The following is a 72089-nucleotide window of genomic DNA, read 5'->3' as shown; positions in this document are numbered from 1 at the left end:
ATCGGACCAAGCGACTTCCAAATTACCTTCCAGGTTATGGATATCCACCCATCGTATAGCTGTCTTTTCGGCAGACCATGGATTCACGAGGCTGGCGCCGTGACATCCACCCTACACCAGAAATTGAAATTTGTAAAGAATAAGAAGCTGGTGGTGGTAGGGGGAGAAAAGGCTCTCCTGGTTAGCCATTTGTCTTCCTTCTCTTATATAGATGTTGAGGATGAAGTTGGAACTCCGTTCCAAGCTTTATCTATTGCAGAGCCTATTAAGAAGGGAACTTCTTCATTTGCTTCCTACAAAGATGCAAAGTTGGCCACTGAGCATGGCGCAACTGCTGGTTTGGGGCAAATGATCGAGTTAAAAGACAACAAGTCCCAGATTGGCATAGGTTATTCTTATGGGGTTTCCAATATGCAAGGTCTATTCAAGAGTGGAGGTTTCATCCACACCAATCAAGACGAGGAGACTGCTGCTATCTTGGAAGGGGACGAAGAGGATTTTGGCAACTTCGTCATCCCTGGGGTGATCTGCAATAATTGGGTCGTTGTGGATATTCCAACAGTTATCCATAAGTCAAAGTAATGTTCATTGTGTTTAAAAACCCTTCTCCCATTCCAAAAGGGGAAGTGATGACATTGTTGGCGCATAAATACAATGATATTTTCCTTCAATAGATTCATGTTAAATGTTTGTTTTTCCAATTGTTTTCCCTTTTCGCTTTTGCATGAAATTGGTGATCACAAAAAGCCCTAAAAATAAGAATAAAACTAATCTTTTCATCTGCATAATGATTTGCCTTGTTTGAGTTCTAAAAGCTTCTTTTATATCCAAAATCATTATGCAGGTTAATCAAAACCATTGAACATAATGATCTAACACCATCTCCCAACTTTGAATTCCCTGTATTTGAGGCGGAAGAAGATAATGTTGAAGAGATTCCTGACGAGATTACCTGTCTACTTGAGCATGAAGAGAAGATCATTCAGCCGCATCTTGAGAATCTGGAAACAGTCAACTTGGGGTCTGAGGATTGTGTGCGAGAAGTAAAGATTGGGGAACTCCTAGAAGAGTCTGTTAAGAAAGGGTTGATTGAGCTGCTACGAGAATACGTCGATGTCTTTGCCTAGTCATATGAAGACATGCCTGGTCTAGACACTGATATTGTGCAACATTTTTAAAGCCTGAGTGCGTGCCTGTGAAGCAGAAGCTCAGAAGAACTCATCCTGATATGGCAGTAAAGATCAAAGAGGAAGTTCAGAAGCAAATTGATGTGGGGTTTCTGGTGACTTCTACGTATCCTCAGTGGGTGGCCAATATTGTGCTCGTGCCTAAGAAAGATGGAAAAGTCCGGATGTGTGTGGACTATAGAGACTTGAATTAAGCTAGTCCGAAAGATGATTTCCCTCTACCACACATTGATATGTTGGTAGATAATACAGCTAAATTCAATGTCTTCTCATTTATGGATGGATTTTCCGGATATAATCAGATTAAAATGGCACCCGAGGATATGGAGAAGACAACATTTATCACACCTTGGGGAACATTCTGTTATTGAGTGATGCCCTTCGGTTTGAAGAACGCCGGAGCCACGTATCAACGAGCTATGACTACCTTGTTTCATGATATGATGCATAAGGAGATCGAGGTATATGTTGATGATATGATTGCTAAATCAAGAATGGAAGTTGAACATGTAGAGCACTTGTTGATGATTTTTCAACGTTTGAGAAAGTATCAGCTTCGTCTGAATCCCAACAAGTGTACATTTGGAGTCCGTTCCGGTAAGTTATTGGGCTTTATTGTCAGCGAAAGAGGTATTGAAGTTGATCATGCAAAGGTCAAAGCAATACAAGAAATGCCTGCACCCAAAACTGAGAAGCAAGTCCGAGGTTTTCTTGGCCGCTTGAATTACATTTCCAGATTCATATCCCACATGACCGCCACATGTGCACCAATATTTAAGCTCCTCCGGAAAGATCAGTCTCATGATTGGACTGAGGATTGCCAGAACGCTTTTGACAGTATTAAAGAGTATCTGTCTGAGCCTTCGATCGTGTCTCCGCCCGTGGAAGGGAAACCCTTGATTATGTATCTGACTGTTCTTGAAGACTCAATGGGTTGTGTGCTAGGTCAGCAAGACGAATCAAGAAAGAAAGAATATGCTATTTACTACTTGAGCAAGAAGTTCACTGATTGTGATTCTCGATACTCAATGCTTGAGAAGACATGTTGTGCTTTGGCTTGGGCCGCTAATCGCTTACATCAGTATATGTTAAATCATACGACTTGGTTGATATCCAGAATGGATCCAATCAAGTACATTTTCGAGAAGCCTCCTTTAACAGGGAGGATTGCCCGTTGTCAGATGTTATTATCTGAGTATGATATTGAGTATCGAGCTCAAAAGGCTATTAAAGGTAGTATCTTGGCTGATTACTTGGCACATCAGCCGATTGAGGATTATCAGTCAGTTCAGTATGACTTCCCAGATGAGGAGATTCTGTATTGGAAAATGAAAGATTGTGATGAGACTACGCTCGATGAAGGGCCAGAGACTGGTTCCCGTTGGAGCATGGTATTTGATGGCGCTGTAAATCAATATGGAAATGGTATTGGGGAAGTTATTATTACTCCTCAGGGCACAAATTTCCCTTTTGTAGCGGTCTATTCATTACCATTGGAAATATTAACAAGATCCAAGGTAAATCATACAAAGTCGAGTTGCCACCGCACTTCTATTTATCCAAAGGAATGGTTAGAAAGCAAACAAAAACCTATAAAGTTTTACAAACAAAACTAGTAAAAGACAGAGATCTGGGTAAGGGGGTTGGTTATGTCATGGGAAGGTGTTAGGTGTAACACCCTTCTAAATACCCCAAATTTTTATAATTAAAATACACATATATTCATCAGAGTAATTATGCCCCGAAGGGTGTCACACAATCATTTCACTACATTCATCAAATATCCTGTCATGCTCATTTATTTAAATCAAAATAAGGTCTTTTGCATAATTCGCAGCGGAATCAAATTCAACATCAATGTAAAACATGTAACACTATACATGTAAATCATCCAACAACCAATATCAAATTAATTAAGACATTCCCTCCCGATGTTACATCTATCAGAGCATGACCCATAAGAAACTACTCTAGACTCCCAGCATAAGCTTCTACTCAACTCATTTCTCGTTACCTGAAAAATAGGCGTAAGGGTGAGTTCCTCAATCAATATAATAAGCATTATAGAACAACATGTAATGCCAAGTAACTAACACATTAATTCACCCTAATTAGACTACGCATTCAGCAACAGTAATATCCATCCAAACATTATACTCAACAGTACAATCTCCATCATATTCAATCATTAACAACACAACACACAACACACATATGATACTGGAATACATCCATTCATATCATATGCCATACATTCATTATGCAATGAGACTCTATGCATGCGGTACCGACTATTTGTGAACATATAGTTCAACCTCACCGTCCAAATCCAGGCACGGCTACCAAGCTCACTAGTCCCACTCATTTGAGACATAGTGACTCACTCACTAATTCCTCACCATGGGAATTAGCTACCACCCCAATTGGGCCATGAAATGCACGCTACTCACCTAGCATGCAAACAATCAACAACAGTCCAAAAATGACTAAACTCACTAATTCCTCACCATGGGAATTAGCTACCACCCGAAGGCCACAATATGCATGCTAATCACCTAGCAATGCAACATCAACAATAATCAAGAATAGACACATGCTCACACTCTAAGCCAAAATACAGTCTATTCACAAATGTATACATTCACATCATCATGTATACCATCACACCTCATCAACATAATTAATCACAAAAGCATATCATATCATGCCACAAAAGCAAACACAGTATTAGCACACTCTACTAATACCTATGCCACTCAAAACAACGGGAATGATCCCTACAACATCATACCTCAGCTAAGTCTCACTACTCAGCCTAAACAGTCAAAAACTGCACAACAGCAGCACAGGAAATCACAATCCTGCCCATACGCGTATTGCCTAGTCCCATACGCGTATTGCCCAAATCCTGACCAAGCCATACGCGTATTGCCCACTTTCATACGCGTATGCTACGCGTACCAACTCCTCATACGCGTACCAACAGAGACAATTTTACGTTAAAAACATCATCTTCCTCATCCATACGCGTATTGCCTAGCGCCATACGCGTACCAGCCATCTCATACGCGTATTGCCTAGTGCCATACGCGTATGACCAGAAACCAGCATTCTCAGATCTGCAATGGCTTTTCTGCTACGAGTTCTATTCGATCTAACCTTCCACGGTTCAATTCTTACACAAAATCACTCCTATCGTCTTATACACTTCATATCCTGTTCAATCTCACAAAATCCTAACACTATTCCATCTAATTTCTACGGATTTGCTTCGATTTATCATCCAATTCCATTCATCAATCATTTTCACAAATTCACCATACTCATCCAATTCAAAGGTAAATTAAAGGTCTATCACTACCCATGACATATTATCATATAATACCCGTTAATCAACGATAAACCCCCCTTACCTGAGTTAATCCGGCAAATTCCGCAGCTTCAAGCTCCTCCTCTTCTCTTGCTCTGCCTTTTGCCCTTTCTGCCTCTTTTCCCTTTTCACGTGAAAACCTTTTTCCAAAAATTGGGACTTTTTATTATTCCAACTTATATACTCCAATAATATTATTCCACTAAATAATTATCCCAATAATTATTATTCCAAAATAATAATAATAATTCAAATATTCTAATTAAATTAATAAACATATTATTAATTTAATTTAAATAAATACATATTATTATCGGGGTGTTACAACTCTCCCCCACTAAAAGAGTTTTCGTCCTCGAAAACATACCTCAAGCGAACAACTCCGGATAAGACTCCTTCATCTGACTCTCAAGTTCCCAAGTCACATTGCCACCTGCTGGTCCTCCCCAAGTTACCTTCACTAAGGCAATCTCTTTACCCCGCAACTGCTTCAACTCTCGATCCTCAATCCTCATAGGTGATGTTTCAACAGTCAGGTTATCTCTCACCTGTACATCATCTACTTGGACTACATGCGACGGATCATGAACGTATCTCCTCAACTGAGACACATGAAAAACATCATGCAAATTCGCAAGCGACGGCGGTAAAGCGATACGATAGGCTACCTCTCCTATCCTCTCCAAAATCTGATAAGGACCAATAAATCGAGGTGTCAACTTCTTCGACTTCAATGCTCGACCAACCCCAGTTATCGGAGTAACACGAAGAAACACATGGTCTCCCTCTTGAAACTCAAGTGACTTCCTCCTCTTATCATGATAACTCTTCTGACGACTCTGAGCAATTCTCATCTTCTCCTGAATCATCTTAATCTTTTCCGTAGTCTGTTGAACAATCTCCGGTCCAACCACAGCACTCTCACCGGACTCATACCAACATAAAGGCGTCCGACATCTCCTACCATACAAAGCTTCAAACGGTGCCATACCAATACTCGAATGAAAACTATTGTTGTAGGTGAACTCAATCAAAGGCAAATAACAATCCCAAGCACCTCCTTTTTCCAAAACACAAGCTCTCAAAAGATCTTCTAATGACTGAATCGTCCTCTCAGTCTGACCATCAGTCTGCGGATGATATGCAGAACTCAATCTCAGCTTAGTTCCCAAAGCCCTCTGCAAACCTTCCCAGAACTTCGATGTAAATCTAGGATCTCTGTCCGAAACAATACTAGACGGAATACCATGCAAACTTACAACCTTCTCAATATACAACTCAGCCAACCTCTCTAACGGATAATCCATTCTGATCGGAATGAAATGAGCCGACTTCGTCAATCTATCAACAATCACCCAAATAGCCTCAAAATTCTTACTTGTTCTCGGCAAACCAGAAACAAAATCCATACTGATACTATCCCACTTCCACTCTGGAATAGCCAACGGTTGCATTAGCCCAAACGGCTTCTGGTGCTCAATCTTTGACTTCTGACAAGTCAAACAGGAATACACAAAACTTGCAATTTCTCTTTTCATTCCCGGCCACCAAAATAATCTTTTCAAATCATGATACATCTTCGTAGCTCCAGGATGAATACTCAAACCACTACGATGTCCTTCTTCAAGAATACTCTTCTTAAGTCCTGTAACATCTGGAATACACACCCGATTACCAAATCTCAAAACACCATTCTCATCAACTCGGAATTCACCACCCTGACCTTGATTCACTAAAGTCAACTTATCAACCAAAAGCATATCAGATTTCTGACCCTCTCTGATCTCATCCAGAATACCACTTGTTAATTTCAACATTCCCAATTTAACACTATTGTGAGTACTCTCACACACCAAACTCAAATCTCTAAACTGTTCAATTAAATCCAATTCCTTAACCATTAACATAGACATGTGCAATGATTTCCGACTCAGTGCATCAGCTACTACGTTTGCTTTACCCGGATGATAATTCAAACCAAAATCATAATCCTTCAGGAACTCTAACCATCTCCTCTGTCTCATATTCAGCTCCTTCTGATCAAACAAATACTTTAAACTCTTATGGTCACTGAAAACCTCAAATCTTGATCCATACAAATAATGCCTCCACAACTTCAGAACAAATACCACAGCTGCCAACTCTAGATCATGTGTCGGATAGTTCCTTTCATGAACCCTCAGCTGTCTCGAAGCATAAGCTATAACCTGTTTATTCTGCATCAACACACCACCTAAACCCAACAACGAAGCATCACAATAAACCTCAAATAATTCCGATGAACTCGGTAATATCAGAATAGGAGCAGTAGTTAACCTTCTCTTTAACTCTTGGAAACCTTCTTCACATTTTGAATCCCAAACAAACGCTTGCCCCTTTCTAGTCAACATTGTCAACGGTAACGCCAACTTGGAAAATCCCTCAATGAATTTTCTATAATAACCTGCAAGTCCAAGAAAACTTCTTATTTCAGAAACTGACTTCGGAGCTTCCCACTTAGATACCGCTTCTATCTTAGAAGGATCAACGGCAACACCACCTCTGGAAATCACATGGCCAAGAAAACTAACTTCTTCTAACCAAAATTCACACTTCGACAGTTTAGCAAACAGCTTCTTTTCTCTTAGAACCCCCAAAACCACTCTCAAATGCTCAGCATGCTCTTCTTCAGATTTCGAATACACCAAAATGTCATCAATAAACACCACAACGAACTGATCTAGATACGGATGGAAAATCCTATTCATATACTCCATAAATACTCCAGGCGCATTAGTCACACCAAAAGGCATTACAGAATACTCATAATGTCCATACCTTGTTCTGAAAGCAGTCTTCTGAATATCTTCAGTTTTCACACGTATCTGATGATACCCAGATCTCAAGTCTATCTTGCTGAACACACTTGCACCAACCAACTGATCCATCAAATCATCAATCCTCGGTAAAGGATACCGATTCTTGATCGTCACTTTATTCAGTTGCCTGTAGTCCACACACAACCTCATAGTACCTTCTTTCTTCTTAACCAACAGCACTGGTGCACCCCACGGTGACACACTCGGACGAATGAATTTCTTATCCAACAGATCTTCCAACTGACTCTTCAATTCAGCTAGCTCAACAGCAGACATACGATATGGAGCCATCGATATCGGTCTAGTACCAGGTACCAAATCAATCGAGAACTCAACTTCACGCTCTGGCGGCAATTCATTCACTTCTTCCGGAAACACATCAGGAAAATCACACACCACAGCGACATCGCCAATCACCAGTTTATCTTTAGCCTCCAAAGTCGCTAACAGCATAAACAACTCTGCCCCATCTGCTACTTCCTCATTCACCTGCCTTGCAGATAGAAACAAACTCTTTCCTTCCTCAATCTCAGGGAATATCACAGTCTTATCAAAACAGTTGATATAGACTCGGTTAAACACCAACCAGTTCATACCCAGAATAATCATCAATCTGCACTAATGGAAGACACACAAGGTCTATCCCAAAGTCTCTACCAAAAATACTCAAAGGACAATTCAAACAAACTGAAGTAGTAGTCACTGAACCCTTTGCAGGAGTATCAATCACCATACTACCCAACATCTCAGATATCTCTAACTTAAGCTTCGCAGCACAATCCAACGATATAAAAGAATGAGTAGCACCTGTGTCAATAATAGCTACAAGAGGAAAGCCATTAATATAACACGTACCTCGGATCAAACGCTCATCTGCAAAAGTCTCAGAACCTGATAAAGCAAAAACCTTGCCTCCTGACTGATTCTCTTTCTTCGGCTTAGGACACTGTGGACTGATATGACCCAACTCTCCACAGTTGAAACAAGTCACAGTCTTCAACCGGCAATCTGCAGCTAAATGACCACCTTTTCCACACTTGAAACACTTCTTCTCATTACTGGTACACTCATGGATACGATGTCCAGCCTGACCACATCTGTAACACTTAACAGGAGCACTAGAATCTCCCCCACTAGGCCTCTTCATCCCACTCTGTCTCTGGAAACCTTTGCCAGCTGCATACGGTTTCCCACGATCGATCTGATTCTTACCTTTCCTATCAACTCTCTGCTGATAGCTCTCAGCTCTGGCCTTGGAATCCTGTTCAAAAATCCTGCAACAGTCAACCAAATCAGAAAACACTCTAATCCTTTGATACCCAATAGCCTGCTTGATCTCGGGACGCAACCCGTTCTCAAACTTCACACACTTTGAAAATTCCCCAGCAGCCTCAGCATAGGGAGTATAATACTTCGACAACTCTGTGAACTTAGCAGCATACTCAGTAACAGACCGGTTACCCTGCTTCAATTCCAAGAACTCTATCTCTTTCTTCCCTCTGACATCCTCTGGAAAGTACTTCCTCAGAAATCTCTCTCTGAACACTGCCCAAGTAATCTCAGTATCTCCAGCAGTTTCCAACTCAGTGCGGGTAGCAACCCACCAATCATCAGCTTCTTCTGACAGCATATGTGTACCGAACCTGACCTTCTGGTTATCAGCACACTCAGTTACTCTGAAGATCCTCTCTATCTCCTTCAACCACTTCTGAGCACCATCTGGATCGTATGCTCCTTTGAACATTGGAGGATTGTTCTTCTGGAACTCACTCAACTGACGAGCAGCTCCCATTCCCACAACATTCGGATTTCCTCCAAGTACTCCAGCTAGCATACCCAGAGCCTCAGCAATTGCAGCATCATCTCTACCTCTTCCAGCCATCTCTATTCTGAAAACCCAACAAGCTAAAACAATAAGTACTGATAGGGTTACACAACACCTATCCCGTACAGGGGAAACAGAATAACTACGACTCGACACGACCGACTATGCTCTGATACCACTAATGTAACACCCTTCTAAATACCCCAAATTTTTATAATTAAAATACACATATATTCATCAGAGTAATTATGCCCCGAAGGGTGTCACACAATCATTTCACTACATTCATCAAATATCCTGTCATGCTCATTTATTTAAATCAAAATAAGGTCTTTTGCATAATTCGCAGCGGAATCAAATTCAACATCAATGTAAAACATGTAACACTATACATGTAAATCATCCAACAACCAATATCAAATTAATTAAGACATTCCCTCCCGATGTTACATCTATCAGAGCATGACCCATAAGAAACTACTCTAGACTCCCAGCATAAGCTTCTACTCAACTCATTTCTCGTTACCTGAAAAATAGGCGTAAGGGTGAGTTCCTCAATCAATATAATAAGCATTATAGAACAACATGTAATGCCAAGTAACTAACACATTAATTCACCCTAATTAGACTACGCATTCAGCAACAGTAATATCCATCCAAACATTATACTCAACAGTACAATCTCCATCATATTCAATCATTAACAACACAACACACAACACACATATGATACTGGAATACATCCATTCATATCATATGCCATACATTCATTATGCAATGAGACTCTATGCATGCGGTACCGACTATTTGTGAACATATAGTTCAACCTCACCGTCCAAATCCAGGCACGGCTACCAAGCTCACTAGTCCCACTCATTTGAGACATAGTGACTCACTCACTAATTCCTCACCATGGGAATTAGCTACCACCCCAATTGGGCCATGAAATGCACGCTACTCACCTAGCATGCAAACAATCAACAACAGTCCAAAAATGACTAAACTCACTAATTCCTCACCATGGGAATTAGCTACCACCCGAAGGCCACAATATGCATGCTAATCACCTAGCAATGCAACATCAACAATAATCAAGAATAGACACATGCTCACACTCTAAGCCAAAATACAGTCTATTCACAAATGTATACATTCACATCATCATGTATACCATCACACCTCATCAACATAATTAATCACAAAAGCATATCATATCATGCCACAAAAGCAAACACAGTATTAGCACACTCTACTAATACCTATGCCACTCAAAACAACGGGAATGATCCCTACAACATCATACCTCAGCTAAGTCTCACTACTCAGCCTAAACAGTCAAAAACTGCACAACAGCAGCACAGGAAATCACAATCCTGCCCATACGCGTATTGCCTAGTCCCATACGCGTATTGCCCAAATCCTGACCAAGCCATACGCGTATTGCCCACTTTCATACGCGTATGCTACGCGTACCAACTCCTCATACGCGTACCAACAGAGACAATTTTACGTTAAAAACATCATCTTCCTCATCCATACGCGTATTGCCTAGCGCCATACGCGTACCAGCCATCTCATACGCGTATTGCCTAGTGCCATACGCGTATGACCAGAAACCAGCATTCTCAGATCTGCAATGGCTTTTCTGCTACGAGTTCTATTCGATCTAACCTTCCACGGTTCAATTCTTACACAAAATCACTCCTATCGTCTTATACACTTCATATCCTGTTCAATCTCACAAAATCCTAACACTATTCCATCTAATTTCTACGGATTTGCTTCGATTTATCATCCAATTCCATTCATCAATCATTTTCACAAATTCACCATACTCATCCAATTCAAAGGTAAATTAAAGGTCTATCACTACCCATGACATATTATCATATAATACCCGTTAATCAACGATAAACCCCCCTTACCTGAGTTAATCCGGCAAATTCCGCAGCTTCAAGCTCCTCCTCTTCTCTTGCTCTGCCTTTTGCCCTTTCTGCCTCTTTTCCCTTTTCACGTGAAAACCTTTTTCCAAAAATTGGGACTTTTTATTATTCCAACTTATATACTCCAATAATATTATTCCACTAAATAATTATCCCAATAATTATTATTCCAAAATAATAATAATAATTCAAATATTCTAATTAAATTAATAAACATATTATTAATTTAATTTAAATAAATACATATTATTATCGGGGTGTTACATTAGGCACCCACAACATCCTAGGTAATCCTAGGGAGCCCATTTCACGCTTGTTGTAAAAAGTTATTGTTTATGAAATTATTTTGTGCAAACATGATTGAAGAGATGAGAGAAGAATATACAAGTTTATTTACATTTTGTGGTGTTTGGATGGATGAACCCATTGCGTGCGTACCCTCTCATGAAAGATAAGGATCAAAACCCCGTAGTTCGGGTAACAAATTTCAAAACAGTGAGTGGATTGATTTTAAACAAAAGCCTTAAGGTCTTTCATTATCAAAGGGAGAAAACTCGACCTGAACAACCACAAGTCCACCATGTGAGAACAACTTCAACATGCTAGTGAGATTTACATCAACCACTAAGATAATTCAGATCTATGGCTAATGCATGAAATTTTTGATTAAGAAGTGGACAAGGGCCACAAAAGCAATTAAGTGGGTTGAATTGACCAATTAGAAGTATTCACAAAGATGGTCAAAGTTGACTTAAAGTTCAATTCAAAATGAGTATTATGAAAAGAAAGTTTAAAAATCAGAGGCATAAGGCCTAGGTTTCTAATGTTGAAAACAAGTCAAATGTTGGCACAAAAGTTTTTGGTTCAAGGTTAGGGATGAGAAAATATCGATCAAGGTTAAGCATGCAAGAGGTGGGGGGTAAGGATAAAGCCACAATAGGAGTTCCTTTCTCAAGATCATAGAGATGATCCAAGTAAGTTCCTTTGGAATTAGGCAACACAAGGTAAAAGCAATAAGCAAGTTTCATAAGAGAACCACAGGAAGAGGAAACATAATGCCAATCAATGGACTTACATCCAACTCCTAACAACAAAACTGGAAACAGAATGCCAATAAATGGTCTTACATCCAACTCCACAAAACAAAATAGGAAACATAATGCCAATAGATGGACTTATATCTAACTCCTCAACACAAACAGGAAACAGAATGCCAATAGATGGACTTATATCTAAAACTCTTCAAAGCAAACAAATGAGCAAAAGCAAACACATGCTAAGCAATCAAACAAACAATACAATGCATCACACACTATATACAAACAAGAGGCTCAATCAAATAGGTGGGCTTTAGTCAAGAGGGGTCATATAAACCTCGACAAACAAGCCAAACCGTATCAGGTAATCTGTGAGCTCTTAACCACTAACATTGAGAGTTAGGGTGAAGCTGATCAAATGGAGAAATGAGGATGAGACATCATGCTCTTAACCCTGGCCTGGGTGAGCTTATGACAAAGAAAGTGTGGGGATCCAGAATGTGGGATCCTATTCCACTTGACAGACACTATACAAAGATCTTGGGTGTTTGTTCAAGAGCATCAGCACGTAGTGCGAGCATAATGAACGACTCACTGAATAACAGGGGATTGATTGCTAATCCCTTCTATCTGTCAATTGCCTCTTCACTTAGGAGGACTTATCAAGTAACATGCCTCATTTAGAGGTCTTTGGCACAAATGTAAACAATCACAAACATGGCCTCATAAGGAGGACTTCAGCCAAATGCCTGCCAAAAAGGTGACAGGACTTGCAGACTACATGGAGTTAGAGAGTGGTTACCTAAGTGGTATATCAACCACAAACCAAAGCAAAGCTCAAGCAAGAGCTAAAAACTAATGTACCTGTACAAGAGCCAAACAGTTAATATTGTATTCAGAAAACTTAACAGACAACAATGTAACTCTCCAATATCTACACAATGTAAGTCACAAGTGCAAGCACTCAAATGAGTTCATCACATCAATGGACCTACAACACAACAATAGTTAGTGGTCAAAGCAATTGGCATCTCAAGTAATGAGACCACACCAACCATTAGTGCTAAATACCTGAAACACACAACACAATTGGTGAGTACAAAGACTAGGGTCAAAGGAAAGTCAAATGACCAAAACAAAAGTCAATATTTCACATGAAGCACATTCAATCAAACAAGAAAGAGTCCTCAAAAGGACCAAAACCAATTCATAAGGCAAAGGCATCAAATGATCATTGGGAAGCAAAGGCAAGCAATGTGATCAAAATTGGACATCAAAAATAGAAAATCCAAAACCAAACAGACAACAATGTAACTTTCCAATATCTACACAATGTAAGTCACAAGTGCAAGCACTCAAATGAGTTCATCACATCAATGGACCTACAACACAACAATAGTTAGTGATCAAAGCAATTGGCATCTCAAGTAATGAGACCACACCAACCATTAGTGCTAAATACCTGAAACACACAACACAATTGGTGAGTACAAAGACAAGGGTCAAAGGCAAGTCAAATGACCAAAACAAAAGTCAATATTTCACATGAAGCACATTCAATCAAACAAGAAAGAGTCCTCAAAAGGACCAAAACCAATTCATAAGGAAAATGCATCAAATGATCAATGGGAAGCAAAGGCAAGCAATGTGATCGAAATTGGACATCAAAAATAGAAAATCCAAATCAAAACACAAAAGCATCCAATGGCTATGAATTTTTTTATACAAGCTCAACATGTTAAGAATGAACATCATGCAAACAATTAGGTCCAGAAGAGTTCAAATGATATGTAAATGAAAATGCACAAATGCAGCATCAAATATGTGACACAAATTGTCACACCATATGTTTATGTGTCCAAAACAGTGATGGCATATGATAAAATACTCAAACCAAAGCTCAAAAATCATATCACATGTTAGGATCAAGCATGTCAAATTTCACATCCATTGGATAAACCATGAGAATTATACAAGCAAATGCATGCAACATATCAATATGGCATCATGTTCAAACAAACAATCACAATTAAAAATCCAGAAGCAAAAAAAAGCATGAGATAAATGCTATAAAATCTAGAGATTAAAACAAGAAAGTGAAAAAAAGTTTGGATCAATTTGGACATGTTTACTATTTTTTATGATTTTTTGAAATTGGATGAAATGAAAGGAAATAATATGAAAATAATATGGAAAATGAAATAAGATTGAAATTGGAATATGCATAGCCAAGTATTGAACCCACGCATGGAAGGTTAAAGTGCGCTCAAGTGAAAATCAGAAAACATGCGCCAGTGGAGATTGGATGAAGAAATTTGAAAATTAAAGAGAGAGAAAATTGAGAGGGAAATGAAATTTTGATCCAAATTCTGTTATTCCCCTCAATTGTGATTAAGATTTGACTTATATACCATCCCTTAATCATGTTGAAATAAGGATTAGGCCTTGGTTAATTGTGATTAAGGAAAAATGAGGTGGAATGCAAGAAATGCAAATGTGACTATGCATGGCTAATGTGCACGTGAACAGTGCCATGTTATGCCTCAATTCCACTTAAAAGCAATCAATAAACAACATGGAAGTGTTGATTTGCTTGTATGATTCAGCAATTTTGAATTCTCCATTTTCCCTCCAAAATGGACATGTTTGAACAAATGGTCATGTGAGTTTCTTTCATGCAAGGAAATGATTGATTTGGAATCTCTTGGTCACAAGGAGCATTTTGCAAAAAGAGTGGACCAATTTGGAGTTTTGGATCAAAAGTTATGGCATTTTGAAGTTCCATGCATACTTTGTGATCATTTGTTCATAACTTCTCAACCAATTATCATATGATCATGATATAGGACTTTTTGAAAAGAGGAGAGAAAGATCGTCAAATTTCATGTTCAACAAAAATCCATTTGAAGCATCTTTGATGTTGGAAAGTCAAGTTGAATGTGGACCAAAAACTTGCCATTTTTGGAAACTTGAAATTACAGGTCACTTTCCATTTTGGGAAAATTTTGCAATGACTTCAAAATCTTCAAGATAGATATTTGACATGATGAATAGGCCTTGTTTGAACATGAATGGGATGTCTCAAATCATTTCCCACACCTCAAAGCCCTCAGTTGACTGCACAATTGATTATATGGTCCTCAGATGACCTTGACAATGCCTTGATGAACTTGGGCCTTTGCCACTTGGGGAATTTGCTTCAAAATGAAACCTCTAGCTCATATAAGCTTAATATAATGATCATTTGGTCTCCTCATCTCAAGAAAATACCTCAATTCAATGCACAAAGGAATTCCTTGAATTGCTTGACCTGTGGTTGCTTAGACTGCAAAACAAATGTTAGATGACATATTTTTGGTGCTTTTGGTTAGTGATTAAAACAAGAAAAGCAATGATATATAATGTGAAACATGCCTGGTGATCTCAACCACTCACAGGAGATCCCAGCCCAAAGGAAAGGAAGCCAAGATTCTCAAAGATCCTTGAGGCTATGCAATGCTATGTTATGATGCCATGAGGGATCTTAGGGACAAAATTGGGGTCTTACAGATGCCCCTATTTAAGATCATTCTAGCCGGAGAAATGAAGGTTAAGATCTTCGTCTCGACGAGGTAGAATGGGCTTAAATAACAACAATGAGACAAATTTTGGTCCCTGAGAGACCTCATGATGCAAATGTATGTATGCAAAACAAAATATCTCTATGGGAATATGGGTCCACCGAGAAGAAAAAAAAATCAGGAGAAATATGAAAATCCATAGGAGTAACATACTCACTGATGGGACAGAGACTCTAACGGGACTCTTTTGGGAATAAGAAAAAGAAAAATGCGTGAGCAGGACACGACTTGAAACTGGAGACTTTACTGGGGAGAAAAATTCCAAAGGGAGACAAAACTGATGGAAAGACACAAGCTGACTCAAAGATGCATGTGCTGAGGAATACGCCAACGCAGCAAAACTATCCGCAAAGGATACTTCGGATAAAAATCCGGACTCGGGCTGAGGAAAGAGCTGACAAGAAAACTCTGCCGGGAAAATGCATGTATTGGGGAGTATGCCAACATAGCACAAGGCGAATCACAACAACAACTCCGCTGGGGAAATCTAAAAGACTCTCCAGGGGAAGCAAAAGAATGAGGTGTTACCGGTTAGTGAGTAACAAGCTCGGACATTGGAGTCTGACTACTGCAAATATGTGAAGAAATGCCACAAGTGTCAAATTTACGCGGACACGATTCATATTCCTCTGACACTCCTGAATGTGATTTCATCACCATGGCCTTTCTCTATATGGGGAATCGACATGATTGGCATGATTGAACCGAAAGCGTCCAACGGACACAGGTTTATTCTCGTATCAATTGACTACTTCACCAAGTGGGTTGAAGCGACATCGTATGCGAATGTGACCAGGCAGGTGGTCGTGAAGTTTGTCAAGAATCAGCTGATATTCCGTTATGGTGTGCCTGATAAGATCATTACTGATAATGGATCTAACTTGAACAACAAAATGATGGAAGAGTTGTGCGCTGAGTTCAAGATTGCACACCATAATTCCACTCCTTACAGACCCAAGATGAATGGGGCTGTTGAAGCTTCTAACAAAAATATCAAGAAGATTATCCAGAAGATGAAAGTCACGTACAAAGATTGGCATGAGATGCTGCCATTTGCTTTGCATGGATATCGTACACCTGTCCACACTTTAACAGGGGCAACCCCTTTCTCTCTTGTTTACGGCATGGAGGTTGTTCTCCCAGTAGAGGTGGAGATCCCATCAATGAGAGTCTTGATGGAAGCCAAGTTGACCGATGCTGAATGGATCCAGAGTCGTTACGACCAGTTGAATCTAATTGAAGAGAAGCGATTGACTGCCATGTGTCATGGTCAGTTATATCAGCAGAGAATGAAGAAAGCATTCGATAAGAAGGTCAAGCCTCGTGTGTTCCGAGAAGGTGACCTTGTGCTCAAGAAAGTCTTGTCTTTCGCGCCCGATTCCAGGGGCAAGGGGACTCCAAACTACGAGGGTCCATATGTTGTCAAGAGAGCCTTTTCAGGTGGAGCTTTGATGCTTACAAGAATGGACGGGGAGGATTTCACTCGTCCTGTAAATTCAGATGCAGTCAAGAAATACTTCGCCTAAAAAAAAGAAAAACAGAATAGCTCGCTAAGTTTGAGACATAAAAAAAGTATATTTGCATCCCGCTAGATTGAGTACCTCGCCCTGGGGCAATCTATGGAAAAATTAGGGATTTGGTAAGTAACTGCATCCTGACAAGACTTTCTGTTTCACAACCGTCTTTTCGTCAGAGATTCTCGCTCAGTCATCGTCAACTGAAGCTTCAAATACATCGGATTCAAATTGGTAGAGAAATGGTCATTATGTTCAATGTAGCCCTCTTCCAATATATATCACCGATTTCAAATTTGTACTGATCTATGGAGTCTTGGCATTTACAGACTACCATTCCATCTAAACAATTTGAGGTTTTAGCCAATTATTTGCACTCTTATTTGTTTCAATTCAACAAATGTTTTGCATGTTTTAATTGATAAAATGTCATTGTTTTAAACAAACAAATTTTTCAAAATGGTTTTTAAACAAAGTGAACATTCACAATGATGAAAGGATACTTAAGAAACTCTCAGTGCTCTCCCAAAGGGTGGCATGATTTCCAACAGGGTAAGACTTTTGTTCATATTCCTGGCATGGCTGTATCCTCTTTCTCCAGATTGTTGTTGGGGTTTCTCCCCAAGAAGAGCTTCTGTTGAGATTTTTACCCAAGCAGGGTGTTTGTTGGGATTTCTCCCGAACATGTTTTTGTTGAACAGAGCCTTTATTAAGACTCTCCCCCATCAGAGTGCGTGTTAAGGTTTTCACCTCCCCTCCTTTCAGTAGAGCAGTGATTCTTTCCTCCTCAGCAGTTGTGATTCCTTGTGGAAGGTTCAGTGTTTGGTGGTTGATCCCCAGCTCTCCTTCTCTTTCTCGGATAAATCTCCAGTAGATTGGTGGCATGGTGGATTGTATCTGTGATGATTCGTCCCCTACAGAGATTTGGTGATTTCCTGATATCTCTGATCCCTAGTAGAGTTGCTTGTGTGGCAGGATCTATTTGTGTGATCTTTTCTCCCTCAGTGGGTTTTCCCCAAGTGGAGTTGTTTGGAGTTGCTTTTGTGGCAGTTTTCGCCGGTGCAGTGAGCTCCTCTTTCCCAGCTAAGCCTGATGATTCATCCCTTGCAGATGATCCTTGTTGTCTTTGATCCTGGCAGAATTGGTTATTCTCCGGTGATCCTGGCTTTCTCTCCTGTGGTGTAGTACCGGGCGTTTGATTCCTGGACCTGTTTGTGTTAGATACGTCTGTTTTGTCAGCATTCATCAAACATAAATCAAGCACATTCATGCATTACTTTCAACATTCATATATTCATGTTGTATTCTTTGCCATATATCTTTTGATTGTTATCTCCTGCTAGTTGGTGATGTAGATCTCCCCAGTAGATCTCCCCAAGCAGATGTCGGGTGTCTAATCTCTCAAAATAGAGTCAGCTCCATAAGCAGAAAGTGTCTATCCTTTCCTGCCATTTCCTCACTGAGATATTTCCTCGTGGATGACGGTTGTTTCCGTTTCCTCCCAACACATATATAATGGGATGGGTTTTCCCTATTGAGTTATATCCTCATTAGGATGAGTCTTGATTCAGTTTGCCTTTTTAGTTTGATCCTAAATCGGCCTTTTGTGACTGTCTCTTGTGCTTCCCTGTGGAATAAATGAATAGTTGCTCAGTAACCGGCAATCATTCACTTTATCCTCAGGGGAGTCTTTGGCTTCTACCCAGTAACCGGTAGTTGTAAGTCTGATCTTTGTGGTTTTCTACCCAGTATTCGGTAGTCATGAATCCTACTTTCATCCCCTAGCAGAGGTAACCTTTGTGGTTCATCCTGGTTGATGGCGGATTTGGTGGTTTTCTACCCAGTATTCGGTAGTTGTAAATCCTATTTTTCTTGCTCTTCAGCAGAGTTTGTGGTTTTCTACCAAGTAACTGGTAGTTATAAACCCTATTTGTTCCCCCGTGCGGAGTAGTGATCCTTTCGCTCCCCACGCAAAGGTTTTGGTTTCTACCCAGTATTCGGTAGTTGTAAACCCTATATTTTTATCCTCATCAGAGTCGACCGTTTCTACCCAGTATTCGGTGGTTGTAAATCCTAATCTCTCCCCTGTGCAGAGTTAACCTTTTGTGGCTCATCCTGGTTGATGACGGTTACTCTTGGTGGTTATCAATATCCAATACTCGATGTTGATCTTTCCTCACCCTCTTCTGGGTAATTGCTCTGAGTAAGCAATTGTATCCGCAGTGAGTCTTTTCCACTCCTTGTGGATAATTTCCGTATGCTAGCAATTTTATCCTCAGTAGGGTCCTTTCTCCGTTTTCAAGTGATATGTTCCCCGGATCATTGATTTTTTATCAATGCATCCCCGGTGAGTCCTCTTTCATCTACCGTTTGCCGGTAATGATTGTTGCTCCCTTTTGATCGGTTATCATTATATACCTAGTTTTGATATCCCGATGCCTTTCTGTTCGGATGATTTATCCTTTATTAACCCAGTAACCGGTTATGGATAATCTTCCATGCGAGTATATTATCTACGTTCTGACGGTAATAGATATAATATCTCATGCACTCTTCCGTCGAAGCCTGTTGTGTTTCCCTAGTTGAGTAAGATTCGTGTTCCCTTTGCGGAATCTAATATTCATTTCTACCCCTTTTTTTTGAGCGTATCTCCCAGTAACCGGTGATATGTCTCCTGGATAATTGTCGTATGCTTGCAATTTATCCCCAGCGAGTTATCTTTCGTCTACCCTGTTGTTGTTGGTAACGATTGTTTCTCTTTTCGGTCGGTCACCTATTATATACCCAGTAACCGGTATCCCTGGTGTTCCTTCCATGCGAGTATATTATCTACGTTCTGACGGTAATAGATAATATATCTCATGCACTCCTTGGTCAAAATCTTTTGATTATTTCTCCAGCGGAGTAAGATTCGTATTCCTTGTGGAATCGAATGTCCATCCTTTAACAAGTTTGCGTTTTGCTCTCTCCAGGATGATGAGTGTTTTGGAAGTAAAAACCAATTCACGTTTCGGTCGGTCACCTATTATATACCCAGTAACCGGTATCCCTGGTGTTCCTTCCATGCGAGTATACTATCCACGTTCTGACGGTAATGGATAATATATCTCATGCGCTCTTTGGTTGAAGCCTTCTGTCCTTCCCCATTTGAGTAAGATTCATTTTCCCTTTGCGGAGTCGAATGTCCAGCCTGTAAGTCGATTTGCTTTTTCAAGCCCTCCTTTTGGATGATGAGTGTTTTAGAAGTAAACCCCAATTCACGCTTTGGTTAGTCACCTATTATATACCCAGTAACCGGTATCCCTGGTGTCCCTTCCTTTCTGTTCTCTATTATGACCTTGGTCCCCTGTGGAGTCAGATTTTCCTGAGTTGATATACCTTTTTCAGGTCTTCCTCAGATGTTTTTTGTTGATTGATATCTCTCACCCTTATACCGGTCTTAGATATGCATTCTTCCTGAGCTTGTTACCCAGTAACCGGTAACACCTCATCCTTTTGCTTCCTCTGGAGAGTCTTTGTTAGACATTTCCCCAGCGGAGTTTCTGTTGTGATTCACCCTTTTTCTATATTGGTGTTTTCCCCAATATATGCAATTTTCCCCAGCAGGGAGGTTCTGTGTGAATCTTTTCCCCAGCCCGAGTCCGGATTTTTATCCGAAGTATCCTTTGTGGATAGTTCTGCTGTGTTGGCGTTTTCCCCAGCGCACACATTTTTGAGTCAACTTGAGTCTTTCCATCGGATGTGTTTTCCTTTGGAACTCGTTTCCCCAGTGTCTATCTTTTACTCCCCAGTAAAGTCTCCAGTTTCAAGTCGTGTCCTGCTCATGCATTCTTTTCTTTTCTTATCCCCATGAGAGTCCCTGTTAGAGTCTCTGTGTTCCTAGTGAGTGTACTACTCCTATGGATTGTTTTTCTCCTGTTTTGTCCTTTTCTTCTTTGTGGACCCTCATATTCCCACAGAGTTGTTTGTTTTGCATTCATACATTTGCATCATGAGGTCTCTTAGGGACCAAAATTTCTCTCTTTGTTATTATTTAAGCCCATTCTACCGTATCGAGGTGAAGATTTTAACCTTCATTTCTCCGGCTAGAATGATCTTAAATAGGGGCATCTGTAAGACCCCAATTTTTTCCCTAAGATCCCTCATGGCATCATATCATAGCATTGCATAGCCTCAAGGATCTTTGAGCACCTAGCTTCCTTCCCTGTGGGTGGGATATCTCCTGAGAGTGGTTTTGGATCACCAGGCATTGCTTGCATTTGTATATCATTTGCATTTCTTGTTTAATCACTAACCAAAAGCATCAAAAATATGTCATCTAACATTTGTCTTGCGGCTTAAGCAGTCAACAGGTCAAGGCACAGTCAAGTGAATCCTTTGTGCAAGAGATGAGGTTTCCATTGAGATATGGATCATGTGATCATTATATTGAGCTTATATAAGCTATAGGTTCATTTTGGAGCAAATTCCCCTAGTGGTTGAATACCATTGCCAATAATTCCAAAATCCATCATTGCATTGCATGAAATTTCATCACATGACCATTTGCCCATGCATGTTCATTTTGGAGGGAAAATGGAAAATTTGAATTTTGTTAATCACATGAGCTAAATACCATTGCCAATGTGTTCATTGGAGGATTTTAAGTGAATTTGATCATGCACATGCTACTGTTCACGTGTAAATTTGCATGGCACCTCACAATTTCATTTTTTGGTCACACACCTTATTTTGCTTAATCTCAATTAACCAATGTAAATGTGGATTAGCAATGTGATTAAGAGACCATATATAAACCAAAGCATAACAGAATTTCACAGTTTTTGCTCATTCTAGATCCAAAATTTCTTTTCCCTCCATTTTTGCTCTCAATTGAAACTTCAATTTTCTTCACATAAGCCATTGATTTTATTGGATATTCTTGTTCTCTGATCATCATTGAGTGTAGATCAAGCCTTGATTTGAAGAATTCGATCTAGAATCAAGTTGTGCAAGCTCAAAAACATGAAGATGGAAACTGAATTTTGAGCTAGATCCAAGCATCTCCAAGCTTCAATTCACTCATAAAGCTTCATAATATCATCTCAGGAGTAGATCTGGATACTTGCCAGGCCTTGAATCTATAGATTTCAGTGACTGCTCTTCAAGAGGTTAAGTTTTCGAGTATCTTAATTATCCTTTTTATGTGCATAATGTTGTAGAGCTTCTAATGCTGATCATACTGATATAAATTTCATGAAATTTTGTTGAGAAATGACTGAGTTATGCTGAGTTAAAGTTTTGGATATGAAAATGTTTTGGTTCGATTCTCATTATTCGTGTTGATTTAGGCTTAGTTGATGCTGGATTCATGTTCTACGTGTTGCAAGCTTTAATTTGATATAAATTTTGTGTGAATCTGGAAAAAAATTTGAAGCGCATCACTGTAGCGCCACCGTCTTCATGAAGAAGACAGTGGAAACCACCACTGTTGGCCGTGCGTGAACAGTTAGGGCTTCCTCTGGTTCAGCGTGTGAAAATGCACTGTAGAAGCGCCTGTATCATTCATGTTGTGTGTTCGAATCCGCGTGATGACATTCTGAATTTCCAATTGTGAATTTATTCATTAACTAAATGCAGTCGTTTTGATTGGTAGCGTGTATACATGCTTCGATTCTGGCTGGTAGCATTTTTTCAAATTAATCAACCTTTTCCATTTCCCTCCATATTTTCATGTACATGATCCATTTTATTTCATTATTTTCTTCCAACTTCAAAAAATCACTAAAAATTGAAAATGATTCAAATAATTCCAAATTTTTTCTCACATATTCCTTGGAGTGCCTATTATTTTATGATGTGATTGTCTGATTTTTATCATTTTTGGATTTTTGATTGTGGACTGTTGATTGAACATGTATGCAAAATGTGACATGCTTCATTCATTCTATTGTGAAATGCTCATACATTGGCCAATTAATTTGAAATTTGGTATGCTGATTCACAACATGTTGCATGATTTTTGAGGCTTGGTTGTGCATTTTTCTCATTTTCCATTTCTGTTTTTGACACATGATTGTATGGTGTGACAATGTGTGTCACACAATTTGATGTCATACTTGTGCATTTTCATTTCTAGGTCAATTGAACTCTGTTGATTCTAATTTTTTTCATGATGACCGTGTTTGACATGTTGTATGCACATAAAAATTTTCATGATTGTTTGATTCATTTATGTTTTAACATGGAATTTTCATTCTTGATGACCAATTGTGTGCTTTGAAATTGTCTTTGCCATAACTTGCTCATTAGATGACTTTGCTTGATGCTTTTGACTTGGTCCTTTTTAGGACATGTTCTCACGTGTTTAAATGAGCTTCATGTTGAAAATTGGTTGTTGTTTTGACTTTTTGCTTTGCCTTTGACCCTAGGCGTTGCCCTAGGGGTTTGTACTCACAATTTGAGCTTTGCCTTTCAGGTTCAAGCAATTAGTCCTAATGGATGATGTGATCTCCTTGCTTGAGATACAATTTGCTTTGTTTAACTAATGTTGATTGTGTTGTAGGTATTTTGGTGGCTAACTCACTTGAGTTTGTTGACTTGCATTGTGTATATTGGTTGTCTCACTGTTGACTGTCTGTTTGGTTTGTCTGAATGTGAATATTGACTTGTTTGTTTTTCTTACAGGTACTTTAGTAGCTTTAACTCATTACTTGAGTTGCTTTGCTTTGCTTGTGGTTGGTTTACCACTTAGGTAATTTCTCTAACTCCATGTAGTCTGGAAGCCCCGTCGTTTATGTTTGGCAGACATTTGGCTGAAGTCCTCCTTAAGAGGCAATGTCTGTGATTGTTTACTTTTGTGACATGTAATTCAAGTCCTCCTAAGTGAAGAGGCAATTGGCAGATAGAAGGGATGTGCAATCCATCCCCTGCTATTCAGTTGAGTCTTTCACTTTGCTCGCACTAAGTGCTGACGCATTTTGAAAAAATACCCAAAATCTTGTATATAGAGTCAGTCATTGTGGAATAGAGTTCCTCATTCTGGACTCCCACACCTTCTTTGATTCAAGCTCACCCTGGCCAGGGTTAAGAGCTATGAGGTCTAATCCTCATTTCCCATTTCATCTGCTCACTCTGACGGTCAATGTCAGAGGTTAAGAGCCTAAACACCCTTACATATCTGGCTTGTTTGTCAAGGTTGATATGACCCCTTGACTAAAGCCCAGCCTTATATGAGCCTCTTGGTTGTGTATAGCGTGTGATAATTGATTGGTTGTTTGCTTATTTGTGCATCATTCATATTTTTGCTTTGCATTTGTTATTTGTTCTGTTTGAGGAGTCAGATGTAAGACCATTGATTGGCTATCTGTTTCCTGTTCCTTTTGGGGAGCTGGATATAAGACCATTGATTGGCACTCCATTTCCTATATTGTTTTGTTTTGAGGAGTCAGGTGTAAGACCATTGATTGGCTATCTGTTTCCTGTGTTTGTTTCTTTTGTGGAGTTAGATGTAAGACCATTGATTGGCTATCTGTTTCCCATGTTGCTTTGTGGAGTTGGACGTAAGACCATTGGTTGGCACTCCGTTTCCCATTTGTTTTCGGAGTTGGGTGTAAGACCATTTATTGGCAATCCATTTCCAGTTTTGTTTCTCCTTTGAGCTTGCTTATTTGCTTATTGCCCTGTGCTCATTCCAAAGGAACTTCCTTGAATCATTTCTATGATCTTGAGAAAGCGATTCCTATTTGTGGCTTTGTCCCTCAACCCTTTTATGCTTAACCTTGAACCTTGTTTTCATCCTTAACCCAATCCAGAAAACTTTTGAGCAAACATTTTCACTTGTTTTCAAAACTAGAAACCTAGGCCTTAAACCTCTGATTTTCAAACTTCATTTTCACAATACTTCTTCTGAATTGAACTTAATGTCATACTTTGACCTCATCTTTGTGAATACTTCTAACTGGTTAATTCAACTCACTCAATTGCTTTTGTGGCCCTTGTCCATTTCTTAATCAAGTTTTCATGCATTAGCCATAGATCTGAATTATCATAGTGGTTGATGTAAATCTCACCACATCCTTAGTGATTGAATTGTAAGACTTCCATGCTTATTATAGGGTTAACCCCTCACTAGCGTGTTGAAGCTGTTCTCACATGGTGGATTGTTGGTTCAGGTTGAGTTTTCTCCCGTTGATAAAGACCTTAGGGATTTTGTTTAAAATCAATCCACTCACCTTTTGGAAATCTTTTAGCCGAACTACGGCGTTTTGATCCTTATCTTTCATGAAAGGTACGTAGGCAATGGATTCATCCATCCAAACACAAAAATAATAAACTTGTACATTCTTCTCTTATCTCTACAATCAATGTTTGCACAAAATATTTCATAAACAAATACTTTTTTACAACAAGTTGTGAAAAGAGGTTCCCTAGGAGTACCTAGGATGTTGTGGGTGCCTAACACCTTCCCACAACATAATTACCCCCTTACCCAGATCTCTGACCTTTTATTAGTTTTCTTTGCGTAAAACTTCTTAGGCTTTTGTTCGCTTTCTAGCCATTCCTTTGGATAAATAGAAGTGCGGTGGCGACTCTATCTCTGTATGCTTTGCTTTTGATTTAGTCAATAAATCTAAAGGTAACGAATACACCACTACACTCCCCATCCATAGTTGTAAGCATCAAAGCACCACCTAAAAAGGCTCTCTTAACAACATATGGACCCTCGTAGTTTGGAGTCCACTTGCCCCTAGAATCGGGCGCGAAAGACAAGACTTTCTTGAGCCCAAGGTCACCTTCTCGGAACACACGAGGCTTGACCTTCTTATCGAATGCTTTCTTCCTTCTTTGCTGATATAACTGACCATGACACATGGCAGTCAATCGCTTCTCTTTGATCAAATTCACCTGGTCGTAACGACTCTGAACCCATTCAGCATTAGTCAACTTGGGATTTGAGGGGCCCATTTTTTCTTTTATTTTTCTCTATATTTTTTGATTTTTTTTTTTTTTTGATTTTGATTTTGATTTTGATTTTTGATTTTGATTTTGTTTTTCACCCCCCCTTTTTTTTTACATTTGTAAAACCCCAATTTGACTGTTTACGGGTTCTCAAAATGCAGCTGAATGATCTTCTTTTTATGCTCAAGAAGACGGGTAATCTCGTCAGGAATCTCGTCAACATCATCTTCCTCTACTTCGAATACAGGGAATTCAAAATTGGGATATGGCGTTGGATCATTATGTTCAATGGGTTTGATTAACAACCTGCATAATGATTTTGGATATGAAAAGCTTTTTAGAAATCAAACAAGGCAATCATTATGCATATGAAAAGATTGATTTTATTCTTGTTTTTAGGGTTTTTTGTGATCACCAATTTCATGCAAAAAGCAAAAAGTGAAAATAATTGGAAAAACAAACATTTAACATGAATTTATTGAATGAAAAAAATATCATTGTATAAATGTTGCCAACAATGTCATTACTTCTCCTTTTGGCATGGGAGAAGGGTTTTTAAACAAAGTGATCATTACTCTGACTTATGGATAACTGTAGGAACATCCACAGCGACCCAATTGTTGCAGATCCCACCAGGGATGACAAAATTGTCAGAATCCTCTGCATCCTCTTCCAGAACAGCAGCAGTTTCCTCGCTCTGAGCGGTGTGGATGAAACCTCCACTCTTGAACAACCCTTTCTCATTGAAGACCCAGGAAGAAAAGCCAATGCCGGCCCGAGACTTATTGTCTTCAAGCTCGATCATTTTTCCTAGACCAGCAACTGCACCACATTCAATGGCCAGTTTTGCATCTCGATAGGAAGCAAATGAAGGAGTTCTCTTCTCAACAGGCTCGCCTATAGATAAAGCTTGGAAAGGAGTTCCAACTTCATCCTCAGCATCTATGTATGAGAAGGAAGACAAGTGGCTAACCAGGAGAGCGTTTTCTCCCCCTACCACTAGCAGTTTCTTATTCTTCACGAATTTCAGCTTCTGGTGTAGGGTGGATGTCACAGCGACAGCCTCGTGAATCCATGGTCTACCAAGGAGACAACTATAAGATGGGTGGATATCCATAACTTGAAAGGTAATCTGGAAATCACTTGGTCCAATCTTGATTGGGAGATCAACTTCCCCAATCACAGTCTTACGCGACCCATCAAAAGCTTACAACAACTCCACTCTGCCTCATAGGAGGCCCTTGATATGACAATCTAGAGAGAGTGGATTTCGGCAATACATTCAGGGATGACCCAGTGTCCACCAACACATTGGACATGGCGTCGTCTTTGCAATTCAGGGAAATGTGTAATGCGAGGTTGTGGTCTCTTCCCTCCTCAGGGAGATCAGAGTCACAGAAACTCAGAGTGTTACAAGCAGTAATGTTTGCAACAATGCTGTCAAACTGTTCTATAGTGACATCGTGATCAACATAATCCACATCCAAGACTTTATGCAAAGCCTCTCTATGCGGTTCTGAATTCAGAAGTAAAGATAGCACAGAAATCTTGGATGGTGTTTGTAGAAGCTGGTCTACAACACTGTACTCACTCTTCTTGATGAGCTTCAGCATCTCATCACAATCTTCTTTCAAATTGTCACAAGGCCAACAGAAGCAGGAGTCTTTTGTACAGAGGAGGGTTTAACAACAAGTGTCGGGTTCGGAGAATTCACTGCATTCCCAACCGGACGCTCAACAGAGTCAGCAACAGCCCGAGGCTTCGGGGGTGCAAAAAACACACGACCGCTACGGGTCAACCCGCTCACATCAGCAATATTCACAACAGAGGGAGAAGGCAAAGGCACTTCTTTTCCATCTTCCACAGCAACAGCATTGTATCGGAATGGGATTGCCTTTTCAGAAGAATAAGGCACAGGACCTGCAGGCTTGATAATCAGTGAAGGAGAAACCTTCTGCTTGCTACCATCATATTTAATGATAACAGGCTCAAGGATCCGAAACACCAGAGAAATCACATTAACCTCAGGTTCATCTTCATCAACATTCCTGTTCTGAAGGATCTCAATGACACCTTCATCCATCAATTCCTGAAGATCCTTGCGCATTGGGTGACAACCCAAACGATTAACAGAGCAGATTCGGCATTTGTCATGATCATGCTCCAGATGACTGTACTCACACAGCAAGCGGTGCAATTCAACAAGAGACTGTCGAATATGACTAACATATTTGACTTTGTATTTGCCAGGGCAACCCTGGACCATGTTAACTGATTTCCCATGCTCGGGCAATGGGTTCTTCTTAACATTAGGACCTGAGTCTTCAAAGCTCAAAATACTGCATCTCATAAGGTCTTGAACCTTAGTCTTCAGCTAAAAGCAGTTCTCCACATCATGACCGGGAGCACCTGAATGATAGACACAATGCAAATCAGGCTTGTACCACCACTAAGGGTTGACCGGTATAGCTGGCGGGTTTCTCGGAGTAATCAGTTTCCTCTCTATCAAAGAGGGATACAGTTCTGCATATGACACCGGAATCGGATCGAAAGTGATTACTTCCTTTCATAACTCGTACTTGCTTAATTACTATTGCGAGGCTGGTAGGCCTGCTGCTGAAGGCGATGCTGCTGCTGTTGATAATGCTGAGATGGTTGTTGATTATTGCTGTGCTGATGATACTGTTGGTTGTCTCTGAAGACAGGTGCTATGTGAGCCACCTGATGCTGGTTGCTGGCTGAACGCACGGGCTTCCTCCTCACAGAGGGTCTTCTGGGTTTCACATGGGATTGGACAGCATGTGCCTCTCCATCTTTCTTCTTCGCAAACGCCCCATATCGTTTGGTAGAAGAGCCTTCATCTTTGGTTAGTTGTCCTTCACGGACTCCGTCCTCTAGACGCATCCCCATGTTCACCATCTCAGTGAAGTCAGAAGGAGCGCTAGCAATCATCCGCTCGTAATAGAATGAGCTCAAGGTCTTCAGGAAGATCTTGGTCATTTCTTTCTCTTCCAGCGGAGGCACAATCTGAGCTGCCAACTCTCGCCACCTCTGGGCGTACTCTTTGAACGTTTCCTTGTCCTTATGGGACATGGCCCACAACTGATCCTGATCGGGAGCCATATCCACGTTATACTTGTACTGCTTGATGAAGGCTTCACCAAGATCATTGAAGGAACGGATGTTCGCACTGTCCAGACTCATACACCAATGCAGTGCAGCACCCGACAGACTGTCCTGGAAGTAATGAATGAGTAGCTGATCATTATCTGTTTGAGTTGACATTTTCCTGGCATACATGACCAGGTGGCTGAGAGGGCAGGTGTTCCCCTTGTATTTCTCAAAGTCTGGGACCTTGAATTTCACAGGAATTTTAACACCGGGAACCAAACACAGCTCGGCAGCAGATTTGCCGAAGAGGTCCTTTCCTCGAATATTCTTCAATTCCTTGTGCAACTCAAGAAATTGGTCATTCATCGCGTCCATCTTTTCATGAACATTTGGGCCCTCAGACGGCTCAGAATGATAGATGGTGTTGTCTACCCTAGGAACGGTATGCACGACAGGAGGAGGAACAGCAAGGACCGGGCTAGATGCCGGCATCGAAGCAAAGGTTGGAGCGGGAATATCAGGCATAAAGCTGGGAGGCATCCACCACGGGAACCCGATTGGCATGGCTGTTGGCACGAAGTGGGCACTGGCAGCAGGCACAGTAGAGGAGACAATCTTAGAGATGACTTTCCTCTGGGGAGGAGTTGAAGGTGTTGGAGACGACTGGCTCTGGGCAGCCAAGAATGACTCCATCAAAGCACTCAGTCTGGCGACTTCGTCTTTGAGCTCACGGTTCTCTTGCTCTAGATGATCCATCAATCTGGAAGAGTTGGCTCTGGTGTAGTACCGGTGAGTCAGCTTGTCTTCAAAATAAATGAAGAGCACAGAGAGTTAGACCACAAGACCAGAAGCTAAGAACAACACCTGCTTATGCAAATGATGCATGCAATGCTTGTGCACATGATTTGTTTTTATTTCAAAGGAACTTTAGGGTGTTATTTGCAAATTTTGAAATATTAAGCATTTTATTGCATATGGAAATCTCATCATATATATCTGAAAAAAGAAGTACAGCATCGTCAACTATTACAAGAGAAAAGGAAAATAAACATCCTATGGATCCCTAGGAGCTTGGGACACAGGAAGATAAGCTGCACGAAGCCTCTTAACCTCTCTCTCATAGGCTGCTTCCATATCCGCCTTCTCTTTGGCGAGCCTGTCATACCTCCTTTTCCAGAACTTGGAAGACTGAGGAAGTAGAGAAGTCCATGCATCATCAGGATCATCAATGACCTGATGCTCAAGGAACTCGATCAAAGCGTCTTTCTCCTTAATCTGTTGAAGCAACTCCTCTCTTTCACGGATCCAGGCACGTGAAAGGTCTTCGTCTCTCAACTCCTCTACTCCTTGATTAGGGAAGGTTGAAGGCCCAGCCACAACCAAAGGTGTAGGTCTCGGATAATCATAAGGCATGAGATACTCAGATGCTCTCTTCCTTACCTAAGCAGTATACGGCTCCAAAGCAATGCAATTCTTGGGGCCCAACTCATTCCTACCTTTCTTATGGATCTTGCGCCAAGCGCGAACCATTTTGACCTTCAAGCGTTGGGGATCTTTACCCTCCTGAAAGAACACACCTTCTAACAAAATATTATTAGGTTTATCCTTTAGGGGGAACCCAAGTTGACGACGTGCTAACACAGGGTTGTAGCTAATCCCACCACATGTACCGAGAAAAGGCACATTGGAGAATTCACCACAAGAGTCAATAATCTGCACACCATCATATATACGGTTATACCAAGAGATATCATCATTAGTGAGAGACATAAGTCTCGTGGACCACCGTAGACATCCCTTGTTCTCCTTGAAGGCGAGCGTCTGAGGTAAGTGAGAAATAAACCACTTATACAACAGAGGCAAACAGCACACAATAGCGCCACCACCCTTTGCATTCCTCATATCCAAAGAGACATAGGTATCACCCAACAGAGTCGGAACGGGATTAAGAGCAGAGAAGATCCTAATAGCGTTCACATCCACAAATTTGTCGATGTTGGGGAACAATACCAATCCATAGATGAGAAGTACAAATATGGCTTCAAAGGCATCCTCACTCACGGCCTTCCCATAAACAGTAGCTTGAGCGATGAGGAACTCAGAAGAGAGACCTTGAATTCCACCTTTGGTAGTCATATGAGCTCGAATCAGAGATTCATCTATGTGCAACAGGTCAGCTATCTCTTGAGAAGTAGGAATACTCTCCAAGCCACTGAACGACACCTGATCCAGAATCGGTATACCCACCAGATAAGCATACTCCTCAAGGGTAGGCAACAGCTGAAAGTCCGGAAAAGAGAAGCAACGGTACAGAGGATCATAAAACTGCACCAAAGTACCCATCAACCCTTCATCAACCTGAGTAGTCAGCAGAGGAAGAAGTTTCCCAAAACGAGCTTTGAAACCCAAGGGATCTAGTACATAGGATGTCAGATTCCTTAACTCTTTCAGATCGGGTTGTCTGAAGCTGTACTTCTTTGTATGCCTTTTTGTCTTTCCATTGTCTGAAAATTTTGCAAATAAACCCCTTAAGTTCCTTGAAAATTTTCTTTTTATCTGATGATATGGATGCAGATGAATGCATTGATGCAACAATCACACTCAAGGATCAAGCAAAGCACACCAAACAAAGGTCACGGGATGGCTCATATTATCCTTAATATCAATCATCCATTTTGGTGGATTATGGTTTTCACCTTATCGACACCCAAGTTGCATTGATATTAACGATATATGAACGACTCAATCATCCTTAATATCAATCATCCATTTTGGTGGATTATGGTTTACACATTATCAACACCCAAGTTCCATTGATATTAAGGATGTGTGAACGGATCAACCATGAATCACGGGTTTGTTGCGAGTCACGAGCATGGAGTCTCGGTTAAGAACCACCCAAAGGGAGTGTACTAGGGTTTAAACCTGCCAGACATGTTCTACCAGAGGTTCCCATAGTCATCATCCCATCTTTCGAATATTATCGGAGAAAGGACTACTCGTATTCCAAAAATATTCTCAAGAAAGACTCTTATGAGTGTAGTATTGCGTAACAATCATATCAAATCTTACATTTGAACGACCTCCGCACTACGTCCTAAAAATAGGCCAAGATTTAATTGGAAAATATATTTAGGGTTTTCAAGTTGTCCAATGTTTCTATAAAAAGGGACTTAGAATACTTGATTGAATACACAACCAAGACTGAGCGAAATTTAGAGAGAGAGCTAGGGTTTGTGTCTTTAGGTCATTCAAGTCATCCATTGATGATTGAATTGGACTGATTTGTCTTCTTGATCAAAGCTTTGAAGCAAGATCAAGAGTGTGTCTTCTTGATTGAAATTGTGAAGTAAAATCAAGATTATTGTAATTGAAAAGTATTTTCTTTTCACAAGGGATTGTTGTTTAAAATCACGGGTGTGTGATTGTAAGGGAAGTGAGTGGGTTCTCATATCTAAGAGTGCTTAGGTAGAAATTGCACGGGTAGAGATTAGGTGAGAAAGACTGTAACTTGGTGAAGTGTACGGATAGTCTTTGAACTAATTCTATTTTAGTGGATTTCCTTCCTGGCTTGGTAGCCCCCAGACGTAGGTGAGTTACCCCGAACTGGGTTAACAATTGCTTGTGTTATTTGCTTTACCATTCTGTTTCTGTTTATCCATTGTTTATAACCAGATATCAGTGTCGTGACATTACCTTCGACATCTTATATCTGATACCAGAATTTCAATTGGTATCAGAGCAGGCATCCTGCTCTGGCTCTGAGTGAGATCTAGGGAGAATACTTTCTGGTACAATGGAGAGGGATGGAGGATCTGTTCATAGGCTACCAATTTTGGATGGTTCTAAATATGACTATTGGAAACCAAGAATAGTTGCTTTTTTAAAATCCCTTGATAACAAGGCGTGGAAAGCTGTCTTGACAGGATGGGTGCATCCTGTTGTTACTAAAGAAGGAGAAGCCACCACTGAGAAAAAGCCTGAGGAACAATGGTCCAAGGAGGTGGATGACCTAGCCCTTGGGAATTCTAAAGCTTTGAATGCCATTTTCAATGGAGTGGACAAGAACATCTTCAGATTGGTAAACAATTGTGAAATAGCTAAAGATGCTTGGGACATTCTCAAGACCACTCATGAAGGCACATCCAGGGTGAAGATGTCTAGACTACAGCTACTCACCTCCAAGTTTGAAAACTTAAGGATGAAAGAAGAAGAGAATATTCATGAATTTCACATGAGTATCCTTGAAATTGCTAATGCCTCAGGAGCCCTGGGAGAAAAGATGACTGATAAAAAACTGGTAAGAAAAATTCTCATGTCACTCCCCAAGAGATTTGCTATGAAGGTAACTGCCATAGAAGAGTCTCAAGACATCTCCAACATGAGGGTAGATGAGTTAATTGGCTCCCTCCAAACCTTTGAGATGCGATTGATTGAGGGAACTGAAAAGAAAACCAAGAGCATTGCCTTTGTTTCCAACACAGAAGAGGAAAACAGTCAAGATGTGGATAAAGCATGGGCCAATGAAGTTGCAATGCTGGGGAGACAGTTTAACAGACTGTTAAAGAAAATGGATGTCAGATCCAAGGAAAATGCCAAGAACATCTCGTCTGACATCAGTAAATCCAACAATGTTGGAAGAAAAGCAAGAGCAGATGAGAAGCCCAAAGAAGGAAAAGAGGTTCAGTGCTATGAATGTGATGGGTATGGACACATCAGGTCTGAATGTGGGACCTACCTTAAGAAACAGAAGATGAGCCTTGCTGCCACATGGTCTGATGAGAGTGACACTGAAGAGGCTGCAAATCTTGTGACTGCTTTGACAAGAAGATGTGAATCTGATGAAGAGTCAAGTGATGGTGAAGTAACCTTTGAGGAATTGGCCTCTACCTACAGAGAACTGTGTCAGAAAAGTGTTGAACTGAACATACAGTCTTTAAATCAAGAAAAGGACATATCTCAACTTGAGAATGAGAAGGTAGAATTCTTGGAAACCATCTCCAAATTGAAAACAGAAGTTGTGGCTCTAAAGGTTAAGCTAGAAGAAGATCAACAAGTTGAGAGCCAGAAGATAGTCCAACTGGAGAAAGAAAAAGCAGAACATGTGGAAACTATCCTCAAGCTAAAGATTGAAGTTGTGCTCTTAAACTCAAAACTAGAAGAAACAACCAAGTATGTAAGGATGCTGAACAATGGATCTAACTCCTTAGACAAGATTCTTCAGACTGGACAAGTCACAGGAGTCAAATCTGGATTAGGGTACCATAAAACCAAGGCTGAAAGTAGCTACACTGGCTGCAAACCTCAAGCTAAACATAAATGCAGCAAGAGTAAGAGGAGTTCCAAGATGTCACATCATATGTCACACCATCAGAAGAAAGAACAGCAAAAATACAAACACCAAAGATGGAAATGTCATTACTGTGGGAAATTTGGACACTCAAGGGCCTTCTGCTATAAGCTGTATGGTTACCCTACCCACCTTCATCAGCAACAGCAGAAGAGAAGACAGCAATATGGCAGACACCAAAAATGGATATGCCATTACTGTGGGAAAGCTGGACACTCTAAGTCTTCTTGTTATAAGTTGTATGGTTATCCTACCCATGGGCATCAATAGATTCACTATCAACCCAGACCGAAATATTACATGCCTATCAACAAGAAGCAATGGGTTCCTAAGACTAATGTCACAAGTCTAATGGCTCTCAAAGAAGAATGGTATTTTGATAGTGGATGCTCTAGACACATGACTGGGAACTCAGACTTGATAACTGATCTTCACCCTCATGACTTAAGCTATGTTACCTTTGGTGATGGAGCTAAAGGTGAAATAAAGGGGATAGGCAAGCTTGAATGTCTTGGAGCTCCTAAACTTGACAATATTCTTCTGGTCAAGGGCTTGATTTCAAATCTAATAAGCATCAGTCAGCTAGGGGATCAAGGTCTAAGTATCATCTTCACTAAAACTGAATGTCTGATTATGAACAAAGATAGTGAAGTAATTATGAAAGGAATCAGGACCAATAACAACTGCTACATGTGGAGCTCTCAAATGGATAATCCCTCTAACATGAGTACTGTTGCAAGAAGAATCATCAATTGAAAAGAAAAGTGTCAGGTAAGGGTGCTAATAGCTAACCCCAAGAAAGAAAAGGTCTTGATGGCACAAACACCTGAACACATGACTAGTGGTATGAAGACTGAAGTCAGTAAGAGCTTTGCTGGAACTGAGACACAAGGAACTTTGTCAGTTGAAAACAACAATGCTCAACCAGGGTGGATGAAATTGCTGAGAATTATCTACAATGTCACACTCGATGCTATGACATTGTATTATGACAACCTGACTGCAAAGGACTTGCATGAGGAAAAGGGAAAATTAGGGGCGTGTTTTTTTGAGAAAGTATGGCAATTAATGTGGAGTGGAAAAGGCAAGAATAATATTGTCTGGCCAATGAAAAGAAAAAGCCACATTACTAATGAACCATCTCTTAGTATTGGAAATAGCACGCTCTGCCTGAACACAATCAAAGAACCTCTGTTAGGGCAAAGAAAGTTTTCACAGAAGTTTAACAACATGTCTCAACATCCGTCAACATCTAGCTCAAAATCCTTTCATACTAGAACTTCCTCCATGGAATTTTTAGATGAAGATTTGATGGAAGTAACTCCTCTGCATATGATACCAGGTAACGTTCCAAGCGCACCTTCCATGGCCAAAGCTAAGCAAGGTAACACTCCTGAAAAATCTCCTGAGGACATGCACTCTACTGATCGCATCATAAGAAACCTAGTTACTAGCATACTGAACGAAGAGCATGGAGTTAAGGACACTTTTACCCCCCTGTCCAGAAGGGAACCCTCACCTGAGGTAGAAAGCCAAGCTGAGAAAGATGATAACTCATCTAAAACAGAAAAGGAAGTAGCTGCTGAGGGTCTGTGTTCTCTTGGAAAAAACTTACCTAGTATGTCCCCTGATACTGCTCAGAACATTGAGGAAGAAGGGTCTGAGGAAGAAGATGATACGTTGGTCAGTCTTGTGAAAACAAGTGTAACTAATAGACTGAGGAAGAGGAAGAGTATGGCTGAGATAAGGACAGGTAGGAAAAAGAAAAGGGGTGCTGGTATAGGTCCCTCCAAGACTTGGAGTAAAGAAGAGGTCAGAAAGATGAAGGAGAGTGAGAGTTCTGAATCTGATGAGGATGTCGAATATGATGTCTCAGACATTTCCCCTGTTAAAAGGAAGCCTATAAAGAAGTCTCCAAACAAAGTGGTTGCTGTTCACCTTGACAATATCTCGTTACACGTGGAAGGTGGTGCTGCCAAATGGAAGTTTGTGACTCAAAGAAGGGTAGCAGTTGAAAGAGAATTGGGAAAAGAGGCAAGTGAAGTAAAGGAAGTCATGGAGTTAATTAAGACAGTTGGTCTTATGAAAATTGTGACTACTCTGCCTCAGTGCTATGAGGGGTTAGTCAAACAATTCATTGTGAACATCCCTGAGGAGATATATGAAAGAAACAGCAGGAAGGGCTGCAAAGTTTTTGTAAGGGGTAAGTGTGTGAAACTATCACCTACTATAATCAACAAGTTCCTGGGGAGAGGAACTGATGAAGGGGTAGATCTAGAGGCCACAGATAATGAGATCTGTAGGATGATTACAGCTGGCCAAGTTAATGAATGGCCCAGTAGGAAACACCTTGCAGCTAGAACACTAACTGCCAAGTATGCCATCTTGCATAACATTGGTTCTGCAAATTGGGTTCCTACTAATCACATATCTACCATCTCCATTGCTCTTGGGAGGATCATTCATGCTATTGGAACAAGGGTTAACTATGATTTTGGCAAGTTCATATTTGAACAAACCATTAGACATGCTTCCACCAGTGCTGTTAAGTTGCCCATTGCATTCCCATCTATCATCTGTGGGATCATTCTGAGTCAACAACCAGGAATCCTGAGTACAAGTGATATTCCAAGCAGGAGAAAGACCCCTCTATCAATTCACTATAAGCTTTTTGAGGGTAGTCATGTCAATGATGTCATGACATCTGCCAGAAGGGAGTCTACAACAAAAGGAAGCTTGATTGACCAACTGAAAGAGACCTGCAAGGAACTGGACAATGGGATAAGGATGGCCAAGGCAAGAAAAGAAGCTTTGGAAGATATTATCTGTAGCCTCGAAAAGGAGGAGTTAGAGAAAGCTGGAAAGGACTCAAATACAAGATCACAGTCCAGTTCTGAAAACTCAGAAGACTCTGAAGGTGTATCTGAAGATGAAGATGAAGGTGAAGGTGATTCTTCTTCTTCTGATTAATTGTCCCTGGCTGTATTGGAGGCTTGGAGGGGTGCTGGAAGGAAGTTGCTGCTGTTTGGAAGGCTGTTGTTTTGTCTGTTTTTGTTTATTTTGTGGCAGTCCTCTTGATGCCTATTTTGTAATATTTAGGGCTCTTAAAGAGTTCCTTGGATTTGTGCATTATCTCAGCTGTCTGCTGTGTATAATGTTGGTGTGTACTTCCTGAATTTTTTTTGTTCTAACATGCTTAATGTTATAACATCTGTTTTAACTTTCTCTGCTAGACTAATAGACATTTATTTTGTCTGATTGGTCACCTTTGGTCAATTTTGACTAAAAAGGGGGAGAAGTGCTTGATGTGGAAGTTGGTTGTGGCTGAACAAAAGTACAACCATTATTGGAAGAGGTGCACAGGTGCTGATGAAGAGGTGCACAAGTGATGTCAGTGTGACATTCTGGCTGGTACAGGTGCTGGAGTTACAGTAGCTGTTTTTGGTGAATGCACAAATTTTTTTGGTGGATGCACAGATCTAGGGGGAGAAGAAGTACCCTGGTGCATTGTGCATTTGTGTGTCTTACTAGTGGCATCCATAACTAGTAATTCTATTTATTGTTGCACAGTTTTAGGGGGAGGAGAAGTACCCTTGTGCATGTGTGTATTACTAGTAGCCATAGCTAGTAATTGTTTTGCTTTTGCTGCTGATTAAACTACTGTTTAGTGGTTTAACTGCTGATAGTTTGCCTTGTGAACAAAAAGGACAGATATATGTTTTAGCCAAAATTTGCCAAAGGGGAAATTTGTGGATTCTAAGTGTTGGCAGCAATTTTGGTAAAACAAAGAGTGTTCACAAGATGTTATGTGTGATGTCTTAACATGAGATATCCTATGTACCTGCTGGAGTTAAAGAAGATATGCAAGCAGGATTGTTTCAGAATGCCACATACAAAGACAAGGCTTCTGATATTGGGTGTACCTGCTGGAGCTTATATGGAAGACATATGCTGCAGGATTGTTTCAGTTGACATACTCATTGTCATGGTAACTGATATGGTTGTACCTGCTATAAAAGGAAACTGGATTATGCAGGATTTTTCCAGATGTCAGACCCGATGTCATGACATCCTGTACACAGAACATTCAGTATGAATGTCTGGTGTTTTATGATTGCACAATTGGTGGCAATCATTGGTTGATTGAAGATATGGCTAGCTGGCGCAATCTATCAGGGATATCAACCAGATTTGTTTATTTTCCAAGGAGATCTTTACAGCTGATATGAAAAGATTTAATTGGAAAATATATTTAGGGTTTTCAAGCTGTCCAACGTTTCTATAAAAAGGGACTTAGAAAACCTGATTGAATACACAACCAAGACTGAGCGAAATTTAGAGAGAGAGCTAGGGTTTGTGTCTGTAGGTCATTCAAGTCATCCATTGATGATTGAATTGGACTGATTTGTCTTCTTGATCAAAGCTTTGAAGCAAGATCAAGAGTGTGTCTTCTTGATTGAAATTGTGAAGTAAAATCAAGAATATTGTAATTGAAAAGTATTTTCTTTTCACAAGGGATTGTTGTTTAAAATCACGGGTGTGTGATTGTAAGGGAAGTGAGTGGGTTCTCATATCTAAGAGTGCTTAGGTAGAAATTGCACGGGTAGAGATTAGGTGAGAAAGACTGTAACTTGGTGAAGTGTACGGATAGTCTTTGAACTAATTCTATTTTAGTGGATTTCCTTCCTGGCTTGGTAGCCCCCAGACGTAGGTGAGTTGCACCGAACTGGGTTAACAATTGCTTGTGTTATTTGCTTTACCATTCTGTTTCTGTTTATCCATTGTTTATAACCAGATATCAGTGTCGTGACATTACCTTCGACATCTTATATCTGATACCAGAATTTCAGTTATGTCATGGGAAGGTGTTAGGCACCCACAACATCCTAGGTACTCCTAGGGAGCCCTTTTCACGCTTGTTGTAAAAAGTTATTGTTTATGAAATTATTTTGTGCAAACATGATTGAAGAGATGAGAGAAGAATATACAAGTTTATTTACATTTTGTGGTGTTTGGATGGATGAACCCATTGCTTACGTACCCTCTCATGAAAGATAAGGATCAAAACCCCGTAGTTCGGGTAACAAATTTCAAAACAGTGAGTGGATTGATTTTAAACAAAAGCCTTAAGGTCTTTCGTTATCAAAGGGAGAAAAATCGACCTGAACAACCACAAGTCCACCATGTGAGAACAACTTCAACATGCTAGTGAGGGGTTAACCCTATAATAAGCAGGGAAGTCTTACAATTCAATCACTAAGGACAAAAGGTGAGATTTACATCAACCACTAAGATAATTCAGATCTATGGCTAATGCATGAAAATTTTGATTAAGAAGTGGACAAGGGCCACAAAAGCAATTGAGTGGGTTGAATTAACCAATTAGAAGTATTCACAAAGATGGTCAAAGTTGACTTAAAGTTCAATTCAAAATGAGTATTATGAAAAGAAAGTTTAAAAATCAGAGGCATAAGGCCTAGGTTTCTAATGTTGAAAACAAGTCAAATGTTTGCACAAAAGTTTTTGGTTCAAGGTTAGGGATGAGAAAATATGGATCAAGGTTAAGCATGCAAGAGGTGGGGGGTAAGGATAAAGCTACAATAGGAGTTCCTTTCTCAAGATCATAGAGATGATCCAAGTAAGTTCCTTTGGAATTAGGCAACATAAGGTAAAAGAAATAAGCAAGTTTCATAAGAGAACCACAGGAAGAGGAAACCGAATGCCAATCAATGGACTTACATCCAACTCCTAACAACAAAACTGGAAACAAAATGCCAATAGATGTCTTACATCCAACTCCACAAAACAAAATAGGAAACAGAATGCCAATAGATGGACTTATATCTAACTCCTCAACACAAACAGGAAACAGAATGCCAATAGATGGACTTATATCTAACTCCTCAAAGCAAACAAATGAGCAAAAGCAAACACATGCTAAGCAATCAAACAAACAATACAATGCATCACACACTATATACAAACAAGAGGCTCAATCAAATTGGTGGGCTTTAGTCAAGAGGGGTCATATCAACCTCGACAAACAAGCCAAACTGTATCAGGTAATCTGTGAGCTCTTAACCACTAACATTGAGAGTTAGGGTGAAGCTGATCAAATGGAGAAATGAGGATGAGACCTCATGCTCTTAACCCTGGCCTGGGTGATCTTATGACAAAGAAAGTGTGGGGTTCCAGAATGTGGGATCCTATTCCACTTGACAGACACTATACAAAGATCTTAGGTGTTTGTTCAAGAGCATCAGCATGTAGTGCGAGCATAATGAACGACTCACTGAATAACAGGGGATTGATTGCTAATCCTTTCTATCTTTCAATTGCCTCTTCACTTAGGAGGACTTATCAAGTAACATGCCTCATTTAGAGGTCTTTGGCACAAATGTAAACAATCACAAACATGGCCTCATAAGGAGGACTTCAGTCAAATGCCTGCCAAAAAGGTGACAGGACTTCTAGACTACATGGAGTAAGAGAGTGGTTACCTAAGTGGTATATCAACCACAAACTAAAGCAAAGCTCAAGCAAGAGCCAAACAGTTAATATTGTATTCAGAAAACCAAACAGACAATAGTGTAACTTACCAATATCTACACAATGTAAGTCACAAGTGCAAGCACTCAAATGAGTTCATCACATCAATGGACCTACGACACAACAATAGTTAGTGATCAAAGCAATTGGCATCTCAAGTAATGAGACCACACCAACCATTAGTGCTAAATACCTGAAACACACAACACAATTGGTGAGTACAAACCACTAGTGCAAAGACTAGGGTCAAAGGCAAGTCAAATGACCAAAACAGAAGTCAATATTTCACATGAAGCACATTCAATCAAACAAGAAATAGTCCTCAAAAGGACCAAAACCAATTCATAAGGCAAAGGCATCAAATATAGAAAATCCAAATCAAAATAGAAAAGCATCCAATGGATATGAAATTTTTTATACAAGCTCAACATGTTAAGAATGAACATCATTTAAAAACTTAGGTCCAGAAGAGTTCAAATGATATGTAAATGAAAATGCACAAATGCAACATCAAATAAGTGACACAAATTGTCACACCATATGTTCATGTGTCCAAAACAGTGATGGCATATGATAAAACACTCAAACCAAAGCTCAAAAATCATATCACATGTTAGGATCAAGCATGTCAAATTTCACATCCATTGGATAAACCATGAGCATTATACAAGTAAATGAATGCAACATATCAATATGGCATCATGTTCAAACAAACAAATCACAATTAAAAATCCAGAAGCACAAAAAATCATGAGATAAATGCTATAAAATCTAGAGATTAAAATAAGAAAGTGAAAAAAAGTTTGGATCAATTTGGACATGTTTACTATTTTTTATGATTTTTTGAAACTGGATGAAATGAAAGGAAATAATATGAAAATAATATGGAAAATGAAATAAGATTGAAATTGGAATGTGCATAGCCAAGTATTGAACCCACGCATGGAAGGTTAAAGTGCGCTCAAGTGAAAATCAGAAAACATGCGCCAGTGGAGAGTCGAACACATGCAAAGCCAGTCAAAGGCGCTCAATGAAAAATGAATTGGAAATCAGAAAAAAGCATGCGCGAAGGTATCGGACACAGGTATGGACGGATCAAGCGAATATCAAAAATTAAATCCAAAGCATACGCACGCCAGGATCGAATGCACGCTCCTAAGCTCGAAGCGTTTTCCAAAACGCGGCGTTTTGAAGCACAAGCCCTAGGCCATTTGCAGGCGGTGGCGCACGGTGTTTTCCACCGTCTTCTCCGACCGTGTACACGGCGGAGCTCAAGAACATTTTTCCAGAATTATGCAAACCATACACCGTTAGAACCGTCTTGCAACGTAGATCACAGATATCATAATCATTTAGCCTAAAACCTCATGAATCAAGTAGATCGAAGGAAAACATTTTGAACAACCAAACTTTAAATCATCATATCTTGAGCAATACTTAACCATTTCAAAATCTAATTATATCAGCATCATTAGCACAACAGGATCTATCTTATGATGGCAAGAAATTGAAGAAAAGAGATGACGAATTTCACACCTACTTGAGATACAGTTCTTCAAATTCACGTGTTCAAGCCTCCAGAACGTCCAGATCTTCTCCTCTAACCTCAACTTGAAGCTTGATGCAAGAATTAGCACTTGAAACACCTTGAATCCAGCTCAATTTGAAGCTTCCATGTTCATGTTCATGTGCTTGTGTAGCTCGAACCTGCATTGTATTCTTCAAACAAGATGATGATTCTTCATCAGTGAGGCATGATAAACATGATTATGCAAGAATTTTGTGGAATTGGATGAAGAAATTTGAAAATTGAAGAGAGAGAAAATTGAGAGGGAAATGAAATTTTGATCCAAATTTTGTTATTCCCCTCAATTATGATTAAGATTTGACTTATATACCATCCCTTAATCATGCTGAAATAAGGATTAGGCCTTGGTTAATTGTGATTAAGGAAAAATGAGGTGGAATGCAAAAAATGCAAATGTGACTATGCATGGCTAATGTGCACGTGAACAGTGCCATGTTATGCCTCAATTCCACTTAAAATCAGTCAATAAACAACATGGAAGTGTTGATTTGCTTGTATGATTCACCAATTTTGAATTCTCCATTTTCCCTCCAAAATGCACATGTTTGAACAAATGGTCATGTGAGTTTCTTTCATGCAAGGCAATGATTGATTTGGAATCTCTTGGTCACAAGGAGCATTTTGCAAAAAGAGTGGACCAATTTGGAGTTTTGGATCAAAAGTTATGGAATTTTGAGGTTCCATGCATACTTTGTGATCATTTGTTCATAACTTCTCAACCAATTATCATATGATCATGATATAGGACTCTTTGAAAATAGGAGAGAAAGATCTTCAACTTTCATGTTCAACAAAAATCCATTTGAAGCTTCTTTGATGTTGGAAAGTCAAGTTGAATGTGGACCAAAAACTTGCCATTTTTGGAAACTTGAAATTACAGGTCACTTTCCATTTTGGGAAACTTTTGCAATGACTTCAAAATCTTCAAGATAGATGTTTGAAATGATTAATAGGCCTTGTTTGAACATGAATGGGATGTCTCAAATCATTTCCCACACCTCAAAGCCCTCAGTTGACTACACAGTTGATTATATGGTCCTCAGATGACCTTGACAATACCTTGATGAACTTGGGCCTTTGCCACTTGGGGAATTTGCTTCAAAATGAAACCTCTAGCTCATATAAGCTCAATATAATGATCATGTGGTCTCCTCATCTCAAGAAAATACCTCAATTCAATGCACAAAGGAATTCCTTGAATTGCTTGACCTGTGGTTGCTTAGACTGCAAAACAAATGTTAGATGACATATTTTTGGTGCTTTTGGTTAGTGATTAAAACAAGAAAAGCAATGATATATAATGAAAAACATGCTTGGTGATCTCAACACTCACAGGAGATCCCAACCCAAAGGAAAGGAAGCCAAGATGCTCAAAGATCCTTGAGGCTATGCAATGCTATGATATGATGCCATGAGGGATCTTAGGGACAAAATTGGGGTCTTACACCTTTCACATCAAGGCTAACTTTCAAATGCACGAATAATGTGGCTGAGTATGAGGCCTGTATTATGGGGTTGGAGGAGTGCATTGATCTAAGGATCAAGCATCTTGATGTTTATGGTGATTCGGCCCTCGTTGTTAATCAGATTAAGGGTGAATGGGAAACGAATCAGCCTGGCCTTATTCCATATAGGGATTACACGAGGAGGATTTCAACATTCTTTACTGAGGTTGACTTCCATCATATTCCTCGAGACGAGAATCGGATGGCAGACGCTCTTGCTACGCTTGCTTCGATGATTGTGGTAAGACTTTGGAATGAAGTTCCCAATATCATTGTGATGCGCTTGGACAGACCAACTCATGTGTCTGCAGTAGAGGAAGTGAAAGATGATAAGCCGTGGTATCATGATATCAAGTGTTTCCTTCAGAGCCAAATTTACCCGCCTTGGGCATCGGTGAAAGATAGGAAGACTCTAAGGAGATTATCAGGAAGTTTTTACCTCAAAGGTGATGTACTCTACAAGAGAAATTTTGACATGGTTCTGCTCAGATGCGTGGATAGACACGAAGCAGACCTGTTGATGACTGAGGTCCATGAGGGTTCATTTGGTACTCATTCCAATGGACACGCCATGGCTAGAAAGATGTCGAGAGCAGGCTACTATTGGCTAACAATGGAGTCTGACTGCTGCAAGTACGTGAAGAAATGCCATAAGTGTCAGATTTATGCGGATAAGATTCATATTCCCCCGACACTTTTGAATGTAATTTCATCACCATGGCCTTTCTCCATGTGGGGAATTGACATGATTGGCATGATAGAACCGAAAGCGTCCAATGGACACATATTTATTCTCGTAGCAATTGATTACTTCACTAAGTGGGTTTAAGCAGCATCATACGCTAATGTGACCAGGCAGGTGGTCGTAAAGTTTATCAAGAATCAATTCATATGTCGATATGGTGTGCCAGATAAGATCATTACTGATAATGGATCTAACTTGAACAACAAGATGATGAAAGAACTGTGTAGTGAGTTCAAGATTGCGCATCATAATTCTTCTCCTTACAGACCCAAGATGAATGGGGTTGCTGAAGCTGCTAATAAGAATATCAAGAAGATTATCCAGAAGATGGTTGTCACGTATAAAGATTGGCATGAGATGTTGTCGTTTGCTTTACATGGATATCGTACCTTTGTTTTCACTTCGACAGGGGCAACCCCTTTCTCTCTCGTTTATGGAATGGAGGTTGTGCTCCCAGTAGAGGTGGAGATCCCATCAATGAGAGTCTTGATGGAAGCCAAGTTGACTGATGTTGAATGGGTTCAGAGTCGTTATGACCAGTTGAATTTGATAGAAGAAAAGAGATTGACTGCCATGTGCCATGGTCAATTATATCAACAAAGGATGAAGAAAGCCTTTGATAAGAAGGTCAAGCCTCGTATGTTCCGAGAAGGCGACCTTGTCCTCAAGAAAGTTTTGTCTTTCGCGCCCGATTCCAGGGGGAAGTGGACTCCAAACTATGAAGATCCATATGTTGTTAAGAGAGCCTTTTCAGGCGGTGCTTTGATACTTACAACTATGGATGGGGAGGATTTCACTCGTCCTATGAATTCAGATGCAGTCAAGAAATACTTCGCCTAAAAATAAAAATAGAATAGCTCGCTAAGTTGAAAACCCGAAAGGGCGGCTTAGGCAAAAATGAGCGTCTCGGTGGATTGAAAACCTAAAAGGGCGATCCAGGCAAAAGTTAGAGACATATAAAGAGATGAATATATGTATCCCGCTAGATTGAATACCTCACCATGGGGAAATCTAGGCAAAAAAATAGGGATTTGGCAAGTAACTGCATCCTGACAAGACTTTGTTCTACAACTGTTATCCGTCAGAGATTCTCGCCCATTCATCATCAACCAAAGCTTCAAATACATCAGATTCAGAATTGGTGGAGAAATGGTCATTATGTTCAATGTAGCCCTTTCCCAATATATATCACCAATTTCAAATTTGTAAAGATCTATGGAGTCTTGCCATTTGTAGACTACCATTCCATCAAATAAACTTGAGCCTTTATCCAATTATTTGCACTCTTATTTGTTTCTATTCAACAAATGTTTTGCATGTTTTAATTGAAAAAATATGTCATTGTTTTAAATAATCAAATTTTTCATAATTTGTTTTTAAACAAAGTGAACATTCACAATGACATAAGGATACTGAGAATGCCTTCAATGCTCTCCCAAGGATGGTAAGATTCTTGACAGGGTAAGGGAGTTGTCCATATTCCTGGCATGTTGGTGTCCTCTTCCTCCTGAGCCTTTTGTGGTTTCTTCCCCTAGCAGAGTGTTGGGAAGATTTATTCCTCCTTCCTTCTTTCAGCAGAATAGTGATTCTTCCTCCTCGGAAGATGTGATTTCATTATTTGGGACAATGTTTGACGACCTTTGGAAATTTTTGATTTGATGGTTGTTCCCCATAGAGTTCCATGATCCCCTCTGATGATTTCCCTAGTAGAGTGTTTCCATGGTGGATTTTTGATGATCTTTGCCTCCAGCTGGAATGTTTTGCTCATTCCCCTGCAGAGATCTTTGTTGTCCTGGCTTTCTCTTTTGAGATGTAGTACCGGATGTTTGTACTTGTTCGATGGACTTGTTGGTGTTAGAGATACCTGTTTGTCAGCATTCATCATACATAAAACTGCGTATGTGGGCATATAGTTTTCAAACATTCGGATATTCATATTGCATTCTTTGCCATATATCTTTGTTTGCGATCCCCTGCTAGTTGTTAATACATTTCCCCAAGCAGATGTCGGTGTCTGAACTCCCCATATAGAATCAACCCCTTAAGTAGAAAGTATTTATCTTTCCTTCCATATTCTCCACCGAGTTATATCCTCGTAGATGATGGTTGTTTCTGTTTCCTCCCAACACATATATTGGGATGGGAGTCCCCACTGAGTTATATCCTCACTGGGACGAGTCTTGATTCAGCTTGCCTCTCTAGTTTGATCCTAGATTGGCCTCTTATGACTGTTTCCTGCGCCTCCCTGTGGTATAAATGAATAATTGACCAGTAGTTAATAATCATTCATCTTATCCTCAACGGAGTCTGTGGTTTTCTACCCTTATACCGGTAGTTGTAAACCATATTTCATTCCCTTGCATAGTTAACCTCTTGTTCATCCTAGTCGATGACGGTTACTTTTCCGTGGTTTTCTACCCAGTATCCGGTAGATATAATCCCCTCTTTGATAATTATCATTATCCAATATTCGATATTGATAAGTCTTTCACCCCCCGGTGATGTATCACTTGGATAATTGCTCTAATCAGGCAGTTTATCCCCAGCAAGTCATCTTTCATATACCGATTGCCGGTAATGGTTGTTGCTCCCCTTGATTGGCCATCATTATATACCTAGTTTCGGTATCCCAATGCCTTTCTTTGTCGGTCGATTTATCCTTTATTAACCCAGTAACCGGTTGTGGATAATATTTCATACGAGTAGATTATCTATGTTCTGACGGTAATAGATAATATATCTCATGCACTCTTTCGTCGAAGCCTTTTGTTCTTCCCCAGTTGAGTAAGATTCATATCCCTTTTGGAATCGAATGTCCATCCTATAATCGAGTTTGCTTTTAGCCCTCTTTCGGATGATGAGTGTCTTGGGAATATTCCCCAACTCACATTTTGGTTGGTCACCTATTATATGCCCAGTAACTGGTATCCTTGGTGTTCCTTCCTTCTGCTCCCTATTATGACCTTTTATCCCCCTGCGGAGTCAGTTTTTCCTGAGCCAGAGTTTACCTTTTTAGGTATACCTCAGATGATTTCGGACGTTTGATATCTCTCACCCTTATACCGGTCTTAGATATTCATTCTCCCGGAGCATGTTTTCTCTCACCCTTATACCGGAGTTCAGATCGCATGTCTCTTTGAGCTTATTACCCAGTAACCGGTAATACCTCATTTGTTATTTCCCCACCTGAGTCCGGATTTTTATCCGAAGTATCCGTTATGGATAATTTTTGTTGTATTGGCATATTCCCCAATACGTGCATCTTTGAGTCAGCTCGAGTCTTTCCATTGATGTATTTCACTGGATTTCCTTTGTGCCTCTCGTCAAGTTTCAAGTCGTGACCTGCTCATGCATTTTTATCCCTTTACTCGCCGGTAGAGTCTCTGCCTCATGAGTGGTTTACTCATATGGATTGTTAGATTCCTTCTGATCTTTTCCTTTGTGGACTCATCCTCCCACAGAGTATTACGTTTGCATACATACATTCATATCATGAGGTCTCTTAGGGACCAAAATTCGTCTCTTTGTTATTATTTAAGCCTATTCTACCCCGTTGAGACGAAGATTTTAACCTTCACTTCTCCGGCTAGAATGACCTTAAATAGGGGCATCTATAAGACCCCAATTTTGTCCCTAGGATCCCTCATGGCATCATAACATTGCATTTGCATTGCCTCAAGGATCATAAGCATCTTGGTTCCCTTTACCTTTGGGTGGGACCTCTTGTGAGTGGTTTGAGATCACCAGGCATGCTTGAATTGCTTTTCTTATTTTGTTTACTAACCAAAAGCACAAAAATATGTCACTAATATTTCTTGTTTGTAGCTTGAGCAATCACAAAGTCAAGAGCTTCAAGGAGATCCTTTGTGCAGAAATATGGCCAAGTGAAGATGATAGCAAACATGGCAATGGTTCCCAAAGCTCTCATCCATCAAATATGCCTCCTTAGCATCTCAATTCATCATTTTGATCAAAGCAAGTCAAAGGATTTGGGGTTTGTTCCCCCAAGGAAACCCTAGTTCATCAGATCATCCATAATGCCTTGCTCTTGAAGCAACCTCAGCCAATGGTCAAATACAATCAATGGAAGTTCTTTAAATAATCATTTCATGCATATTGGAACTTTTTTTAGTACCCTCAATCATAAATTTATCAAGGTATGAGTTATGGACTTGAGAAGTTGATCAGTCAATTCATCTGACTATTTTGAAATGCACTGAGACCTAACTTTTTTTGTGTTGGTCAAATGGAGATGATCCCAAAATAAAAAATGTTCTTAAGGACAATATGAAAAACTTTCATGTTCATAAAAAATTTATTTTAAGCTTGGAAGGTCATCATCCATTCTAAGACATTATAGGTCATTTTGACTGAAACCCTAATTTTGGGTTAACTTCCCAAGAACATAACTCATTCATTTTTTATGATTTTGAGGTGGGATCAAATGCATTGAAAAGCTTAAGATGTCTACTTAAAATTTTATGTTGAACAAAATTTCAAAATCTCAAAGGAAATACATGTGATAATGCAAAACATTATAGGTCACTTTGGACCAAATGCATTGAAAGTCAAAAAAGTCCAACTTCAAGTGCCCATAACTCTTTCATCAAAAATCCAAATGATGCAAAATGTAAGTCCATTTGGATTGTCTTGAAAAGATCTACAACTTTGATATTGGAGGTTTTTTCATTTGAGGCTTACATCATCAAAACAGAGGGGCTTGAATATTGGCCAAATTTGGAAACCTTGCCTTTGCATGTTTTGCACCTTACACTTTAAACCCAAAATTCACTAATTTCTACACTTCAAAAGGATTTTTTCCCAATATAACATTTGTTCCTTACATCAAGACCTTTCCAACCATTACTCAAATGCTCATGTTTGGATTTGGCAAATGGCATTTTCGAAGAGGAGAAGTTTTAGGCATAATTGTGCATAACATGTTGAAACTCATTACACAAGCCATTGCAGCTCAGAGTACACGTCCATTTCAGCTCAATTATACTTCAGATTGAATTTGGCATTGAGTTTGGGCCTTCTACATGATCATGGAAGCCCATTCAATGAATATCCATTTGCCATGCACACAGATTTGATCACACTTGCCTTGCCTCTCCATCTATAAATAGAAGCATCATTCCATTCAATTTTCATCCATGAATCAACCTGAAATGCTGCTGAACTGAAAACCGAACCTCTCACCAAAGGAACTATTTCATTTTCATTCAAATTTTTCAGATTTGAAATTCAACTAAATCTGGTTGAATTTCTAGATCTAAAGTTCCTAGACCTTCATCCTATAGTCCATTATACTTCTGTTTGGCCAAAGGAAGCAAGGAAGCAAGCTCAGATCACCATAATTCAAAGGTTCTTTCCAACTGGTTTTTTCTTCGAAACTCACTATTTCTTGACCTATTTGCTTGGATATTGTGTTGGTTGAACTCCTCTTTATAGAGGAAATTGTTTTGAGTGCTCAATTGTTGAAATCCATGAAGTTCAGTATGAACACCATGATTTTCTCTCTCTGATTTCTCTCTCTATGAGGATCTAGAGGAGAAACCAATGGTACAGGGGTGATGTACATCACCCCAGCTTTCTAATGATGTATGGATCGTGTATTTTGGTTAAGATTTTGAAACCTGCAAATGTCACTGGAATTTTCATGTTCACCGGAGAAGACGGTGGCTCTGACCACCGTCCCTTTGCCAGATGGATTGTGGACCATTGGATCTGATCTCCAGTTTGTATCCTAACCTTTGGATCTTATCACTTTTAATAATTCATTGTGTTACGCGTGGACTTTGGCCTACCGTGGAAATGCGCTTCTACACCATTAGATGTTGCCATGTCAATTAATGAGTTCCATCAGACGCTCCTGGTTTTTTTGTTTTTCCTATTTTTTGATTTAATTTCTTTTATTTCCATTATTTTCAAAAATTCATATCTTCATTTTAATTCCAAAAAATATGGGACCAATTGCATTCTTCATTTTTTTGTTTTTCCTATTTTCTCATCAATTTTTTAATTTATTTGAGATTTTAGTTCAATTAGGTTATTTTTATTCATTTTTAATTGATTAAAAATAGTTTCTGACTTTTAAAAATGCTGAAATTTTTTGTCAAACTTTGTTTGACCTTGTTGAACTTGGGATAAATCACTTGGGCCTTTCAAGGTTGATTTGGAGTGATTTTGAAGTTTGACCTTTCTTTTATTTTTAATTCAAGTTTATTTTGATATTAAAAATGCCAAAAATATTTTGCTTATTGTTTGACCTCCAATCTTCATCCCATTTCTGGTTTCTCATGGTTTGACTTTGACTTCAAATGTCATTTGGTCAACACACATGGATTGGTATAATTTATTTCACCTTATGCACTTTATTCTTTCCTTTTCCATTATCCATTATTCATCTCCTTCTTCTTCTTCTTCTTTCTTTTTGATCAATGAGCTAAGGTTGATAAGTTAGCATTGATTAGGAAGACTTAATCTTCCTTGATTCAAATCTAATTCATCTTGGTCAATTGATCAAGTGAATGACTTTGCATTAAGGATAGGTTGTTTCCTAAACATGCAAAGGACTTAAACCAATACAAGATCAATTCTCTTTTTCTTTTTTGGCATGGCAAGTTGTTGGAACTTGGTTCACTAATCAAGACTTCTAACTTGTGTTGTTGCCTACATTATTATTGACCGACCTCAGATAGTTGTGACTTCTACATAAGTCCAATTACGATTGCTTAACATAACGCTAAGTTTGCCTTATGGCACACTAACTACTAACACTAACTATTAACCATTAACATTTACTTTTGCTCTTTACTTTTATGCAATTTACCATTCTTGTACATATTATCATTTGCTTTTTCCCTTACTCAGTTTAGCACATGTTTATGCTAATGCAATTTTCCTTTTGCTCACTTGGTCACATAATTGTGTATATACTATTGCGTTTGTGTTTTGTTTGATTGTTGTGAACCAAATGCAAAAAAATGGACAAAAGGACTTAAACTTTAGGACCTTCCCTATGCAAAATGGAGTCAAAGAGCAACTAGGCCTCATGCCTTTAGAGTGCTATAAATGTCAAAGAGCAACTAGGCCTCATGCCTTTAGAATGCTTAAAGCTTGAAGATGAACATTTAAAGGACCATGTTCTAAACTCCCTCTTATCCATTCTTTGATTGTTAATAGAACCTTTTGATGTGTGTGTTTCTTTGTGCTAGGGATTTCCACTTGAGCCAAATTGAGGAACCATTACCATGAGCTCCTAAGAGAGAGAGATTCAAGATACATTGAGGAACCTTCCAAGAGTTCATTTGATTGTTGATTGCTTGAGTTTATGCTTATGTGATTGCTTATTCCAAAGGATGGGAGCTACTAGGATCATCCATATGATCTCAAGAGAGGAACTCCTTTTGTGGTTTTGTTTCTTATCCCTCACCTTTTTCATTGCTTAGGATGTTAGCCATTATTCTTCTTCCCTCTACTCTAACCCAAGCCAAAGCTTTTGTGCAAACATTTAATACTTGTTTTCAACATTAGAAACCTAAGCCTTATGCTTTTGATTTTCAAACTTCCTTTTCTTAATACTCATTTTGAATTGAATCTCTAAGTCAAATTTAACCATATTTTGTATATACTTTTCATTGGTAAATATAACCCATTCAAATGTCTTTTGTGGTTTCAATGGCCACTCTCTTAATCAAAACTTTTTCATAACCTTTAGCTATTAGGTTTGAGTTATCCTTGTGGTAGATGTAATACTCACCTATATCCTTAGTGATGGACAATGAGTCTTCCATGCTTATTATAGGGTTAACCCCTCACTAGCATGTTGAAGATATTCCTCACATGGCGGATTTGTGGTTTTAGGTTGAGTTTTCTCCCTTTGATAACAAAAGACCTTAAGGCTTTTGGACCCATAAATTCACCAACTCATTTTGAAATTTTTACCCCGAACTACGAGGTTTTGATCCTACCTTTTTAAGATGGTACGTAGGCAATGGGTTTATCCATCCAAACACAAATGTAAATAAACTTGTATATTCTCTTCTCATCTCTTCAATGATGTTTGCACAAACAAAATTTTTTCACAAAAAAAAAACAACAACCTTACAATAAGTATGAAAAGGGCTCCCTAGGAGTACCTACGATGTTTTGGGTGCCTAACACCTTCCCATTGCATAACCGACCCCCTTACGCAGATCTCTGACTCTCTTTTAGTAGTTTTTAATTTGATAAAACCTTTAGATTTTTATTCGCTTTCTAACCATTCCTTTGGATAAATAGAAGTGCGGTGGCGACTCGACTTGTATGATTTACCTTGGATTTAGTCAAGAAGAGTTGGAACCAGATTCCCAATCAAAAAGATCCTCATAGCATTAACATCGACAAAATTGTCGATGTTAGGAAACAAGAGCAAACCATATACGAGTAAGGCAAGAATAGTCTCGAATGCCACGTGTAGCGGGGTATTCGTTACCATTAGAGATATTGACTAAATCCAAGGTAAATCATACAAGTCGAGTCGCCACCGCACTTCTATTTATCCAAAGGAATGGTTAGAAAGCAAACAAAAACCTAAAAGTTTTAACAAAAACTAGTAAAAAGAAACAGAGATCTGGGTAAGGGGGTTGGTTATGCAATGGGAAGGTGTTAGGCACCCAAAACATCCTAGGTACTCCTACGGAGCCCTTTTCACACTTGTGAAGGTTGTTGTTTTGTGAAAAATTTGTTTGTACAAACATGATTGAAGAGATGAGAAGAGAATATACAAGTTTATTTACATTTTGTGTTTGGATGGATAAACCCATTGCCTACGTACCATCTTATAAAAAGATTAGGATCAAAACCTCGTAGTTCGGGGTAAAAATCTCAAATGAGTTGGTGAATTGATTGGTCCAAAAGCCTTAAGGTCTTTTGTTATCAAAGGGAGAAAACTCAACCAAACCACAAATCCACCATGTGAGGATAGCTTCAACATGCTAGTGAGGGGTTAACCCTATAATAAGCATGGAAGACTCATTGTCCATCACTAAGGATATATGTGAGTATTACATCTACCACCAAGATAACTCAAACCTAATAGCTAAAGGTTATGAAAAGTTGATTAAGAAAGTGGGCATTGGAACCACAAAAGCACATTTGAATGGGTTATATTTACCAATTAGAAGTATATACAAAAATGATCAAAGTTGACTTAAAGGTTCAATTCAAAATAAGTATTATGAAAAGAAAGTTTGAAAATCAAAAGCATAAGGCTTAGGTTTCTAATGTTGGAAAACAATAGTTAAGTGTTTGCACAAAAAGTTTTGGCTTGGGTTAGAGTGGAGAGAAGAAGAAGAATGGCTAAGTCCTAAGTAAAGCAAAAAGGTGAGGGAATAAGAAATGAAACCACACTAGGAGTTCCTCTCTTGAGATCATATTGATGACCCAAGTAGCTCCCATCCTTTAGAATAAAGCCACCACAAAGTATAAGCAACCAAACAAGTCTCACAAGAGATCCTCAATGTATCTTGTATCTTCACTTAGATGAACATGGTAATGGTCCTCCAATTAAGCTCAAATGGAAACTCCTAGCACAAAAAGCACACACATCAAAAGTTCCATGAAGTAAAACAAAAATGGATAAGAGAGAGTTAGATATTTGGTTCTTCTAATCCATCTTCATCATTAAGATCCTTTCACTCCAATTTTGCATAAGGAAGGTCCTAGAAACTAAGTCCAATTCCCCATTTATTTGCATAGGGAAAGTCCTAGAAACTAAGTCCATCTCTTTGCATTTTGGTCCACAACAATCAAAACAAAACACAAGCACAATAATATATACACAATTATGTGCTCAAGTGAGCAAAAGGCAAATGGCATTAAGATAAACATGTGCTCAAATGAGCAAAGGGAAAAACAAATGGATAATATGTGCAAGAATAGTAAATTGCATTAAAATAAATTGCATAAAGTAAATTGCATAAAGTAAATGTTAATTGTCAATAGTTAGTGTTAGTAGTTAGTGTGCCATAAGGCAAATTTAGCGCTATGTTAAGCAATCGTAATTGGACTTATGTAGAAGTCACAACTATCTAAGGCCGGTCAATAATAATGTAGGCAATAAACATAAGTTAGGAGTCTTGATTAGTGAACCATGTCCCAACAACTTGCCATGCCAAAAAAGGAGAAGAGAATTGATCTTGTATTGGTTTAAGCCGTTTGCGTGATTTAAAAGACAACCTATCCTTAATGCAAAGCCATTCATTTGATCAATTGATCAAGATGAATTAGATTTGAATCAAGGAAGGTTAAATCCCTCTAATCAATACTAACTTATCAACCTTCAACTCATTGATCAAAAAGAAGAAGAAGAAGAAGAAGGAGATGAATAAGAGAAATGGAAATGACAAAATTAAAGTGCATCAAATGAAATACCATGTACCAATTCTCATATTTTGACCAATAACATTGAAAGTCAAGGTCAAACAATCAAAAACAGAGGTGAGATGAAGATTGGAAGTTAAGCAAAGAATAAAATATTTTTGGCATTTTTAATATTAAAAAATAAACTTGAATTAAAATATAAAGAAAGGTCAAACTTCAAAATCACTTCAAATCAACCTTGAAAGGTCCAAGTGATTTATCCTAAGTTCAACAAGGTCAAACAAGGTTTGACAAAAAATTTCAGCATTTTTAAAAGTCAGAAACTATTTTTAATCAATTAAAAATGAATAAAAATAACCTAATTGAACTAAAATCTCAAATAAATCTCAAATCAATTCAAAAATTGGTGAGAATATTTTTCATAGATCCATCATTATTCAAATAGGTTAGGAAAATATTTTTGTATTTTTTGAATATCAAAAACTATTTAAAATGAATTAAAAATAACCAGAAAAGAGAAAATTCACAAAAAATATCAAATGATAAAATAAAAAAATTAAAAATAAGAAATAGAAACTAGAAATTATTTGGGAAATAATGCAATTGGTCCCATAATTTTTGGATTAAAAATGAGAGAGATATTAATTTTTGAAATAAAATGGAATTTAAGAAAATAAAAGCAGAAAATAGAAATTAAAAAAAACTAGGAGCGTCTGATGGAACTCATTAATTGACGTGGCAACATCTAATGGTCCAGAAGCGCGTTTCCACGGTAGGCTTTAGTCCACGCGTGACATAATGAATTAATGAAAGTGAACAAAACGCACGACTGAGCTTAAAACGTGGGATGTACATCCAACGACCAGAATTCAAACTGGAGAGAGGCGGCCATCGGAACCACCTTCTTCTCCGGTGAGCCTGCAGATTCCGGCCAAACTTGCAGGTTTTCAAACCTCCATGGAAATGCACGATCCTTATACCAAAATGGAGCTGGGGTGATGTACATCACCCCTATAACCTTGATCACACTCAAGATCTCTATAAGTGGAGAAATCTGAGGTGGAAGATTCAGGTATGGAAAATGCATATCAAGGAAAAGCAAAATTGAAGCTACCACTAGCTTGCCTCTCAAGTGAGGACTTCAGAAAACATTAGATCCAAGCAAAAAGGTCCATGGATGATGAGAATCGAAGAAATTACCAGTTAAAGAATAAGTTTGAATTCTGGTAACTTGAGCTCGAATCTCTGCTTGCTTTATCAAAACAGAAGTTCAATGAGGTGTATGATGAAGGTTTAGAAGCATTAGATCTATGAATACAACCAGATGAAGTTGAATTCGAGATCTGAAAATTTTAAGAGAAATGAAACTTGCTTCTTTAGTGATGGTTGGGGAATGAATTCTGTAGCATTTCAGGTTGAAAATTGTGTGTGAAATGGAGGGAATGAAGCCTGTATTTATAGCTGAATTGGCAAGGAAGGTGTGAGATGATCCGTGTGCATGAATTTGGATACCATTTGCATGGGCTTGCATGATCATGCACAAGGCCCAAAAGCAATGCCAAATGCAAGTTGAGTTCAAATGCCAAGGGTTTGGACGTGTAATTTGCTCTGAATTGGCTCGTGCAACAAAGTTTCAACATGAATTCCACAATTGAACCTAATCATTCACCTCTTCGAAAATACCATTTAGAAAATCCAAGCATAGGCATATGGGTAATGGTTGGAAAGGTTTTTGTATGAGGAACAAATTTTATGTTGGTCAAAAGTCCATTTGGAATGTGGAAATTTATGAAATTTGAGTTTAAAGTGTGATGTGCAAAACATGTCAAGGCAAGGTTTCTAAAATTGGCCAACTTTCAAGCCCTTCTGTTTTGATGATGCAAGCTTCAAATGAAAAAACCTCAAAAATCAAAGTATAGATCTTTTCAAGACAATCAAAATGGCCTCAAATTTTGCATCATTTGGATTTTTGATGAAGAAGTTATGGGCACTTGAAGTTTGACTTTTTTGACTTTTAATCCCTTTGACACAAAAGGACCTATAATGTCTTGCATTATCACATGTATTTCCTTTGAGATTTTGAAATTTTGTTTGACATAACATTTGAAGTAGACACCTTAAGATTTCCAATTCATTTGATCCCACCTCAAAATCATAAAAAATGAATGAGTTATGTCCTTGGGAAGTTGACCCAGAATTAGGGTTTCAGTCAAAATGACCTATAATGTATTGTAATGGAAGATGGTTTTCCAAGCTTCAAATAAAATTTTGATGAACATGAGAGTTGTTCATATTATTCTTAAGAACATTTTTGCTTTTGGAATCATCTCCATTTGACCAACACATAAAAAGTTAGGTCTCAGTGTATTTCAAAATGGTCAGATGAATTGACTGATCAACTTCTCAAATCCATGACTCATACCTTGATGAATTGATGATTGAGGACACTCAAATAAGTTCAAATATGCATGAAATGAAGAGTTAAAGAACTTCCCTTGATTTTATTTGACCATGGGCTGAGGTTGCTTCATGAGCAAGGCATTGTGGTGCACAGATGGATTAGGGTTTCTTTGAAGAACAAGGCCTCAAACCCTTTGACTTGCTTTGATCAAAGTGATGAATTGAGATGCTAGAGAGGCATATTTGATGTATGAGAGCTTTGGGAACCATTATCATGCTTGCTTTCATCTCCTCTTGGCCATGTCATTGCACAAAGGATCGCCTAGAGGCTTTTGACCTTGTGTTTGCTCAAGCTACAAACAAAAGATGTTAGTGACATATTTTTGTGCTTTTGGTTAGTAAACAAAAATGAGAAAAGCAATGATATACAATTCAAGCATGTTTGGTGATCTCAAACCACTCACAAAGAGTCCCACCCAAAGGCAAGGGAACCAAGATGCTTAATGATCCTTGAGGCTATGCAATGCAATGTTATGATGCCATAAGGGATCTTAGGGACAAACTGGGGTCTTACACCACCATGCTATTAATATTAGCATAATAAAATGATTTCTCTAATAGAAACTTCGAAGTCAACCCTTTGGTATCCCCTTTGATAGTGAGATTGGCATCTATGTCAGTCTTTCTCAAATGAATGGCTTCGGCATTAACCCGAGATTCAAGAATTCTGTCCACCCCACTAAAAGGAACTCTATCAGAAACTGGTATACCCAAAAGATAAGCATACTCCTCCTTGGTAGGCAACAACTGATAATTAGGGAAAGTGAAGCACCAATAAACAAGATCATAGAACTGAACCAAAGTACAGAGAAGGCCATCCTCAATATCAGTAAATAGAACATATAAAATTCTTTCAAAAAGGTCTATGAAACCCTTAGGATCATCCACAAAAGATGATAGCTTCCTTGATTCCATGATATCGGGACATCTGAAACTGTACTTTCGAGTATTCCTCCTTCCAATATCCATGATCAAAATATCTGCGTTGTTTGTAACAAGAGTCTCTGAGTTCCTTGAAAGTTGAGTAAAATTCTTATGAATGCAATGAGTGCATGATGCAACAATCACAAACAATATCATACAAGGCACACAAACAAGGTCCAAAGGTTCGGAGTCACGAGCATGGAGCGAAGGGTAAGAACCAACCCACAATGTATGTACTAAGGATATAATCTCCTGTAGAAGAATGTTCTAAAAAGTTCCCAGAGTCGTAATTCTATCTTTTGGATATTGCCGGATTAAACGACTACTCGTCAACCAATAATATTCTCAAGATAAACTCGTTAGAGTGTAGTATCGCGTCACAACTAATTCAAGTCTACACCTGAATAGACATCGTACTACATCCTAATAGGCGAAGATGGGATAAGGATTCTAAGGTCCTCAACTTCTCAGGCACCCAGGTAGGAAAAAATAATTCCAACTACGACTACTCCTGTGACATCATTAATCCCAAAGGGGCCTCCGCTGAGCATGAGATCTCAATTCAACTTATTAAGGTTAACTCCACGTAAGCCGAACATGACTATAACACCCTCCAATCATAATAGCTCTCAAGTACAGGTATATGACTTATCTCACGACACAGAGATCACCAAGCACCAGACAGAACAAAAAATAACAAACAACAACAAACATAATATATGCACAAAAACAAAGATGGGCTTAACCCATTATGGACTACTCCCCAACAGAGTCGCTAGTTTTCTGTAGAAGTAAAAAATTTAAGATTAAGCTATTGATTAACTTAAATCTCAAAGCAAGAGTCACCGCCGCGCTTTTATTGTTTCCAAAGGAAAAGGAAAATAGTACGAACAAAACCCGAAGAAGTTAAAAAAAAACTAATAAAAAGAGAGAAAATGTCTGAGGGTTAGTTATGCAAAGGTAAGGTATTAGAAGCCTAAACATCGATGGTACTTCATGGGAACCTCTTTGAAATTATATACATTTTGGTTTGAAAAAGGGAGTTGTTTGTTAAAAGATTAGAGAGATGGGAAAGAAGTATATTTTCTTTATTTTTATGTTTGCCAAGACTTTTGAAGTCCCATGCCTACATATCAATAAAGTGAAATGGAGGATCAAAACCTCGTAGTTCGTGGTAAAAATGACAAAGGGAGTTTGTTTTGATTCATTTTTTTATGGAAAATACATTTTGTCATTTTAAGGAGAATTATCAACTAGTCATCCACAAGTATGAGAACTTTGCATCATCATGAGAAGGATTCCAACTTGGATAAGGATCAACAAGTATGCCACTAACTATCACAAATGAAAAATAATTATCATCAATACTATGGAGATAGGAGAATTATATTGTAGATGTTTAATTGGCTGCATTGTATGGTAAAACACTAGCTGGATTCTAATGTCTTGACTGATGTCATGACATGCTGTGGAGATGTTTGTTTGACTGCATTGTATGTTAGAATATCTAGTTGTACTCTGATGTCTTGGCTGATGTCATGACATACTTGAGTAGTATACTGCAAGTTTAGCTAATACATGATTTATTGAATGTCAAACTAGATGTTATGACATTCATCCCTGTCAGCAGATACTGAGGAATAGAACAGTTGGTGTTCTGTTAGAACTCAGTATTTATTTTCAGTCTGGTTATCAAGGAAATACCAGACCTGGCATAAGGCCTACTGTCTGAATGTCAAACTGGATGTTATGACATTCATCATTGACAGCATATACTGAATAATAGGCAGAGTGGTTTTCTGCTACACTTCAGTATGTATCTCAGTCTGTTCTTCAGGAGGATAACAGACCTGACATAAGGCTAATTGTGTAAATTTCAAATTGGATGTCTTGACATTTATTAATGTACGCTGATACTGAGGTATGGACAAATTGGTCCTGTACAGTTCAACAAATTTGTATTGTCTGTTTTCAGGAAAAACAGACCTAGCATATGGTCCTTGATTTGGATGTCAAACTGAATGTTGTGACATTCATTCCTGATAGCGTATGCTATATTATAGGTTGTTTAGTTTTTCTGTTTCAGAATTTTTCTCAGGCTATTCTTCAGGGATTCAACAGCTAAGAGAAAATCCAGGAAACCAACAACCAAGCTACATTTAATGAACCTAACAAATAGCCTATTTGTTAGTAACCTAGATGTGGAATTTAGGGGAACTCGCGTGACCTTAAATTCAGGAGAATACAAGTACAAGGCCCAAGTGCTGCAATATAAAAGGATGGCAATCCTTCATTCAGAACTAGGGTTTTTAGGCGTGAAGATTTTATTTGTCCAATATACTTCACTGCTGTATTTTTGTGTGTCTTGTATTAGACGTATCTTGTAAGCTAAGCTATTATCACTGAGATGATTGCGTTGGTATAGGGTGTTCATTGAGTTGTAAGTGTTGTGTCACTCTAAGCTTTTAAGCGTGAGTGCTGTGTATCTTGATTAAAGCTGTTAAGCACAATCAAGAGTTGTTTGAAGTGTGACTTCATAATTGTCTTTAATATTGATTAAAGGTAGTAATCACTAAGGTGATTGAGGGGGAGTGAGTAGGAACTCTGATCTTAGTGTAAGATTGAAATTGCATTGGGTAGGTATTAAGTGATAGGGTTAAACAGTTGGTTTAAGGTCTGAATTAATACTACTAATAGTGGATTTCCTCCCTGGCTTGGTAGCCCCCAGACGTAGGTCATGTTGGACCGAACTGGGTAAACAATTACTTGTGTGATTTACTGCACTTACATTTTAAGTTCTGCATAAGTCTTGTCTGCGCAAAATTGGATGTCATAACAACCCCTGTGACATCGGAAGTCTGTTAACTAGAATTTCAATTGGCATCAGAGCAGGCACCCTGCCTGTTAATTTTTGGGTGAGATCTAGGGAACTTACTTTCTAGTACCATGGACAAGGATATATGACACTCAAATAGACCACCCATGTTGGATGGCTCTAACTATGATGACTGGAAGCCTCGTATGATAGCCTTCTTAAGGTCTCTAGATAGCAAAGTCTGGAGAGCTGTCAACAAAGGATGGGAACATCCAACGAAGACAAGTGAAGATGGAGTCAGTGTGCAAGTTCCTGAAGAAGAGTGGGACAAGGAGCAAGAGGCATTAGCCCTTGGAAACTCTAAGGCCTTGAATGCATTGTTCAATGGAATCAGTAAGAACATCTTCAGGCTGGTGCACCACTGTGAGCTGGCTAAGGAAGTTTGGGATACCCTTAAGATAACTCATGAAGGTACCTCCAAGGTGAAGATGTCCAAACTTCAGATGCTGACCACCAAGTTTTAAAATCTGAGGATGAAAGAGGATGAGACTATTCATGACTTTCACATGAATATTCTTGAGATTGCAAACACCTCTGGTGGCTTAGGTGAGAAAATGGATGAAGAGAAACTTGTAAGAAATATTCTCAGGTCATTACCTAAGAGATTTGCCATGAAGGTCACTGCAATAGAAGAGGCTCAAGATATCTGCATCATGAAGGTGGATGAGCTCATTGGTTCTCTCCAAACCTTTGAAATGGGCATGTGTGAGAATGTTGAAAAGAAGAACAAAAGCGTAGCTTTTGTATCAAATACTGAAGAGGAGTCAGAAGCAGGGTACACTGGAGGTGATGAAAGCATATCAGAAGCCATAGCCATGCTTGGGAGACAGTTCAACAAGTTCGTGAAGAAGATTGATCAAAGAGGTAGACCAAATGTCAAGAACATCTCGTCTGACATCAGGAAAAGATCAACTTCTGAAGAAAAGTTCAACCAAGGAAAGGGAATCCAATGTCATGGATGTGAAGGCTATGGACATATTAGAGCTGAATGCCCTACTTACCTCAAAATGCAAAAGAAGGGGCTAGCTGTCACATGGTCTGAGGGAGATTCTGAAAGTGAATCTGAAGGAGAATCTTCTAAACATGTCACTACACTAACGAGTGTTTGTGCCACTGATGATGACTCAAGTGCAGATGAACTGACCTTTGATGAACTTGTTGCAGCTTATAAGAAGCTATGTGGCACCAGTGCAGAAGTGCGTGTACAAGGAGAAAAGCAGAAGAAGCTCATCAAGGAGCTGGAAGATGAGAGACAGAAGCATCTGACAGTCATAGAGGGTCTAAATGGTGAGATAACCTTGCTGACCTCCAAGCTGGATCAAATGACTAAATCCATCAGAATGTTGAATAAAGGAACTAACACCTTGGAAGAGATCCTAAAGGTGGGACAGAAGCCTGGAACCATATCTGGTTTAGGTTTTGTGAAAAAATCCACAACTGAACTCAAACGCCCAAAGGCTAAAGTTCATAAATTCAAGCGGAGGTCACACCCAATGTCTCAACATCAGGGAACCAGGATGAATAATCATCAGAAGAGGAAATTCCAGAAATGGAGATGTCACCACTATGGTAGGCTTGGCCATATAAAAGCCTTCTACTACAGGCTTCATGGTTACCCTAACCAAGCCCCTCATGTCAGACCTAAGCATAAGACATATAGGCACTATGTCCCCATCAAGAAGCGACAATGGTATGCTAGGTTAGCTCACACAGCTCTAAGAGCATCTACCAGAGAAGACTGGTACTTTGACAGTGGCTGCTCAAGACATATGACTGGTATGGAGAATATATTGGTGGATATACAACTACACACCACCAGTTATGTGACCTTTGGTGATGGTGCTAAAGGAAAAATAAAAGGTGTGGGTAAGTTGGACTGCTCTGGAGTCCCAGAACTGAATAATGTACTGTAAGTAAAAGGACTGACGACCAACCTCATCAGCATAAGCCAGCTGTGTGATCAAGGATACCATGTTCAGTTCACTAAGGAGCTATGTGTTGTGACAAATGGAGATAATCAAGAAGTTATGAGAGGATCCAGATCCAAAGATAACTGTTATCTGTGGGAACCTAAGCTCTCAAACGTTTCCACAATGTACTCCTCAGCCAAGGAAGAACAGGAGGCGAAGCTGTGGCATAGACGCCTTGGTCATCTACACTTAAGGGGAATGAAAAAGATCATATCCAAGGAAGCAGTTAGAGGAATCCCAAAGCTGCTTATTGATGAAGGAAGAGTCTGTGGAGAATGTCAGGTGGGCAAGCAAACCAAGATGTCACATCCGAAGCTGGGACATCCTACAACTTCCAGAGTTCTGGAACTGTTGCACATGGACTTAATGGGACCTATGCAGGTTGAAAGTCTGGGTGGAAAGAGATATGCATATGTGGTGGTTGATGACCACTCCAGATACACGTGGATAAGCTTCATCAGAGAGAAGTCAGATACATTTGATGTCTTCAAAGACCTGTGCATCAGACTTCAAAGGGAAAAGGACAGTTGTGTTGTCCGAATTAGGAGTGATCATGGTACGGAGTTCAAAAATTCCAAGTTTGATGAGTTATGCTCGTCTGAAGGAATAAGTCATGAGTTCTCCTCTCCTATAACTCCTCAGCAGAATGGGATAGTTGAAAGGAAAAATAGAACTATTCAAGAATCTGCCAGAGCTATGATTCATGCAAAGAAGCTCCCTATGCACTTTTGGGCTGAAGCTATGAATACCGCCTACTATGTTCACAATAGAGTCACCTTGAGAAAAGGAACCTCCACTCTGTATAAAATATGGAAAGGCAGAAAACCCACTGTGAAGTACTTTCATATCTTTGGAAGTAAATTCTACATTCTCACAGATCGTGAACAGAGAAGGAAAATGGATCCCAAAAGTGATGAGGGTATATTCCTAGGATACTCAACTAATAGCAGAGCGTACAGAGTGTTCAACTACAGGACCAATGTCCTGATGGAATCCATAAATGTTAATGTGGATGATAAAGAGGAAGGAATCGATGTCATAGAGGATGTTGGAACATTCCTTGATACTACAACAGACATACCAGTCAAGTATGAAGAAGTACAGGAGACTCCTACTGAATGTGAGGTAGATGCACCCACCAAAATGCCATCTATCAGAATTCAGAAAGACCACCTTAAGGATCTTATCATAGGAGATCCCAATAGTGGTGTGACTACCCGATCAAGGGAAATTAGCTCAAATTCCTGTTTTGTATCCAAGGTTGATCCAAAAAATGTGAAAGAAGCCCTGACTGATGAATATTGGATCAATGCCATGCAAGATGAACTGGAGTAGTTTAAAAGGAATGAAGTATGGGAGCTAGTTCCACGACCTGAAGGGACTAACATCATTGGTACCAAGTGGATCTACAAAAACAAGTCTGATGAGAAAGGAGTAATTACTAGGAATAAAGCAAGACTAGTAGCTCAAGGATATACTCAAGTTGAAGGGGTTGATTTTGATGAGACGTTTGCACCCGTTGCTAGGCTTGAGTCCATCAGATTGTTGTTAGGTGTAGCATGCATTCTGAAGTTCAAATTGTTCCAAATGGATGTGAAGAGTGCATTCTTAAACGACTACTTAAATGAAGAAGTCTATGTGGAACAACCGAAAGGGTTCTGTGATCCTAACCAACCAAAACATGTGTACAAGTTGAGGAAAGCCTTGTATGGGTTGAAGCAAGCACCTAGAGCTTGGTATGAAAGGTTGACTGAATTTCTGACCTCAAATGGATACAAAAAAGGTGGGATAGATAAGACCTTGTTTGTGAAGGATGAAGATGGCAAAATCATGATTGCTCAAATCTATGTGGATGATATAGTTTTTGGTGGAATTTCAGAGCAAATGGTAAAACATTTTGTTCACCAAATGCAATCTGAGTTTGAAATGAGTCTGGTTGGGGAACTGACTTATTTTCTTGGAATGCAAGTCAACCAAATGGAGGATTCTATGTTTCTCTCCCAAAGCAAGTATGCCAAAAACAAAGTTAAGAAATTTGGTATGGATAATGCTAGGCACAAGAGAACTCCTGCACCTACTCATCTAAAGTTAACCAAAGATGATGGAGGGCCCAGTGTTGATCAATGTTTGTATAGAAGCATGATAGGTAGTCTTTTATACCTAACTGCAAGTAGACCTGAAATTTCCTATGCAGTTGGAGTGTGTGCTAGATACCAAGCAGAGCCCAAAGTGAGCCACTTGAATCAAGTCAAGAGGATTCTCAAGTACATCAATGGGACTTGTGATTATGGGATGCTGTACTCACATGGTTCTGAGCCTGTCCTATCTGGGTACTGTGATGCTGACTGGGCTAGGAGTGCTGATGACAGAAAAAGCACATTAGGAGGATGTTTCTTCTTGGGAAACAATCTCATATCCTGGTTCAGCAAGAAGCAGAATTGTGTATCTCTGTCCACTGCAGAGGCTGAATACATAGCAGCTGGAAGCAATTGTTCCTAACTGGTTTGGATGAAATAGATGCTCACTAAGTATAATGTCTCTCAAAATGTCATGACATTGTTCTGTGATAATCTCAGTGCCATCAATATTTCCAAGAATCCCATCCAACACAGCAGGACCAAACATATTGACATTAGACATCACTTCATCAGAGATCTGGTGGAAGACAAAGTGATTACCTTGGAACATGTAGCCACTGAACTCCAACTGGCTGACATATTTACAAAGGCTCTGGATGCTACTCAGTTTGAAAACATAAGGGGCAAACTGGGAATATGTCTCTCTGAGAACTTATAGCAACCAATGATGTTTGGGATGTATTGTTTAATATCTCTGCCTATTAAACAATTGGAAGTGTGCTCTGATTGGTCAACAGATCATAGCTATGTCACTTGCAACAAGTGTGGCAACAAGAGGTTAAGGAGATATCCTAACTTGAGGCAGCCTATGCACCTGCAGGAGTTCAAGGACAATGTTCATGCAGGAGTGGTTCTGGATGTCAGACACAAAGTCATGGCATCTGATATGGTGGTACCTACTATAAAGCAAGAGTGTGTGACTACTTGATCAAAGCTGTGAAGCAAGATCAAGTGGGTGTTGACTTGGTTGAAACTGTGAAGTAAAACCAAGTCTGTAATTCTGTCTTTTATGTGTAATTCTGTTTATGTTATGTGGGTCTGTAATTTAAAGTGTTGCTTTGGCAACATTTTTGACAAAAAGGGGGAGTAACAGGTGATACCCCAGGACAACAGATTGTTTTGCTTATTGCTAAACAGATATTCAGGACAAATATTCAAGATCCTCTAATCTAGAGGTTGTGCTACAGCTGTTGTTCCACTTCTAATGAGTGTGAGTATGTATGTGTGTGCTGCAATTAGAAGTATTTATTTAACTTCTGTATGTGTGCTGATATGTGAAGTTTTTATTTAACTTCCATGTGTGTGAGTGTGCTGCAACTCTGAGTGTATTAGCTAGGTTAATTTCCTGCTAGATGTATGTTTTCCGCTGCTATCGACTCTGTTGTGAGACCAAAGTGTTTTAGCCAAAAATTTGCCAAAGGGGGAGTTTGTAGATGTTTAATTGGCTGCATTGTATGGTAACACACTAGCTGGATTCTAATGTCTTGACTGATGTCATGACATGCTGTGGAGATGTTTGTTTGACTACATTGTATGTTAGAATATCTAGTTGTACTCTGATGTCTTGGCTGATGTCATGACATACTTGAGTAGTATACTGCAGGTTTAGCTAATACAGGATTTATTGAATGTCAAACTAGATGTTATGACATTCATCCCTGTCAGTAGATACTGAGGAATAGAACAGTTGGTGTTCTGTTAGAACTCAGTATTTATTTTCAGTCTGGTTATCAAGGAAATATCAGACCTGGCATAAGGCCTACTGTCTGAATGTCAAACTGGATGTTATGACATTCATCATTGACAGCATATACTGAACAATAGGCAGAGTGGTTTTCTGCTACACTTCAGTATGTATCTCAGTCTGTTCTTCAGGAGGATAACAGACCTAACATAAGGCTAATTGTGTAAATGTCAAATTCGATGTCTTGACATTTATTAATGTACGCTGATACTAAGGTATGGACAAATTGGTCCTGTACAGTTCAGCAAATTTGTACAGTCTGTTTTTAGGAAAAACAGACCTAGCATATGGTCCTTGATATGGATGTCAAACTGAATGTTGTGACATTCATTCCTGACAGCGTATGCTATATTGTAGGTTGTTTAGTTTTTCTGTTTCAGCATTTTTCTCAGGCTATTCTTCAGGGATTCAACAGCGAAGAGAAAATCCAGGAAACCAACAACCAAGCTACATCTAATGAACCTAAAAAATAGCCTATTTGTTAGTAACCTAGATGTGGAATTTAGGAAAATGAATCCAACGGCTCAGGATTGATCTGGCAATGGGACGGTGGCCAGCGCCACCGTCTTCTCCGGTGAGCTCCGGCGAAGGTAAAAAAATGCAGTGATTCAAATGCTCACTAAAATGGACGATCCAGGCACCGTTCGAAAGGTGAAGTAATGTACATTACTCCTGTATCACTCACTTCCACTCTAGATTCCTATTAAGAGAGAAATCAGAGATGGAAGTTTGGTGATGTTCAACTAAACTTGCTCGATTTCAACAATTAAGCACTCAATAATAATGCCTCTATAGAGAGGAGTTCAGACCACACGATATCAAGGCTAATAGATCAAAGAATAAGGATATTCGAAGCAAAAACCAGTTGATCCAAACCTTTGGATTATGAGGATTTAAGTCCCTTTCCTTGGTTCCTTTTGCAAAACAGAACTTCAATGGATCAAATGATGAAGGTTTAGGAACTTAAGATCTGAAAATTCAACCAAATGCAATTGAATTTTAGATCTGAATTTTTGAAGAAAGATGAACTTGTTCCTTTAGGTATGGCTAGGGATTCAATCTTGCAGCATTTCAGGCGCCTTCAGGTTGGAGAATTATGAAGCATAACACATGTATTTATAGCTGGAAAGGGTTGAGTGCATGAGTTTACTCGTGGGCATGGCAAATGGATTTTTCATTGCATGGGATTGTGTGACCATGTGGAAGGCCCAATGAAGATTGGAATGACCTGCTGAGTTCATGTGAATTGCAAATGGACGTGCACATTGTAAGACCCCAATTTTGGGCCCTAAGATCCCTCATGGCCCATATCATTCATATCATAACCTCAAGGATCATTGCATGCCTTTGTCCCCTTCTAGTGGGTAGATTGCCTTGTGGGTTGATTTCTTGATCACCAAGCATACTTTGCATTTGTATATCTTTGCCTTTCATATGTTTATTATTCAAAAAGTACAAAAATATTGTCTGTCTAACCTTGTTGCTTGCAGTTTAAGCAATCATCAGCAATTAGGTCAAAGTCAGTCACTGGTCAGTCAAAGCAATGGATGATGGCCATTCTTGCAGAATTTGGGCATCATGATTATTAATCAAAGGTTCATACATCTTGGGACATCATTTGAAAACAAGTTCTCAAGGAATTAGGGTTTGGAAATCATCAGAAGAAGTTCAATCAGTCCAAAACCCTAGAAAAGTCAACAGACAGTCAACCTTGGTCAACAGTTGATTTAATCAGAGATTTGATGGATAGAATTGATTTGAAAGAGTTCATTCATGCTTGTATAAGCCTCATCTATCATGTTCAACCTCATCATGGAAGAAAATCAAGTGAAATCAGAAATTTTCCAGAAATAGAAAGTGGGCCTGTAATTTCAACTGCCAAAAATGGAAACTTCTTGATCTTAAACTTACATCATGATACAAGCTTCAAATGAATTTTTGCCCAACATGAAAGTTGAAGATCTTGTTCTCCCATTTTCAAAAAGTCCAAGAACTCTCAAATCCCATGTGTGGTTGTCAAGATATGATCAAATCATTTTCACCAAATTTTGAACTTCAACAAGCCATATCTCTCAAACCATAAGGCCAAATTTGGTGGGGTTTTTTCCTACCCACCACATTTTTCATCCTCTTTCCAAAAATATAAATTTCATGACCTAAAACCTTACCATTCAAAATGGCATTTTTGGACCTTTTGCATTTAAATTCAAAGTTTGACCAAACTTTGACTTTTTGAGTTTTTGATTTTTTCTTGATTTGGTCAATTGGGAAATGTTCCATATCACATTTGTGATTTGTTCCAAGCCATAAACCATCATCATACCACCTTTACACCTCATTTTGACCAAAGTTGCACAAGTTGTTATTTTTTGCAAATTGGAGCATAAGAACAAAGCAAGGTACAGCCTTCCATGTATAACCAAAAACAGCACAAACATACAGTCTGTACAGCCTGTGCCCAGCCCAAATTCTCAGCAAAACACACACCTCCACTTCCATTTGCTCACAATTAGCAAAAATGCAAAATGCATCATTAAGCAAAAACCAACTTACCATTGGATTAAGTGAGGCTAAACAGAGAATATAAGGACATTTTCTGACATTTTGTAACCCTAGTTTCAGAGCCTACCACACAGAAAAACTCATTCCCTTCTCTCTTGCAACCTTGCAATTTGACTCGATTTGGAGAAACCACCAAAAACCACAAAGAACCTTTGCATCCATCATCATTTGGACTGCATTGTGAGGCATTTTGAACCATCCTTTATCAACTGGAACACTTTCTTTAACACTGCATCTCCAAGCTATCAACAATGGTGAAGGAGGATTTGAAGAACTCGATGCACCATTGAGCCAAACAACCTCAACCCTTCATCATTTCAAGGCATTGTGGGCATCTGGTTCGAGCTGAAAACATCTAAACAACCCGGTTTCCCATTTTTCTTCAAAAACAAGTAAGCCCTCGACCCTCTCTTATCATCAAAACATGCCATGTATCTTGTAATCCTTTCCATGCTTGTTCTATGGTAGCTTGAATCATGTTAAATGGTTGACTATATTGCTCTAAATCTGAAATCTCATTTTATGTACAAAATGTGTTTCCTATCGAGTTGGTTTGTTCAGGCTGATTTGATGAAAGTGAATAGCATATTTAGGTTGCATGATGCATAATGATGCTATTAGTGCAATTAATTTTGAGTTCTGAGCATTTTGTTTTTTTCTGCTTTCATGAAAAGGATGATTTTGCTGTTATGCTTAAGCCCTAATTCTGTCCAGATTTCCACAGGGTTAAAATGTGTGTTTGCTGTTGATTGAAGCTGCTAAATGATGATATGTCATGGCCATGATTTTTGTTAGAATGCTGTTGTTTCTAAAATACTTGTCCTGTCCAGAATTTTGCCTGAATGTTGTATGGGTGTGTTACTGTTTAGATGTTCATCATTGCCATGTTTGTTTGTATGCTATGTTGAGATTTCAATTGCTTTGATTGCTTGAGAATGCCAAGCCATGCTGATGAACCATGTTGCTATGCTGCTAACCATGCTATTAAACCTCAAACTGTCCAATATTTTTTTCATGCTGTGGCCTGTTATTGTTGTTTATGCTGTTGGTCATTGCTGTTGTGATAAAGTGATGAATGCTGTTGCTTCTCAAATCATAGAACCATGCTGTTTAGATCCTGTTATGTGATTTGCTTGTTTCTATTGTTTGTTCAATGATTGAGATCATGAGAAGATGATGCTGTTGTGTGGTTTAGTTGAGTCACGTTTTGCTTGATGCTTGTTTGAAATCATGTTTGTGGATTACATAAAATGCCTTGCTGGTTGAAAACTCTAAACTTGTTCATAAAATTAATATGCTGTTGTTTGTTGCATTTGGATATGGGTGTTGGTTTATGGTATGATTATTGCTGTCATGTACTGTTGTTTAGTTTGATGTGATGCTGATGAACACATGCTGTTAATACCATGCTGTTATTTGGTCTGCTGTTTGAATGATGATGGTATCATGCTGCTTGCCCTGCCATTGTGTGTTTTGCTCGAATTTTGGCATGGTGATGAACCATAAACATGAAGCATGATGATGAATACCATGCTGCCAAACCCTAATGCTGTTTATATGCTGTCGTGCACTTTTGTTTTGTTTGATATGATGCTGACAAACATATGCTGCCATGCCTCTTGAATTTTGGTTGAGAATGCATGTTGAGGATGAGCTTGTTTTGATTATATGATGAACATGAGTTGTTGCTGCTATTGCTGAACCTTACTGCAGTTTAGAAAACCATATGAACTGCATTTGAATGCTGTTGTTTGGTTTGTTATTTGGATGATGATGATGAATACCAATGCTGTCAATGCCCTGCTGTTTTGAAACCTTAAAATCTTGCCAGAATTCTGCATGAATGTGTATGGTTTGTACTGTTTAAGTGTGCATGAGTGTGGTTGCATCATTACCATGTTTGTTC

Source organism: Lathyrus oleraceus, chromosome 5, assembly GCF_024323335.1.
Source record: "Lathyrus oleraceus cultivar Zhongwan6 chromosome 5, CAAS_Psat_ZW6_1.0, whole genome shotgun sequence".
In the NCBI taxonomy this organism is placed as follows: domain Eukaryota; kingdom Viridiplantae; phylum Streptophyta; class Magnoliopsida; order Fabales; family Fabaceae; genus Lathyrus; species Lathyrus oleraceus.
The sequence above is the reverse complement of the archived record's forward strand: the minus strand, read 5'-3'. Positions refer to the sequence as shown.